Raw genomic sequence first — 72,089 nt, 5'->3', positions numbered from 1 at the left:
CACCAATGAATCTGCATAAGTATTCTATCCCTTTTATTATTTTTATTTTCTATTTTATTATTAATTATTCGAAAATCCATAAATCAATTTAATCTGCCTAACTGAGATTTACAAGGTGACCATAGCTTGCTTCATACCAACAATCTCTGTGGGATCGACCCTTACTCGCGTAAGGTTTATTACTTGGACGACCCAGTATACTTGCTGGTTAGTTGAACGGAGTTGTGAATTCAAATAGAGCCAATTATTAAATTTCATACAAGTACAAAGAGCATGGATCACAATTTCGTCCACCACTTATCTTACATTTGAATTTCAAAATCAAATCTTTTCAAAAATCAAATCTTTTTCAAATCTTTATCTTATCTTGTTTCAATTTCAAAATTCAAAATTTAAAATTCAATTTTCAAAATCTTATCTTATCTTAATTCAATTTCAATTTTCAAATTTCAAATTTTAAAATTAAATCTTTTTCAAATCTTCTATCTTATCTTACCTCACCCTTGTGATGACAAGTCATCATATACCCATTTTTCAAGCTAATTTCACTTGTTTTGTTAGCATTTATGCACTTTCTTGCATCCTAAGTAAGTGATTTGGAGTGAAAATGCATAACTTCTATAAATCAAGCAACCACTATGAAATTAATGATAAATCATGAGGTTTAAGCTAATTTTAATTGCATTTTAATTGATTTATAAGCCTCTTGAATTTAGTGATACTTTGAGTGGTTGTTTTGGTTTATTGTAGGTGAAGAAAAGAAAAGAAAATGAAAAGCGTGGCCTAAGAAAGTGTAGCCAAGAAAAGGAAAGCGTGGCCGAATCAAGAAATAGCGTGCCGCAACTCATAGGGGAAGCAACCTTGCCCTCCACAAGGGCAGAATGCCCTCTAGGAGGGCAGCATCAAGTGACCAAACAAAGAAAAGGCGACCTTGCCCTGCCCACTCCAAGGGCAGAGCACAAAATGGTGCCTTGGAGCAAGGAGAAGCAAACTCTGCCCTGCCCTTGTGGAGAGCAGGATCGGGCTCCATGAGGAAGAAAATTAAGGCAAAAATATCAACTATGCAAGCCACAAGGTTCGAACAAAGAACCCTGAGGAAGCCAAGCCTTGAGACCCACTACCATGCCAAGAAGCCAAAAAAATAAAACAGCGTGTTTGCACTCTCCCAGGATCGAACCCAAGGCGTGAAGGAAGGACCCTGCCCTGCCCTTGGCGCGGGCAGGGCAGCAATTGAACTAGGCGCACCAACTTTGCTTCCTGGCGCACCAAGATCTCATCCTGGCAGCATCCCAAAAACTTGATGTGTGGAAAACGATCCAACACAAAACTCACCGGCAAGTGTACCGGGTCGCATCAAGTAATAATAACTCACATGAGTGAGGTCGATCCCACAGGGATTGAAGGATTGAGCAATTTTAGTTTAGTGGGTGATTTAGTCAAGCGAATCAAGTTTTGGTTGAGTGATTTGTGTTTAACAGAAATTAAATGACAGTAAATGTAGAGGGGGAAGGGAGAAGTGCAGTAAAATAAAGAACAGAAAAGTAAAAGTGCAGAAACTTAAAGAGCAAGAAAATAAATGACTGAAACTTAAAGTGCAAGAAACTTAAATTGCAGTAACTTAAATGGCAAGAAAGATAAATTGCTAGAAGATAAAAGGGAATTAAGGAGTGGGATTGCAAGATCTAAACAAAGAAAAAGTAAATTGCAGTAATGAAGGTAGCAGAAATTGAATTGGATGCAACAGAAATTTAAACAGCAAGGAAATTAAAGTGCAGTAAAGGTTCACAGAAGAACCAACAGTGATCTCAGGATCCCAAGGGCTTAGGTAGCAGAGCCTAAAACCCAATTTCCTTCCCAGATCTAAATGAACTAAGCAATTGACAGAAAATGAAAGAAGAAGCAATAGAAGAACAGAATTGGAATTCAATTATGCAGAAATCAAAGTGCAAAGAGTTTGAATGGGAATTGGGACAGAATTTCCCCAATTTCACACACCCAATACTCAGAAAACAGAAGAGTAGAATTGCCCAAGGGAATTGAGGAAGGAGATCAATCAATTCTCCCTTGATCCTCTTAAGTCTCGGCCAATTCTCTCAAGAACAATTCCAAGAGAGTCAAAGCTCCAAAGGAATGTGAAAGTGGAAATTCAAAAGCCAAGGTAAAAGTAAAAATTCAAAAATGAGCATAAAGGTCCTAATTACATCAAACTAACTCCTATTTATACACTTTCTATTCTTGGATTTTGGGATTTGGATGGGCTTTTGGATTGGTGAAGAAATGAATTCAAATTAATTTTTAATTTGAATTTTGGCCCAAAAACCACTCCCAGGAGGCTGCCCTGCCCTTGTGGATGGCAGGGCAGAAAATTGATGCTTGGTGCTTGGAGTTGGTGCGGCCATGATGCGTCTTGGTGCTGCGTGGTGCGCGTTTGGCACGAGGTTGGTGCGCCAGAGGCTGCCCTGCCCGCGCCAAGGGCAGGGCGGGAAGGTTGGTGCGCCAGAACGTGAGGCATGCGTGCGCTTGGTGCTGCCAGATGAGGAACGCGCGCGTGCGCGCGATGCACGTTGGTGCGCGGGATGCTCCCTGCCCGCGCCAAGGGCAGGGCAGGAATGGTTTTGGTGCGCCAGGGAGCGTTGTGCGCGCGGATGGTGCTGCCAGGGGGCGTTCTTGGTGCGCCAGGAAGCAAAGTTGGTGCGCCTAGTTCAATTGCTGCCCTGCCCGCGCCAAGGGCAGGGCAGGGTCCTTCCTTCACGTCTTGGGTTCGATCCTGGGAGAGTGCAAACACGCTATTTTATTTTTTGGCTTCCTGGCACGGTAGTGGGTCTCAAGGCTTGGCTTCCTCATGGTTCTTTGTTCGAACCTTGTAGCATGCATAGGTGTCATTTTCCCTTGAATTTCTTTCCTCATGGAGCCCGATCCTGCTCTCCACAAGGGCAGGGCAGAGTTTGCTTCTCTTGGCTCCAAGGCACCATTTTGTGCTCTGCCCTTGGAGTGGGCAGGGCAAGGTTGCCTTGTCTTGGTTTGGTCACTTAATGCTGCCCTCCTAGAGGGCATTCTGCCCTTGTGGAGGGCAAGGTTGCTTCCCCTATGAGTTGCGGCACGCTATTTCTTGATTCGGCCACGCTTTCCTTTTCTTTTCTTTTCTTCACCTACAATAAACCAAAACAACCACTCAAAGTATCACTAAATTCAAGAGGCTTATAAATCAATTAAAATGCAATTAAAATTAGCTTAAACCTCATGATTTATCATTAATTTCATAGTGGTTGCTTGATTTAGAGAAGTTATGCATTTTCACTCCAAATCACTAACTTAGGATGCAAGAAAGTGCATAAATGCTAACAAAACAAGTGAAATTAGCTTGAAAAATGGGTATATGATGACTTGTCATCACAACACCAAACTTAAACCTTGCTTGTCCCCAAGCAAGCATCAAAACTAAGAGTAAATGAAATGAATAAGAAAAGAATACACATCCTTATTATGCAGATAGCAGAACTTCAATTTATGGGGCATTTATGCAGACAATGATACTCACTTATTGTTGCTGCTGCATAATACACATTTTGCATCCAAGGTTTGCTAAACTTGCTGTTATAAGACTCTCCTTTTGATCACTCCCTTGCTAACTTTTTTTTGGCTTATAATGCTTTAACAAGCTTTTTATTCTTTAAGAGGTTTGGTGTTAAATGTTGCAGCTTAGCCTTTGGCTTCATTTTCTTTTATTTTGCTCAACATCTTTCCACCACAGACACTTAGCTCACTAATTCTTCCTAGGATCATTGATGCCCAGCATCTCTTTGGATCACTAAGTGCTTTGTATCTAAGTTGCTCTTTATTGTGGATTTTCAATTGGCCATCCCAAATCAGTTGATCTAAGTGACCGGGTTTCAAAATACCCCTTAGAATTTACTCATCCAAGCAGATCTCAGTACAAGAACACCACAGGCATTTGTCCTAAGGTTCAAACCATTGGTGTCCAACCTTTATTCTTTGTTTTTTTCTTGCCATTTTGGCTTTTTCCTTCCTTTTTCTTTCTGTTTTTGTTACCAAGGGTTGTTTCATTATTGATAGGAGTCTTTGTAACAGCAAGCTAACTTACAATTGAATGGGAATGATATTATGCAACATTTATTTCATGAGTTATGCATTTAATCAAACACATGTGCCACCACCAACTTCCATTCATACTCATGCAACATTGGATATTTTACTTTTCAATTCAAACCAAACTCTTTTATTCAAGCATATGGGAAACAAAGCAATATTCAAAGCTAAGTGATGGATACAAGCATTATGCAGACTCATCATTTTTCTAGCTAATTATTAACTAACTAAAATGAAAAGCAAAGAACAGAAATTGCATAAAACAAAGAAAATAAATGGTGAAGGCATATCATGTTTCAGACATGCATCTCCTTATTAAAGACATGAAAGAGGAAGTATGAAAGAACTTTGCCACCTTCTAATGGTCATGGCTGCTGCTTGATTCTCCCTTCTTCTTCTTTCTCTTCCCTGTTTTGGAGTAATCTTGGATCTCTTCTCCAGGACATCTTCTAGCCCAAACAGAATCTATGAGTCCTTTGAGCCCATAAGTTTCCAATGTGTTAAAGGTTGACTCAGTGTATTGACGAGATTTTGCTTGTTGTTTGGCTAAGAATTCAGGGCATTGCTCAAATGGCTTGATCTCAGGATTGAGTGTTGGCAAATTGTGGGTCAAGTACTCCAACCTTGCTTGCATGTTTTCATCATACTCCATTCTTTGTACGTGTCTAACTTCACCTATGGTATGATGAACATTCTTCCATTGATACAGGTTGTGACTATATTCCGATGCTTTAGCTTGACTGAAATACAGCTTATCATATGATTCCTTGAATTCTTTGTATTGCTCTTTTTGTCCTTCAAGGATTTGTGCTTGGAATTCTTGCTGCTGAGTCATCATTTGTTGTTGCCATTTCTCTTGCTTCTCCTCCATTTGATGCTGCCAAGCTTCTCGTTCTTCCTTTTCTTTCAAGAATTGTTCCATAAATTCAGGATGGGGCTCTCGATATTTCTCTCGGCCCTCCTGATTTTGGCCTTGTTGAGCCTGCATGAGTTGCTGAGTTAACTCTTCAATTGATCTTTGCAATTGGCTCATATCTATGGCATCATAAGCCTGATTTCGTCCTTCCTCTCTTTGTGATCTCCTTTGTCTAGGAGCTACTACCCCTTCTTGATCTTCTTCTTCATTAATTCCTTCCATGCTCTTCTTGGTAATCCATTTTCCTACCTTCACTTTTGTTGTGTCCTCATCTTCAAAAATGACATTAGCTCTGTTACATAGCCTTTGGATGGTGCTTGGATGTCCAAGGCTTTTTGACTTGCTTGTGCTATCTGCCATTTCTTGAATGCTGTCGGCTATGAGTTGTGCAACATTGATCTCACCCCCATGCAAGATGCAGTGTGTCATGAGAGCTCGTTTGATTGTGACCCAAGAGGCATAGTAGGAAGAATAGATCTCCTCACTATTTCAAACCATCCTTTAGCCACAGGAGTAAGATTGATTCTTCTTATGTGACTTGGAACCCCCTTTGAATCTCTTTCCCAATCTGTATTTTCCATGCATATTCCTTGCAGGATCTCATCAGGATTGTTTTCCCGTTGCAATCTAGCCTCATAGCTAAGCTCTGGATAGGTGATGGTTCTCAACTTGAGAGCTCTTGTGATAGCAGCAGGGCTAAAACTCACTTCAACCCCTCTGACATAGCTTGTGTAGGGAGTACTATTTTTGTTTTCTTTGGCAGCATTTGCATAGAACTCCCTAATCATTACTGCACTGATGTCAGTCAGAGGAGAACACAAGAGTTCCCACCTTCTTTCTCTTGTAATTTGCTTCATGATGGGGTATTCTCCTTCCCTCAAATCAAGGCCTTTCTCATAGATAACATTCTTCCCCTCCATGAACCTATAATATCTCCCTTCATGGAATTGGGATTTAAACCTTCTTGCATCAAATGATGGGGGTTCGGTTGCCATAGGTTTGGCTACCATAGGTTCTTTTCCGGGCCTTCTTTTTGAGCTTGAGGAGGCCATTGAAGGTTGAAGTAAAAAGAAATAGGAAGTAAGAGTAGAAGAAATATGTGTTGTGTTTGGGGTGAACTTTTGGTTCTGTTTTGATGTGTGAGGTAAGGAAGAAATATGTTGATTTCACATGAAAGTGGTTTGAAGGAGAGTGTGTAGGCCGTGTTGGTGCAACGGCTATTTATAGGCCATGTTTCCAAGCTTTTCAACAAAACCACAATGAATGAATGAAGAAGGAACCGTGAGTGTTCATGAAGGGCTGAGATTGGTTTGCTCTTTCAAGGAATGCATGAGATGGACGGCTTGCATGCATGGTTGAGGCTTGACGAGGATTCTCCTCCCATTGGTTGCATGCACTTCGGTGTCCAATGTTGCATGCATGCAGATTTTGTTCCCCATGAGCACGTTCTCCTAGGCACATGTGACCTCCCTTACATAGCTCCTCCTAGCCGTGGCCCCTCCTAGAGCTTGTCTTAATCTTTTTCTCCTGCATGAATCAAAGCAGCTAGCCTTAGATCATTAATAAGGTTGTTGGCAATTAATTTGTATTAAAGAGAAAGAATTGTTTTGTTTTGTGTATTATTAAGAAAAGAAAAAATATTTTTATGGTCAATTGTGTCCCTTAATTGAAGATGTTGAAAGTTGGTGAACACCAAACTTATTCTTTTATTAAGGGAATGGCCGAACAACTATCAACCATTTTTCACAATTGACATTTTCTTTTAAAAACAATTGTGTCGTATGATCCTGTTTGTATGCTTTTGATTCCATAAATGGTAAATGATATTCTGAGTTTTGTTGCACTTGCAGACACCAAACTTAGTGTTTGGTCATATGCTTTATTCAAATGAATTATGCATATGTTCTAAAAAGTATGGCTCCCTTTCTTTTTGAAAAGCTAAAATTTAGTGTACCTTAAGGGACACCAAACTTAGAACTCTGACTTATGCTATAAAATGTGCATTTATCAAATATGAAGGTTCAGAATCATACTCAGGAAATCATAGCTTATTAAAGAGAAGGCAGAAATTTTAAATCATGGGTTGCCTCCCATGAAGCGCTCTTTTATTGTCATTAGCTTGACATTGAACTCCCTTTAAGGTGGTTGATGTTGGTGGTGTCTCAACTTGTCACCCCTTACTGTCAGCTTTCTCTGAGTGTCTTGATGTTCAATTTCCACATGCTCAAGAGAAAGTATTTGATTAACAGTGTAGTAATCCTTTGTTCCCAATTGTTGATACACAAGTTGTACCTTGTCACCTTTGGCAAATCCTTCTGTTGGGATTTTTCTGTTCTTCCAACCCCTTTTTGTTTTACTTCTGTGTTTCATTTTTCCTTTTGTTGACCTTTCTTTTCTGGCCATGGGCTTCTTTTGAGGATATCTCTTCTCAGTAGCTAGTATTTCAATATCTTCTTGGGCTTCTTCATTGATTTGCATAATCCTTGGCTTTAGGGTGTTGCTGTGATTTTCCTTGTCAATTTCTTCCTTCAGCTGTGATCCTCCCTTATCAATGTCCACATAGTCTTTCTTCTTTTCACTAAACTGTTCCTCTGGTAGGACCTTCAGAATGACATTCTGATCATGCATTCTGAGAATTAACTCCCCTTTTTCTATGTCTATGATGGCTCTTGCAGTTGCCAAAAATGGCCTTCCTAGTATAACAGAGTCTCCATCATCCTCATCTGATTCTAGAATCACAAAGTCAGCAGGATATATGAGGTTGTCCACCTTAACCAAGAGGTTTTCAACTATACCCCTAGAGTGCACTATTGACTTATCTACCAGCTCCAGGGACATTTGCACTGGTTTGACTTCCTCTATGTGCAACTTTTTCACCAGGGAGGATGGTATTAAATTAATACTTGCTCCCAGATCGCACATTGCTTTAGTAATGGTTAATTCTCCAATGGTGCATGGCAACAGGAAACTCCCTGGGTCCTCAAGTTTGGGGGGAAGCCCCTTTTGAATCAAGGCCCTGCATTCCTCAGTGATCGCTATGGTTTTTTGCTCATCCCATCTTCTTTTCTTGTTGATGAGCTCCTTTAGAAACCTAGCATACAGGGGCATTTGCTCCAAAGCTTCTGCTAAGGGTATGTTGATCTCCAATTTCTTGAAAGTCTCAAGAAATTTGTGGAAGTGCAGGTCCTTTGTTTCCTTGTGGAATCTTTGTGGATAAGGTAGTGGTGGTGTTGAGCTCTTCACCACTTGATGCTGTTCTGGAATTGGTTCCTCCATGATTTTCTTTCCTTTCTTCAGATTCTGTGGCTTGTTATCTTCCTCTGTGAGTTTTTCCGGAGCATTCTTGCTTATCTTGTCCTTGTTGATGGTTTCATCATTCCTTGTTGGCTCAGTGTCATTCTCTATAAACTTTTCCCCGGCAACGGCGCCAAAAACTTGATGTGTGGAAAACGATCCAACACAAAACTCACCGGCAAGTGTACCGGGTCGCATCAAGTAATAATAACTCACAAGAGTGAGGTCGATCCCACAGGGATTGAAGGATTGAGCAATTTTAGCTTAGTGGTGGTTTAGTCAAGCAAATCAAGTGTTGGTTGAGTGATTTGTGTTTAACAGAAAGTAAATGACAGTAAATGTAAAGGGGGAAAGGGAAATGGGCAGTAAATTGGAGAGCAAGAAAGAAAAATTGCAGAATCTTAAAGAACAAGAAACTAAATAACTGAAACTTAAAGTGCAAGAAAGGTAAATTGCAGTAACTTAAATGGCAAGTAATGTAAATTGCTTGAATGTAAAAGGGAATTGAGGAATGGGATTGCAGGATCTAAACGAAGGAAAAGTAAATTGCAGTAATGAAGGTAGCAGAAATTGAATTGGAAGCAAACAGAAATTTAAACAGCAAGGAAATTAAAGTGCAGTAAAGGTTCACAGAAGAACCAAAAGTGAACTTGTGATCTCAGGATCCCAAGGGCTTAGGTAGCAGAGCCTAAAACCCAATTTCCTTCCCAGATCTGAAGTTACTAAGCAATTGACAGAAAATGAAAGAAGAAGCAATAGAAAAACAGAATTGAAAGTGAATTATGCAGAAAACAAATTTAAACAGAGCTAGAATGGGAATTGGGACAGAATTTCCCCAATTTCACACATCCACAACTCAGAAAACAGAAGAGCAGAATTGCCCAAGGGAATTGAGGAAGGAGATCAATCAATTCTCCCTTGATCCTCTGAAGTCTCGGCCAATTCTCTCAAGAACAATTCCAAGAGAGTCAAAGCTCCAAAGGAATGTGAAAGTGAAAATTCAAGAGCCAAGGTAAAAGTAAAAATTCAAAAGTGAGCATAAGGGTCCTAATTACATCAAACTAACTCCTATTTATACACTTTCTATTCTTGGATTTTGGGATTTGGATGGGCTTTTGGATTGGTGAAGAAATGAATTCAAATTAATTTTTAATTTGAATTTTGGCCTAAAAACCACTCCCAGGAGGCTGCCCTGCCCTTGTGGATGGCAGGGCAGAAAATTGATGCTTGGTGCTTGGAGTTGGTGCGGCCATGATGCGTCTTGGTGCTGCGTGGTGCGCGTTTGGCACGAGGTTGGTGCGCCAGAGGCTGCCCTGCCCGCGCCAAGGGCAGGGCGGGAAGGTTGGTGCGCCAGAACGTGAGGCATGCGTGCGCTTGGTGCTGCCAGATGAGGAACGCGCGCGTGCGCGCGATGCACGTTGGTGCGCGGGATGCTCCCTGCCCGCGCCAAGGGCAGGGCAGGAATGGTTTTGGTGCGCCAGGGAGCGTTCTTGGTGCGCCAGGAAGCAAAGTTGGTGCGCCTAGTTCAATTGCTGCCCTGCCCGCGCCAAGGGCAGGGCAGGGTCCTTCCTTCACGTCTTGGGTTCGATCCTGGGAGAGTGCAAACACGCTATTTTATTTTTTGGCTTCCTGGCACGGTAGTGGGTCTCAAGGCTTGGCTTCCTCATGGTTCTTTGTTCGAACCTTGTAGCATGCATAGGTGTCATTTTCCCTTGAATTTCTTTCCTCATGGAGCCCGATCCTGCTCTCCACAAGGGCAGGGCAGAGTTTGCTTCTCTTGGCTCCAAGGCACCATTTTGTGCTCTGCCCTTGGAGTGGGCAGGGCAATGTTGCCTTGTCTTGGTTTGGTTACTTAATGCTGCCCTCCTAGAGGGCATTCTGCCCTTGTGGAGGGCAAGGTTGCTTCCCTCATTAGTTGCGGCACGCTTCTCTCCTCTTTGGCCACGCTTTCCTTTTCTTGTGTCACGCTTCTTAGGCCACGCTTTTCATTTTCTTTTCTTTTCTTCACCTACAATAAACCAAAACAACCACTCAAAGTATCACTAAATTCAAGAGGCTTATAAATCAATTAAAATGCAATTAAAATTAGCTTAAACCTCATGATTTATCATTAATTTCATAGTGGTTGCTTGATTTAGAGAAGTTATGCATTTTCACTCCAAATCACTAACTTAGGATGCAAGAAAGTGCATAAATGCTAACAAAACAAGTGAAATTAGCTTGAATAATGGGTATATGATGACTTGTCATCACAACACCAAACTTAAACCTTGCTTGTCCCCAAGCAAGCATCAAAACTAAGAGTAAATGAAATGAATAAGAAAAGAATACACATCCTTATTATGCAGATAGCAGAACTTCAATTTATGGGGCATTTATGCAGACAATGATACTCACTTATTGTTGCTGCTGCATAATACACATTTTGCATCAAAGGTTTGCTAAACTTGCTGTCATAAGACTCACCTCTTGATTAATCCCTTGGTAACTTTTCTTGGCATACAATGCTTTAACAAGCTTTTTATTCTTTTAGAGGTTGGGTGTCAAATGCTGCAGCATAGCCTTTGGCTTTATTTTCTTTTCTTTTGCTCAACATCTTTCCACCACAGACACTTAGCTCATTAATTCTTCCTAGGATCATTGATGCCCAGCATCTCTTTGGATCACTAAGTGCTTTGTATCTAAGTTGCTCTTTATTGTGGATTTTCAATTGGCCATCCCAAATCAGTTGATCTAAGTGACCGGGTTTCAAAATACCCCTTAGAATTTACTCATCCAAGCAGATCTCAGTACAAGAACACCACAGGCATTTGTCCTAAGGTTCAAACCATTGGTGTCCAACCTTTATTCTTTGTTTTTCTTGCCATTTTGGCTTTTTCCTTTCTCTTTTCCTTTCTGTTTTTGTTACCAAGGGTTTTTTCATTATTGATAAAAGTCTTTATAACAACAAGCTAACTTTCAATTGAATGAGAATGATATTATGCAACACTTATTCCATGAGTTATGCATTTAATCAAACACATATGCCACCACCAACTTCCATTCATACTCATGCAACATTGGATATTTTACTTTTCAATTCAAACCAAACTCTTTTATTTAAGCATATGGGAAACAAAGCAATTTTCAAGCTAAATGATGGATACAAGCATTATGCAGACTTATCATTTTCACAAACAATTTCACTTGCAACTAGATAAGCACTTTAGCAAGATACACAAGGGTTTCCATGTCCGAAACAGTACACAGCAGCAAGGATTAAGTTCAGATACAACCTTTGAAGTTGCAGCCCTTTGATTTTTCTTTCTGCTGTATTCCCTTTAAGTCAAAATGCATAGTGTCTTCAATTGTTGATTCATGTCCTGCATAATCCTCAAAGTTGCTTGCTTCTCAAGCTCTTGATTGTATGGTTAGTATGTTTAATACTGAGTGTGGCTCCTGTATTGATTTTGGTGTGTGAACACCAAACTTAATTGTTTTGCCACTGTCTCAGATGTAACAAATTAACCATATTTGAAACCATGTGTTCTTGCTAAAGGTTAGTGGAATAAAAGCTAGAAACTAATTTAACAGTTGAATAATGTGTTTGATTACTTGGAGCTAGAATCATGCAAGAGGTGAGAATGTATTAAATGATCTTGTTGGTGGAACACCAAACTTAGAAGTTTTCATTCTCCCTCAAATTGTTTTGGTGTGCAACACCAAACTTAGCTCCTTGCAATCCATACCAATTGTTCAACATTTTTATTGAAAAAGCTATGAAAAGAAACTACCTTAGGTTGGGTTGCCTCCCAACAAGCGCTCTTTTATTGTCATTAGCTTGACATCTTCATTTTTGCTTCAGGAGGGATTCAGGTTCTGGACCTCCTTTTCTTTGTTCCATTGCCCACCTAGGTACAGCTTTGCTCTATGACCATTTGCTGTAAATTGATTCTTTGTTGCCTCATCTAGTAGCTCAATACTCCCATAAGGAAAAACCTTAGTCACCAAGTATGGACCAGTCCATTTAGACTTAAGTTTGCCAGGGAATATCTTGAGCCGTGAATTATACAAGAGTACTTGTTGTCCTGGTTTGAACTCTTTCTTCAAAATCTTCCTGTCATGCCATCTCTTGGCTTTCTCCTTGTATATCTTAGTATTTTCATAGGCTTCTAGCCTAAACTCATCTAGCTCATTCAGCTGCAACAATCTTTTCTCTCCTGATGCTTCAGAATCCAAATTTAGAAGCTTGGTGGCCCAAAAGGCTTTGTGCTCAAGCTCTACAGGGAGATGACAAGCTTTGCCATATAACAGTTGAAATGGGGACTTCCCAATGGGAGTTTTAAAAGCTGTTCGGTATGCCCAAAGTGCATCTTCCAACTTCCTAGCCCAATCCTTTCTTGTGCTACCAACTGTTTTTTCTAGGATCTTCTTTAGTTCCCTATTTGCTAATTCTGCTTGACCATTAGTTTGGGGATGATATGGTGTGGCTACCTTATGAATAACTCCATATTTGTGGAGAAGTTTCTCCATTTGTCTATTACAAAAATGGCCACCACCATCACTGATGAGACCCTTGGGTACTCCATATCTGGTAAAAATGTGCTTTTTCAAGAATTGAAGAACCACTTGTGCATCACAGGTAGTTGTGGCTATGGCTTCCACCCATTTTGAAACATACTCCACTGCTACCAAGATATATTTGAATGAATAAGAAGGGGGAAAGGGTCCTATGAAATCAATGCCCCATAGATCAAACAATTCTACTTCCAAAATGAAGTTCTGTGGCATCTCATTCCTTTTTGTTATTCCTCCTGCTCTTTGGCATTCGTTACATTGATGGACAAATTCCCTGGCATCTTTGAAGATGGTTGGCCAATAGAAACCACTTTGTAGAATCTTTGCTGCTGTTCTTTCTGGACCAAAGTGTCCTCCATAAGCTGAGCCATGGCAATGCCATAATATGTCTTTTGTTTCACTTTCAGGAATACATCTCCTAATTATTCCATCAGAGCATCTTCTGAACAGATAGGGTTCATCCCACAAGAACTTCTTTGCTTCATTGATCAGTTTCCTCACTTTTTGTTTAGTGAATTCTTGTGGTATCTTTCTCCCCACCTTGTAGTTTGCTATATCAGCAAACCATGGTGTTTGTTGGATTTGCATGAGATGTTCATCTGGAAAGCTTTCATTCACAGGTAATGAAGCTTTTTGAATTGTCTCTGGTGGCAGCCTTGACAAGTGATCAGCAACTAGATTTTCAGTGCCTTTTCTGTCCCTCACCTCAATGTCAAATTCCTGTAAGAGCAGAATCCATCTGATAAGCCTTGGTTTAGCATCCTGTTTTGACATCAAATACTTGAGAGCAGCATGATCAGTATAAACCACAATTTTAGATCCTATCAAGTATGATCTAAACTTATCAAATGCATAAACCACAGCTAACAATTCCTTCTCTGTTGTGGTGTAATTTTTTTGAGCTTCATTTAATACTTTACTTGCATAATATATGACATGATGCAAGTTTCCCTTCTTCTGTCCAAGTACAGCACCAATTGCAATTTCACTTGCATCACACATGAGTTCAAATGGTAAGTTCCAATCAGGAGGTGTGATAATTGGTGCTGTTGTGAGTTTCTGTTTTAAAGTTTCAAAAGCATGCTGGCAATCTTTATCAAAAACAAAAGGTTGATCATTCATCAAAAGGTTACTCAAAGGTTTGGCTATTTTGGAAAAATCTTTGATGAATCTTCTATAAAATCCTGCATGCCCCAAGAAACTTCTAATAGATTTCACATTAGTTGGTGGAGGGAGTTTTTCTATTATTTCAACTTTTGCCTTGTCAACCTCTATTCCTCTTCTTGAAACTTTATGACCAAGAACAATCCCCTCAGGTACCATGAAATGGCACTTCTCCCAGTTCAAAACCAAATTAGTTTCTTGGCACCGTTTCAAAACAAGAGTTAGATGGTTTAGACAAGTATTGAAACAATTACCAAAAACAGAGAAGTCATCCATGAAAACCTCTAAAAATTTTTCAACCATATCTGAGAAAATGGAAAGCATACACCTTTGAAAAGTGGCTGGGGCATTGCATAATCCGAATGGCATTCTTCTATAGGCAAAAACTCCAACTGGGCGTGTGAATGAAGTCTTTTCTTGATCCTTTGGATCTACCACTATCTGATTATACCCAGAATAGCCATCCAAGAAGCAATAATAAGCATGGCCAGCTAGCCTCTCAAGCATTTGATCAATGAAAGGAAGTGGGAAGTGATCTTTGCGTGTGGCATCATTCAATCTTCTATATTCAATACACATCCTCAATGTATTGACTATAGAAGATTGAATGATGCCACACGCAAAGATCACTTCCCACTTCCTTTCATTGATCAAATGCTTGAGAGGCTAGCTGGCCATGCTTATTATTGCTTCTTGGATGGCTATTCTGGGTATAATCAGATAGTGGTAGATCCAAAGGATCAAGAAAAGACTTCATTCACACGCCCAGTTGGAGTTTTTGCCTATAGAAGAATGCCATTCGGATTATGCAATGCCCCAGCCACTTTTCAAAGGTGTATGCTTTCCATTTTCTCAGATATGGTTGAAAAATTTTTAGAGGTTTTCATGGATGACTTCTCTGTTTTTGGTAATTGTTTCAATACTTGTCTAAACCATCTAACTCTTGTTTTGAAACGGTGCCAAGAAACTAATTTGGTTTTGAACTGGGAGAAGTGCCATTTCATGGTACCTGAGGGGATTGTTCTTGGTCATAAAGTTTCAAGAAGAGGAATAGAGGTTGACAAGGCAAAAGTTGAAATAATAGAAAAACTCCCTCCACCAACTAATGTGAAATCTATTAGAAGTTTCTTGGGGCATGCAGGATTTTATAGAAGATTCATCAAAGATTTTTCCAAAATAGCCAAACCTTTGAGTAACCTTTTGATGAATGATCAACCTTTTGTTTTTGATAAAGATTGCCAGCATGCTTTTGAAACTTTAAAACAGAAACTCACAACAGCACCAATTATCACACCTCCTGATTGGAACTTACCATTTGAACTCATGTGTGATGCAAGTGAAATTGCAATTGGTGCTGTACTTGGACAGAAGAAGGGAAACTTGCATCATGTCATATATTATGCAAATAAAATATTAAATGAAGCTCAAAAAAATTACACCACAACAGAGAAGGAATTGTTAGCTGTGGTTTATGCATTTGATAAGTTTAGATCATACTTGATAGGATCTAAAATTGTGGTTTATACTGATCATGCTGCTCTCAAGTATTTGATGTCAAAACAGGATGCTAAACCAAGGCTTATCAGATGGATTCTGCTCTTACAGGAATTTGACATTGAGGTGAGGGACAGAAAAGGCACTGAAAATCTAGTTGCTGATCATTTGTCAAGGCTGCCACCAGAGACAATTCAAAAAGCTTCATTACCTGTGAATGAAAGCTTTCCAGATGAACATCTCATGCAAATCCAACAAACACCATGGTTTGCTGATATAGCAAACTACAAGGTGGGGAGAAAGATACCACAAGAATTCACTAAACAACAAGTGAGGAAACTGATCAATGAAGCAAAGAAGTTCTTGTGGGATGAACCCTATCTGTTCAGAAGATGCTCTGATGGAATAATTAGGAGATGTATTCCTGAAAGTGAAACAAAAGACATATTATGGCATTGCCATGGCTCAGCTTATGGAGGACACTTTGGTCCAGAAAGAACAGCAGCAAAGATTCTACAAAGTGGTTTCTATTGGCCAACCATCTTCAAAGATGCCAGGGAATTTGTCCATCAATGTAACGAATGCCAAAGAGCAGGAGGAATAACAAAAAGGAATGAGATGCCACAGAACTTCATTTTGGAAGTAGAATTGTTTGATCTATGGGGCATTGATTTCATGGGACCCTTTCCCCCTTCTTATTCATTCAAATATATCTTGGTAGCAGTGGAGTATGTTTCAAAATGGGTGGAAGCCATAGCCACAACTACCTGTGATGCACAAGTGGTTCTTCAATTCTTGAAAAAGCACATTTTTACCAGATATGGAGTACCCAAGGGTCTCATCAGTGATGGTGGTGGCCATTTTTGTAATAGACAAATGGAGAAACTTCTCCACAAATATGGAGTTATTCATAAGGTAGCCACACCATATTATCCCCAAACTAATGGTCAAGCAGAATTAGCAAACAGGGAACTAAAGAAGATCCTAGAAAAAACAGTTGGTAGCACAAGAAAGGATTGGGCTAGGAAGTTGGAAGATGCACTTTGGGCATACCGAACAGCTTTTAAAACTCCCATTGGGAAGTCCCCATTTCAACTGTTATATGGCAAAGCTTGTCATCTCCCTGTAGAGCTTGAGCACAAAGCCTTTTGGGCCACCAAGCTTCTAAATTTGGATTCTGAAGCATCAGGAGAGAAAAGATTGTTGCAGCTGAATGAGCTAGATGAGTTTAGGCTAGAAGCCTATGAAAATACTAAGATATACAAGGAGAAAGCCAAGAGATGGCATGACAGGAAGATTTTGAAGAAAGAGTTCAAACCAGGACAACAAGTACTCTTGTATAATTCACGGCTCAAGATATTCCCTGGCAAACTTAAGTCTAAATGGACTGGTCCATACTTGGTGACTAAGGTTTTTCCTTATGGGAGTATTGAGCTACTAGATGAGGCAACAAAGAATCAATTTACAGCAAATGGTCATAGAGCAAAGCTGTACCTAGGTGGGCAATGGAACAAAGAAAAGGAGGTCCAGAACCTGAATCCCTCCTGAAGCAAAAATGAAGATGTCAAGCTAATGACAATAAAAGAGCGCTTGTTGGGAGGCAACCCAACCTAAGGTAGTTTCTTTTCATAGCTTTTTCAATAAAAATGTTGAACAATTGGTATGGATTGCAAGGAGCTAAGTTTGGTGTTGCACACCAAAATAATTTGAGGGAGAATGAAAACTTCTAAGTTTGGTGTTCCACTAACAAGATCATTTAATACATTCTCACCTCTTGCATGATTCTAGCTCCAAGTAATCAAACACATTATTCAACTGTTAAATTAGTTTCTAGCTTTTATTCCACTAACCTTTAGCAAGAACACATGGTTTCAAATATGGTTAATTTGTTACATCTGAGACAGTGGCAAAACAATTAAGTTTGGTGTTCACACACCAAAATCAATCCAGGAGCCACACTCAGTATTAAACATACTAACCATACAATCAAGAGCTTGAGAAGCAAGCAACTTTGAGGATTATGCAGGACATGAATCAACAATTGAAGACACTATGCATTTTGACTCAAAGGAAATACAGCAGAAAGAAAAATCAAAGGGCTGCAACTTCAAAGGTTGTATCTGAACTTAATCCTTGCTGCTGTGTACTGTTTCGGACATGGAAACCCTTGTGTATCTTGCTAAAGTGCTTATCTAGTTGCAAGTGAAATTGTTTGTGAAAATGATAAGTCTGCATAATGCTTGTATCCATCATTTAGCTTGAAAATTGCTTTGTTTCCCATATGCTTAAATAAAAGAGTTTGGTTTGAATTGAAAAGTAAAATATCCAATGTTGCATGAGTATGAATGGAAGTTGGTGGTGGCATATGTGTTTGATTAAATGCATAACTCATGGAATAAGTGTTGCATAATATCATTCTCATTCAATTGAAAGTTAGCTTGCTGTTATAAAGACTTTTATCAATAATGAAAAAACCCTTGGTAACAAAAACAGAAAGGAAAAGAGAAAGGAAAAAGCCAAAATGGCAAGAAAAACAAAGAATAAAGGTTGGACACCAATGGTTTGAACCTTAGGACAAATGCCTGTGGTGTTCTTGTACTGAGATCTGCTTGGATGAGTAAATTCTAAGGGGTATTTTGAAACCCGGTCACTTAGATCAACTGATTTGGGATGGCCAATTGAAAATCCACAATAAAGAGCAACTTAGATACAAAGCACTTAGTGATCCAAAGAGATGCTGGGCATCAATGATCCTAGGAAGAATTAATGAGCTAAGTGTCTGTGGTGGAAAGATGTTGAGCAAAAGAAAAGAAAATAAAGCCAAAGGCTATGCTGCAGCATTTGACACCCAACCTCTAAAAGAATAAAAAGCTTGTTAAAGCATTGTAAGCCAAGAAAAGTTACCAAGGGAGTAATCAAGAGGTGAGTCTTATGACAGCAAGTTTAGCAAACCTTTGATGCAAAATGTGTATTATGCAGCAGCAACAATAAGTGAGTATCATTGTCTGCATAAATGCCCCATAAATTGAAGTTCTGCTATCTGCATAATAAGGATGTGTATTCTTTTCTTATTCATTTCATTTACTCTTAGTTTTGATGCTTGCTTGGGGACAAGCAAGGTTTAAGTTTGGTGTTGTGATGACAAGTCATCATATACCCATTATTCGAGCTAATTTCACTTGTTTTGTTAGCATTTATGCACTTTCTTGCATCCTAAGTTAGTGATTTGGAGTGAAAATGCATAACTTCTCTAAATCAAGCAACCACTATGAAATTAATGATAAATCATGAGGTTTAAGCTAATTTTAATTGCATTTTAATTGATTTATAAGCCTCTTGAATTTAGTGATACTTTGAGTGGTTGTTTTGGTTTATTGTAGGTGAAGAAAAGAAAAGAAAATGAAAAGCGTGGCCTAAGAAGCGTGACACAAGAAAAGGAAAGCGTGGCCAAAGAGGAGAGAAGCGTGCCGCAACTAATGAGGGAAGCAACCTTGCCCTCCACAAGGGCAGAATGCCCTCTAGGAGGGCAGCATTAAGTAACCAAACCAAGACAAGGCAACCTTGCCCTGTCCACTCCAAGGGCAGAGCACAAAATGGTGCCTTGGAGCCAAGAGAAGCAAACTCTGCCCTACCCTTGTGGAGAGCAGGATCGGGCTCCATGAGGAAAGAAATTCAAGGGAAAATGACACCTATGCATGCTACAAGGTTCGAACAAAGAACCATGAGGAAGCCAAGCCTTGAGACCCACTACCGTGCCAGGAAGCCAAAAAATAAAATAGCGTGTTTGCACTCTCCCAGGATCGAACCCAAGACGTGAAGGAAGGACCCTGCCCTGCCCTTGGCGCGGGCAGGGCAGCAATTGAACTAGGCGCACCAACTTTGCTTCCTGGCGCACCAAGAACGCTCCCTGGCGCACCAAAACCATTCCTGCCCTGCCCTTGGCGCGGGCAGGGAGCATCCCGCGCACCAACGTGCATCGCGCGCACGCGCGCGTTCCTCATCTGGCAGCACCAAGCGCACGCATGCCTCACGTTCTGGCGCACCAACCTTCCCGCCCTGCCCTTGGCGCGGGCAGGGCAGCCTCTGGCGCACCAACCTCGTGCCAAACGCGCACCACGCAGCACCAAGACGCATCATGGCCGCACCAACTCCAAGCACCAAGCATCAATTTTCTGCCCTGCCATCCACAAGGGCAGGGCAGCCTCCTGGGAGTGGTTTTTGGGCCAAAATTCAAATTAAAATTAATTTGAATTCATTTCTTCACCAATCCAAAAGCCCATCCAAATCCCAAAATCCAAGAATAGAAAGTTTATAAATAGGAGTTAGTTTGATGTAATTAGGACCCTTATGCTCACTTTTGAATTTTTACTTTTACCTTGGCTCTTGAATTTTCACTTTCACATTCCTTTGGAGCTTTGACTCTCTTGGAATTGTTCTTGAGAGAATTGGCCGAGACTTCAGAGGATCAAGGGAGAATTGATTGATCTCCTTCCTCAATTCCCTTGGGCAATTCTGCTCTTCTGTTTTCTGAGTTGTGGATGTGTGAAATTGGGGAAATTCTGTCCCAATTCCCATTCTAGCTCTGTTTAAATTTGTTTTCTGCATAATTCACTTTCAATTCTGTTTTTCTATTGCTTCTTCTTTCATTTTCTGTCAATTGCTTAGTAACTTCAGATCTGGGAAGGAAATTGGGTTTTAGGCTCTGCTACCTAAGCCCTTGGGATCCTGAGATCACAAGTTCACTTTTGGTTCTTCTGTGAACCTTTACTGCACTTTAATTTCCTTGCTGTTTAAATTTCTGTTTGCTTCCAATTTAATTTCTGCTACCTTCATTACTGCAATTTACTTTTCCTTCGTTTAGATCCTGCAATCCCATTCCTCAATTCCCTTTTACATTCAAGCAATTTACATTACTTGCCATTTAAGTTACTGCAATTTACCTTTCTTGCACTTTAAGTTTCAGTTATTTAGTTTCTTGTTCTTTAAGATTCTGCAATTTTTCTTTCTTGCTCTCCAATTTACTGCCCATTTCCCTTTCCCCCTTTACATTTACTGTCATTTACTTTCTGTTAAACAAAAATCACTCAACCAACACTTGATTTGCTTGACTAAACCACCACTAAGCTAAAATTGCTCAATCCTTCAATCCCTGTGGGATCGACCTCACTCTTGTGAGTTATTATTACTTGATGCGACCCGGTACACTTGCCGGTGAGTTTTGTGTTGGATCGTTTTCCACACATCAAGTTTTTGGCGCCGTTGCCGGAGATTGAAATAGATTGACAATGATTAAGTGAAGTGGAGGTCTAGATTAAGCATTTTTCTTTTTTTCTGTTATTCTAACTCTTACTAACACATTAACTGTTTGAGTTTTTTCTTAAACTAACCAACCAGAACTTCATTCTAGCTACAGATTGAAGTTCCATAGTATTACTGGGTTTGTGTGTTTAGTGTTGTGTGTTTGTATGTCAGGTATAGGAAGATCCTCAACTATTCACTCTGAAATTGATCAAAGGACTCTTCGGAGAATAAGAAGAGCTGAAAGAGGGAAGAATATTGTTGGAGAAGAAGAAGAATCTGAGGAAGAATTCCAAGATATGGAAGGAGATACCAATCATCCAGGAGGAGGAGCCAACAATGACCAACAGAGAAGAGTCTTGGCTTCATACACATTTGCAAATGCCAAGCACTGTGGGAGTAGCATTCTTCCTCCCAATGTCAATGCAAACAACTTTGAACTCAAGCCACAACTCATCACTCTGGTTCAAAACAATTGTTCTTTTGGAGGAGGGCCCTTGGAGGATCCAAATCAACATTTGTCTACCTTCTTGAGAATCTGTGATACGGTGAAAACAAATGGGGTACCTCCTGACAGCTACAAGTTGCTACTCTTTCCATTTTCTCTTAGAGATAAAGCAACTCAATGGCTAGAGACCTTTCCAAAAGAAAGCATCAACACTTGGGATGACTTGGTGAGCAAGTTCCTTGCCAAATTCTACCCTCCTCAAAGAGTCCTAAGGTTGAAGACAGAGGTTCAAACATTCACTCAATTGGAGGCCGAGAGCTTATATGAGGCCTGGGAAAGATACAAGAGAGCAACTGATAAAGTAGGCTTCCGAGTTTTCTATGAAGGATTGACCCCAGAAACAAGAAAAGCAGTGGACTACTTCTCAGATGGCCTACTCAAAGCAACAACAAATGCTCAAGGAGTCACAGACTTCAATGACAAAGGAGTCAACAACCAACATCCATCTGAGAAACCACAAAATGAAAGCTCAGAAAAAGAAGTGGCAAATATTGAAGAGGTGAATACGTTCAAGGACCAAGACAAACAAATGCACCATCAACCACAGCAAAACATAGAGTTGTCTGCTGCAATAAATGCTAAATTTCCACCATGGAGACCTCATTCTTATCTGAGAATGAGGGAGTCTCAACATCAAGAACAAGGAAGTTTCCATCAGGATAATTCCATGACCACAAGCAATCAACATCTCCCACCCACTAATACCACCCAAAGCCAATACCCACAACACAGACACTTCCAAACCCATCTTAACTGGAGAAGGAATGAGTATCAAAATCACAGACCAAGGGAATTCCATTATAACAACCCGAACCTCATAAATCATCAAAGACACCATTACAGCAATAACAACCAGTACATGCCTCCACCACACCCACCCTTCTTACCATCAACATGTCATCACCAACCAGCCTCGCAAGACTCTCAGAGAATCACAAACTTGGAAATCCTAATGGAGAGAATGATGAAACATCAAGAAGAAACAACAAAGAACCAAGAGATGTTAATGAGAGGGCTTGAGAAGCAGATAGCTCAACTAGCAAAGCACTTTGCAGAAATGGGTGAGAAGAAATCAGATATTTTCTTCAAAACCAATGAAGATAAACCAACCAACAACAAAGATGCTACAAAGAAGGAAGGATGGAAAGGGATCATGGAGGACAACGAGAAAATACTGGACAAAGGAAGCACCAGCCAAGAACAATACAACAAGGAATTCTTTCAAAAGGAAGCAGAGGATAGAACTAAAGAAAAGAAAAAAATCCTCACTGGAAAGTTTTCACTAGGGGATCAAGTGATGATCAATATTCAACCTTTGAAGGTATCCCCACAGTTGTCTGAACACTACACGGTGACTAAGATCCTTTCACAAGAATGTATAGAAGTCATCAAAGAGGAAACCGGAAGGAAGTTCACAGTGAAGACAGACAAGCTAAGGCACTGTGATTTTCGACCTCCATGATAAGCAAAAATGAAGATGTCAAGCTAATGACAATAAAAGAGCGCTTGTTGGGAGGAAACCCAACCTGAGGTAGTTTCTTTTCATAGCTTTTCAATAAAGATGTTGAGTAATTGTGGTGCATTGCAAGGAGCTAAGTTTGGTGTTGCACACCAAAACAATTTGAAGGAGAATGAAAATTTCTAAGTTTGGTGTTCCACCAAAAAGATCATTTAATACATTCTCACCTCTTGCATGATTCTAGCTCCAAGTAATCAAACACATTATTCAACTGTTAAATTAGTTTCTAGCTTTTATTCCACTAACCTTTAGCAAGAACACATGGTTTCAAATATGGTTAATTTGTTACATCTGAGACAGTGGCAAAACAATTAAGTTTGGTGTTCACACACCAAAATCAATCCAGGAGCCACACTCAGTATTAAACATACTAACCATACAATCAAGAGCTTGAGAAGCAAGCAACTTTGAGGATTATGCAGGACATGAATCAACAATTGAAGACACTATGCATTTTGACTCAAAGGAAATACAGCAGAAAGAAAAATCAAAGGGCTGCAACTTCAAAGGTTGTATCTGAACTTAATCCTTGCTGCTGTGTACTGTTTCGGACATGGAAACCCTTGTGTATCTTGCTAAAGTGCTTATCTAGTTGCAAGTGAAATTGTTTGTGAAAATGATAAGTCTGCATAATGCTTGTATCCATCATTTAGCTTGAAAATTGCTTTGTTTCCCATATGCTTAAATAAAAGAGTTTGGTTTGAATTGAAAAGTAAAATATCCAATGTTGCATGAGTATGAATGGAAGTTGGTGGTGGCACATGTGTTTGATTAAATGCATAACTCATGAAATAAATGTTGCATAATATCATTCCCATTCAATTGTAAGTTAGCTTGCTGTTACAAAGACTCCTATCAATAATGAAACAACCCTTGGTAACAAAAACAGAAAGAAAAAGGAAGGAAAAAGCCAAAATGGCAAGAAAAAAAACAAAGAATAAAGGTTGGACACCAATGGTTTGAACCTTAGGACAAATGCCTGTGGTGTTCTTGTACTGAGATCTGCTTGGATGAGTAAATTCTAAGGGGTATTTTGAAACCCGGTCACTTAGATCAACTGATTTGGGATGGCCAATTGAAAATCCACAATAAAGAGCAACTTAGATACAAAGCACTTAGTGATCCAAAGAGATGCTGGGCATCAATGATCCTAGGAAGAATTAATGAGCTAAGTGTCTGTGGTGGAAAGATGTTGAGCAAAAGAAAAGAAAATGAAGCCAAAGGCTAAGCTGCAACATTTAACACCAAACCTCTTAAAGAATAAAAAGCTTGTTAAAGCATTATAAGCCAAGAAGAGTTAGCAAGGGAGTGAGTAAAAGGTGAGTCTTATAACAGCAAGTTTAGCAAGCCTTTGAAGAAAGATATGTATTATGCAGCAGTAACAATAAGTGAGTATCATTGTCTGCATAAATGCCCCATAAATTGAAGTTCTGCTATCTGCATAATAAGGATTTGTGTTCTTTTTTTATTCATATCATTTACTCTTAGTTTTGATGCTTGCTTGGGGACAAGCAAGGTTTAAGTTTGGTGTTGTGATGACAAGTCATCATATACCCATTTTTCAAGCTAATTTCACTTGTTTTGTTAGCAATTATGCACTTTCTTGCATCCTAAGTTAGTGATTTGGAGTGAAAATGCATAACTTCTCTAAATCAAGCAACCACTATGAAATTAATGATAAATCATGAGGTTTAAGCTAATTTTAATTGCATTTTAATTGATTTATAAGCCTCTTGAATTTAGTGATACTTTGAGTGGTTGTTTTGGTTTATTGTAGGTGAAGAAAAGAAAAGAAAAGGAAAGCGTGGCCGAATCAAGAAATAGCGTGCCGCAACTCATAGGGGAAGCAACCTTGCCCTCCACAAGGGCAGAATGCCCTCTAGGAGGGCAGCATTAAGTGACCAAACCAAGACAAGGCAACCTTGCCCTGCCCACTCCAAGGGCAGAGCACAAAATGGTGCCTTGGAGCCAAGAGAAGCAAACTCTGCCCTGCCCTTGTGGAGAGCAGGATCGGGCTCCATGAGGAAAGAAATTCAAGGGAAAATGACACCTATGCATGCTACAAGGTTCGAACAAAGAACCATGAGGAAGCCAAGCCTTGAGACCCACTACCGTGCCAGGAAGCCAAAAAATAAAATAGCGTGTTTGCACTCTCCCAGGATCGAACCCAAGACGTGAAGGAAGGACCCTGCCCTGCCCTTGGCGCGGGCAGGGCAGCAATTGAACTAGGCGCACCAACTTTGCTTCCTGGCGCACCAAGAACGCCCCCTGGCAGCACCATCCGCGCGCACAACGCTCCCTGGCGCACCAAAACCATTCCTGCCCTGCCCTTGGCGCGGGCAGGGAGCATCCCGCGCACCAACGTGCATCGCGCGCACGCGCGCGTTCCTCATCTGGCAGCACCAAGCGCACGCATGCCTCACGTTCTGGCGCACCAACCTTCCCGCCCTGCCCTTGGCGCGGGCAGGGCAGCCTCTGGCGCACCAACCTCGTGCCAAACGCGCACCACGCAGCACCAAGACGCATCATGGCCGCACCAACTCCAAGCACCAAGCATCAATTTTCTGCCCTGCCATCCACAAGGGCAGGGCAGCCTCCTGGGAGTGGTTTTTGGGCCAAAATTCAAATTAAAAATTAATTTGAATTCATTTCTTCACCAATCCAAAAGCCCATCCAAATCCCAAAATCCAAGAATAGAAAGTTTATAAATAGGAGTTAGTTTGATGTAATTAGGACCCTTATGCTCACTTTTGAATTTTTACTTTTACCTTGGCTCTTGAATTTTCACTTTCACATTCCTTTGGAGCTTTGACTCTCTTGGAATTGTTCTTGAGAGAATTGGCCGAGACTTCAGAGGATCAAGGGAGAATTGATTGATCTCCTTCCTCAATTCCCTTGGGCAATTCTGCTCTTCTGTTTTCTGAGTTGTGGATGTGTGAAATTGGGGAAATTCTGTCCCAATTCCCATTCTAGCTCTGTTTAAATTTGTTTTCTGCATAATTCACTTTCAATTCTGTTTTTCTATTGCTTCTTCTTTCATTTTCTGTCAATTGCTTAGTAACTTCAGATCTGGGAAGGAAATTGGGTTTTAGGCTCTGCTACCTAAGCCCTTGGGATCCTGAGATCACAAGTTCACTTTTGGTTCTTCTGTGAACCTTTACTGCACTTTAATTTCCTTGCTGTTTAAATTTCTGTTTGCTTCCAATTCAATTTCTGCTACCTTCATTACTGCAATTTACTTTTCCTTCGTTTAGATCCTGCAATCCCATTCCTCAATTCCCTTTTACATTCAAGCAATTTACATTACTTGCCATTTAAGTTACTGCAATTTACCTTTCTTGCACTTTAAGTTTCAGTTATTTAGTTTCTTGTTCTTTAAGATTCTGCAATTTTTCTTTCTTGCTCTCCAATTTACTGCCCATTTCCCTTTCCCCCTTTACATTTACTGTCATTTACTTTCTGGTAAACACAAATCACTCAACCAACACTTGATTTGCTTGACTAAACCACCACTAAGCTAAAATTGCCCAATCCTTCAATCCCTGTGGGATCGACCTCACTCTTGTGAGTTATTATTACTTTATGCGACCCGGTACACTTGCCGGTGAGTTTTGTGTTGGATCGTTTTCCACACATCAAGTTTTTGGCGCCGTTGCCGGGGATTGAAATAGATTGACAATGATTAAGTGAAGTGGAGGTCTAGATTAAGCACTCTTTCTTTGCTGTTATTCTAACCCCTACTAATACACTAACTGTTTGAATTTTTGCTTAAACTAACCAAAACCTCATTCTAGCAATAGATTGAAGTTTTGTTAACTCTCTGGGTTTGTGTGTTTATTGTTGTGTGTTTGTATGTCAGGTATAGGAAGATCCTCTACTATCCACTCTGAAACTGATCAAAGGACTCTTCGGAGAATAAGAAGAGCTGAAAGAGGGAAGAATATTGTTGGAGAAGAAGAAGAATCTGAGGAAGAATTCCAAGATATGGAAGGAGATACCAATCACCCAGGAGGAGGAGCCAACAATGACCAACAGAGAAGAGTCTTGGCTTCATACACATTTGCAAATGCCAAGCACTGTGGGAGTAGCATTCTTCCTCCCAATGTCAATGCAAACAACTTTGAACTCAAGCCATTCAACACCAAACTTAAACCTTGCTTGTCCCCAAGCAAGCATCAAAACTAAGAGTAAATGATATGAATAAGAAAAGAACACAAATCCTTATTATGTAGATAGCAGAACTTCAATTTATGGGGCATTTATGCAGACAATGATACTCACTTATTGTTACTGCTGCGTAATACATATCTTTCTTCAAAGGCTTGCTAAACTTGCTGTTATAAGACTCACCTTTTACTCACTCCCTTGCTAACTCTTCTTGGCTTATAATGCTTTAACAAGCTTTTTATTCTTTAAGAGGTTTGGTGTTAAATGTTGCAGCTTAGCCTTTGGCTTCATTTTCTTTTCTTTTGCTCAACATCTTTCCACCACAGACACTTAGCTCATTAATTCTTCCTAGGATCATTGATGCCCAGCATCTCTTTGGATCACTAAGTGCTTTGTATCTAAGTTGCTCTTTATTGTGGATTTTCAATTGGCCATCCCAAATCAGTTGATCTAAGTGACCGGGTTTCAAAATACCCCTTAGAATTTACTCATCCAAGCAGATCTCAGTACAAGAACACGACAGGCATTTATCCTAAGGTTCAAACCATTGGTGTCCAACCTTTATTCTTTGTTTTTTTTCTTGCCATTTTGGCTTTTTCCTTCCTTTTTCTTTCTGTTTTTGTTACCAAGGGTTGTTTCATTATTGATAGGAGTCTTTGTAACAGCAAGCTAACTTACAATTGAATGGGAATGATATTATGCAACATTTATTTCATGAGTTATGCATTTAATCAAACACATGTGCCACCACCAACTTCCATTCATACTCATGCAACATTGGATATTTTACTTTTCAATTCAAACCAAACTCTTTTATTTAAGCATATGGGAAACAAAGCAATTTTCAAGCTAAATGATGGATACAAGCATTATGCAGACTTATCATTTTCACAAACAATTTCACTTGCAACTAGATAAGCACTTTAGCAAGATACACAAGGGTTTCCATGTCCGAAACAGTACACAGCAGCAAGGATTAAGTTCAGATACAACCTTTGAAGTTGCAGCCCTTTGATTTTTCTTTCTGCTGTATTTCCTTTGAGTCAAAATGCATAGTGTCTTCAATTGTTGATTCATGTCCTGCATAATCCTCAAAGTTGCTTGCTTCTCAAGCTCTTGATTGTATGGTTAGTATGTTTAATACTGAGTGTGGCTCCTGGATTGATTTTGGTGTGTGAACACCAAACTTAATTGTTTTGCCACTGTCTCAGATGTAACAAATTAACCATATTTGAAACCATGTGTTCTTGCTAAAGGTTAGTGGAATAAAAGCTAGAAACTAATTTAACAGTTGAATAATGTGTTTGATTACTTGGAGCTAGAATCATGCAAGAGGTGAGAATGTATTAAATGATCTTTTTGGTGGAACACCAAACTTAGAAATTTTCATTCTCCTTCAAATTGTTTTGGTGTGCAACACCAAACTTAGCTCCTTGCAATGCACCACAATTACTCAACATCTTTATTGAAAAGCTATGAAAAGAAACTACCTCAGGTTGGGTTGCCTCCCAACAAGCGCTCTTTTATTGTCATTAGCTTGACATCTTCATTTTCGCTTATCATGGAGGTCGAAAATCACAATGCCTTAGCTTGTCTGTCTTCACTGTGAACTTCCTTCCGGTTTCCTCTTTGATGACTTCTATACATTCTTGTGAAAGGATCTTAGTCACCGTGTAGTGTTCAGACAACTGTGGGGATACCTTCAAGGGTTGAATATTGATCATCACTTGATCCCCTAGTGAAAACTTTCCAGTGAGGATTTTTTTCTTTTCTTTAGTTCTATCCTCTGCTTCCTTTTGAAAGAATTCCTTGTTGTATTGTTCTTGGCTGGTGCTTCCTTTGTCCAGTATTTTCTCGTTGTCCTCCATGATCCCTTTCCATCCTTCCTTCTTTGTAGCATCTTTGTTGTTGGTTGGTTTATCTTCATTGGTTTTGAAGAAAATATCTGATTTCTTCTCACCCATTTCTGCAAAGTGCTTTGCTAGTTGAGCTATCTGCTTCTCAAGCCCTCTCATTAACATCTCTTGGTTCTTTGTTGTTTCTTCTTGATGTTTCATCATTCTCTCCATTAGGATTTCCAAGTTTGTGATTCTCTGAGAGTCTTGCGAGGCTGGTTGGTGATGACATGTTGATGGTAAGAAGGGTGGGTGTGGTGGAGGCATGTACTGGTTGTTATTGCTGTAATGGTGTCTTTGATGATTTATGAGGTTCGGGTTGTTATAATGGAATTCCCTTGGTCTGTGATTTTGATACTCATTCCTTCTCCAGTTAAGATGGGTTTGGAAGTGTCTGTGTTGTGGGTATTGGCTTTGGGTGGTATTAGTGGGTGGGAGATGTTGATTGGTTGTGGTCATGAAATTATCCTGATGGAAACTTCCTTGTTCTTGATGTTGAGACTCCCTCATTCTCAGATAAGAATGAGGTCTCCATGGTGGAAATTTAGCATTTATTGCAGCAGACAACTCTATGTTTTGCTGTGGTTGATGGTGCATTTGTTTGTCTTGGTCCTTGAACGAATTCACCTCTTCAATATTTGCCACTTCTTTTTCTGAGCTTTCATTTTGTGGTTTCTCAGATGGATGTTGGTTGTTGACTCCTTTGTCATTGAAGTCTGTGACTCCTTGAGCATTTGTTGTTGCTTTGAGTAGGCCATCTGAGAAGTAGTCCACTGCTTTTCTTGTTTCTGGGGTCAATCCTTCATAGAAAACTCGGAAGCCTACTTTATCAGTTGCTCTCTTGTATCTTTCCCAGGCCTTGAAGAGTGGTTCTTCGTCCCCTTGTGTGAATAGATGCTCCTCCTCTTTCAGCTGGGTGATCTGTCTGGATGAGGTGAATTTGGCCAGAAATTTGGTAACCAGATCATTCCAACTAGTGATACTTCCTTGGGGAAAGGTTTCAAACCATTGTGCAGCTTCACCCTTTAATGAGAAGGGGAATAACAGGATCTTATAAGTGTCATGATCTGAACCATCGGTTTTGACTGCATTACAAGTCTTTAGAAAAGTGGATATGTGCTGCTGAGGATCTTCCGATGGATTTCCTTCATAAGAACAATTGTTCTTAATGAGTGTAATGAGTGGTGGCTTCATGTCATGATACCCTCAGTCTGTAGAAACTTGATTTCCTGTGATATGCAAACAATCAGGATGACCAAATAACAACACGATTGAGAATTATGTGCAATTGTTTGAGATAAATTATTAGTGAGTTAATAGAGGCAATTTCTCAAACAGTTAGTGTGTTAGTAGGGGTTAGAATAACAGAAAAGAAAGAGTGCTTAATCTAGACCTCCACTTCACTTAATCATTGTCAATCTATTTCAATCCCCGGCAACGGTGCCAAAAACTTGATGTGTGGAAAACGATCCAACACAAAACTCACCGGCAAGTGTACCGGGTCGCATCAAGTAATAATAACTCACAAGAGTGAGGTCGATCCCACAGGGATTGAAGGATTGAGCAATTTTAGCTTAGTGGTGGTTTAGTCAAGCAAATCAAGTGTTGGTTGAGTGATTTGTGTTTAACAGAAAGTAAATGACAGTAAATGTAAAGGGGGAAAGGGAAATGGGCAGTAAATTGGAGAGCAAGAAAGAAAAATTGCAGAATCTTAAAGAACAAGAAACTAAATAACTGAAACTTAAAGTGCAAGAAAGGTAAATTGCAGTAACTTAAATGGCAAGTAATGTAAATTGCTTGAATGTAAAAGGGAATTGAGGAATGGGATTGCAGGATCTAAACGAAGGAAAAGTAAATTGCAGTAATGAAGGTAGCAGAAATTGAATTGGAAGCAAACAGAAATTTAAACAGCAAGGAAATTAAAGTGCAGTAAAGGTTCACAGAAGAACCAAAAGTGAACTTGTGATCTCAGGATCCCAAGGGCTTAGGTAGCAGAGCCTAAAACCCAATTTCCTTCCCAGATCTGAAGTTACTAAGCAATTGACAGAAAATGAAAGAAGAAGCAATAGAAAAACAGAATTGAAAGTGAATTATGCAGAAAACAAATTTAAACAGAGCTAGAATGGGAATTGGGACAGAATTTCCCCAATTTCACACATCCACAACTCAGAAAACAGAAGAGTAGCATTGCCCAAGGGAATTGAGGAAGGAGATCAATCAATTCTCCCTTGATCCTCTGAAGTCTCGGCCAATTCTCTCAAGAACAATTCCAAGAGAGTCAAAGCTCCAAAGGAATGTGAAAGTGAAAATTCAAGAGCCAAGGTAAAAGTAAAAATTCAAAAGTGAGCATAAAAGTCCTAATTACATCAAACTAACTACTATTTATACACTTTCTATTCTTGGATAATGGGGTTTGGATGGGCTTTTGAATTGGTGAAGAAATGAATTAAAATGGGAATTTAATTTGAATTTCCGGCCCATGAAATCCACTCCCAGGAGGCTGCCCTGCCCTTGTGGAGGGCAGGGCAGAAAATTGATGCTTGGTGCTTGGAGTTGGTGCGGCCATGATGCGTCTTGGTGCTGCGAGATGAGGAACGCGCGCGTGCGCGCGATGCACGTTGGTGCGCGGGACGCTGCCCTGCCCGCGCCAAGGGCAGGGCGGGAATGCTTTGGTGCGCCAGGGAAGGAATGTGCGCGCGCGATGCTGCCAGGATGAGATCTTGGTGCGCCAGGAAGCAAAGTTGGTGCGCCTAGTTCAATTGCTGCCCTGCCCGCGCCAAGGGCAGGGCAGGGTCCTTCCTTCACGCCTTGGGTTCGATCCTGGGAGAGTGCAAACACGCTGTTTTATTTTTTTGGCTTCTTGGCATGGTAGTGGGTCTCAAGGCTTGGCTTCCTCATGGTTCTTTGTTCGAACCTTGTGGCTTGCATAGTTGATAATTTTGCCTTAATTTACTTCCTCATGGAGCCCGATCCTGCTCTCCACAAGGGCAGGGCAGAGTTTGCTTCTCCTTGCTCCAAGGCACCATTTTGTGCTCTGCCCTTGGAGTGGGTAAGGCAAGGTTGCCTTTTCTTTGTTTGGTCACTTGATGCTGCCCTCCTAGAGGGCATTCTGCCCTTGTGGAGGGCAAGGTTGCTTCCCCTATGTGTTGCGGCACGCTATTTCTTGATTCGGCCACGCTTTCCTTTTCTTGGCTACACTTTCTTAGGCCACGCTTTTCATTTTCTTTTCTTTTCTTCACCTACAATAAACCAAAACAACCACTCAAAGTATCACTAAATTCAAGAGGCTTATAAATCAATTAAAATGCAATTAAAATTAGCTTAAACCTCATGATTTATCATTAATTTCATAGTGGTTGCTTGATTTATAGAAGTTATGCATTTTCACTCCAAATCACTTACTTAGGATGCAAGAAAGTGCATAAATGCTAACAAAACAAGTGAAATTAGCTTGAAAAATGGGTATATGATGACTTGTCATCACCTTGTGTTTGGATTATTCATTCTTCTTCACTCTTATTCCCTTTCTTCTTCTACTAACATAAAGGAATCTCTATACTGTGACAGAGGATTTCTCTTCTTTTTCTTTTCTCTTCTCTTTCATATGAGCAGGAACAAGGAAAAATGTATTCTTGTTGAAGCTGATCCGGAACCTGAAAGGACTTTGAAGAGGAAACTAAGAGAGCTAAATTACAACAATCCAAAGGCAACCTTGCTGAAATTTTTGAACAAGAAAAGGATATGGCAGCCGAACCCAACAACAATAATGCAAGGAGGATGCTTGGTGATTATACAACACCTACTTCCAAGTTTGATGGAAGAAGCATCTCAATTCCGGCCATTGGAGCAAACAATTTTGAGCTGAAACCTCAACTAGTTGCTCTAATGCAACAAAACTGCAAGTTTCATGGACTTCCATCAGAAGATCCCTACCAGTTTTTAACCGAGTTCTTGCAGATCTGTGAGACTGTTAAGACTAATGGAGTAGATCCCTAAGTCTACAGGCTCATGCTTTTCCCTTTTGCTGTAAGAGACAGAGCTAGAACATGGTTGGACTCACAACCTCAGGATAGCCTGGACTCTTGGGATAAGCTGATCATGGCCTTCTTGGTTAAATTCTTACCTCCTCAAAAGCTGAGCAAGCTTAGAGTGGATGTTTAGACCTTCAAGAAAAAAGATGGTGAATCCCTCTATGAAGCTTGGGAAAGATACAAGCAAATGACCAAAAAGTGTCCTTCTGACATGTTTTCAGAATGGAAGATGATAGATATATTCTATTATGGTCTTCTGAGTTCTCTAAGATATCACTGGATCACTCTGCAGGTGGATCCATTCACCTAAAGAAAACGCCTGCAGAAGCTCAGGAACTTATTGAAATGGTTGCAAATAACCAATTCATGTACACTTCTGAGAGAAATTCCGTGAATAATGGGATGCCTCAGAGGAAGGGAGTTCTTGAAATTGATGCTCTGAATGCCATATTGGCTCAGAACAAAATGTTGACTCAGCAAGTCAACATGATTTCTCAAAGTCTGAATGGATGGCAAAATGCATCCAACAGTACTAAAGAGGCATCTTCTAAAGAAGAAGCTTATGATCCTGAAAACCCTGCAATGGTAGAGGTAAATTACATGGGTAAACCTTATGGAAACACCTATAATTCTTCATGGAGAAATCATCCAAATTTCTCATGGAAGGATCAACAAAAGCCTCAACAAGGCTTTAATAATGGTGGAAGAAATAGGTTTAGCAATGGCAAGCCTTTTCCATCATCTTCTCAGCAACAGACAGAGAATTCTGAGCAGAGCACCTCTAACTTGGCAAATATAGTCTCTGATCTGTCTAAGGCCACTTTAAGCTTCATGAGTGAAACAAGGTCCTCCATTAGAAATTTAGAGGCACAAGTGGGCCAGTTGAGTAAGAAAGTCACTGAAACTCCTCCTAGTACTCTCCCAAGCAATACTGAAGAGAATCCAAAAAGAGAGTGCAAGGCCATATATAATCAATATGGCCGAACCTAGAGAGGAAGGGGAGGACGTGAATCCCAATGAGGAAGACCTCATGGGACGTCTCCCAACCAAGAAGGAGTTCCTTATTGAGGATCCAAAGGAATCTGAGGCTCATATAGAGACCATAGAGATTCTATTAAACCTCCTTCTGCCATTCATGAGCTCTGAAGACTATTCTTCCTCTGAAGAGGATGAAGATGTAACTGGAGAGCAAGTTGCTCAATATCTAGGAGCTATCATAAAGCTTGATGAGCGGATAATTTATACACTTTTTGGCATTGTTTTTAGTATATTTTAGTTAGTTTTTATTATATTTTTATTAGTTTTCAGTTAAAATTCACTTTTCTGGACTTTACTATGAGTTTGTGTGTTTTTCTGTGATTTCAGGTATTTTCTAGCTGAAATTGAGGGACCTGAGCAAAAATCTGATTCAGAGGCTGAAAAGGACTACAGATGCTGTTGGATTCTGACCTCCCTGCACTCGAAGTAGATTTTATGGAGCTAAAAAAGCCTAATTGGCGCGCTCTCAATTGCATTGGAAAGTAGACATCCTGGGCTTTCCAGCAATGTATAATAGTCCATACTTTGCTCGAGATTTGATGGCCCAAACAGGCGTTCCAAGTCAGCTCAAGAATTCTGGCGTTTAACGCCGGAACTGGCACAAGAATGGGAGTTAAACGCCCAAACTGGCACAAAAGCTGGCGTTTAACTCCAAGAAAAGTCTCTACACATGAAAGCTTCAATGCTCAGCCCAAGCACACACCAAGTGGGCCCGGAAGTGGATTTTTATGTCATTTACTCATCTTTGTAAACCCTAAGCTACTAGTTCTCTACAAATATGACATTTTGCTATTGTATTAGTAGTCTTTCAATCTTTAGAGTCTTTGGATCATGTTTTTATGATTGAACCCTCTTTGGGAGGCTGGCCATTCGGCCATGCCTAGACCTTGTTCTTATGTATTTTCAACGGTGGAGTTTCTACACACCATAGATTAAGGTGTGGAGCTCTGCTGTACCTCGAGTATCAATGCAATTACTATTGTTCTTTTATTCAATTCGGCTTATTCTTGTTCTAAGATATCACTTGTTCCTCAACTTGATGAATGTGATGATCCGTGACACTCATCATCATTCTCACCTATGAACGTGTGCGTGACAACCACCTCCGTTCTACCTTAGATTGAGTGGATATCTCTTGGATTCCTTAATCAGAATCTTCGTGGTATAAGCTAGAATTGATGGCGGCATTCAAGAGAATCCGAAAGGTCTAAACCTTGTCTATGGTATTCTGGGTAGGATTCAAGGATTGAATGACTGTGACGAGCTTCAAACTCCTGAAGGCTGGGCGTTAGTGATAGACGCAAAAGAATCACTGGATTCTATTCCAACCTGATTGAGAACCGACAGATGATTAGCCGTGTTGTGACAGAGCGCATTGAACATTTTCACTGAGAGGATGGGACTATAGCCACTGACAACGGTGATGCCCAACATACAGCTTGCCATGGAAAGGAGTAAGAAGGATTGGATGAAGACAGTTGGAAAGCAGAGAGGCGGAAGGGACAGAGCATCTCCATACGCTTATCTGAAATTCTCACCAATGAATTACATAAGTATGTCTATCTTTATTTTATGCTTTATTCATAAATCATCCATAATCTGCCTGACTGAGATTTACAAGATGACCATAGCTTGCTTCATACCAACAATCTCCGTGGAATTGACCCTTACTCGCGTAAGGTTTATTACTTGGACGACCCAGTGCACTTGCTAGTTAGTTGTGCGAAGTTGTTATAAAGAGTTGAGATTGCAATTGAGCGTACCATGTTGATGGCGCCATTGATGATCACAATTTCATGCACTAAGTTTTTGGCGCCGTTGTCAGGGATTGTTTGAGTTTGGACAACTGACGGTTCATCTTGTTGCTTAGATTAGGTAATTTTACTTTTTTTTCAAAATTTTTTAAAAAAAAATACAAAAAAAAATTTTATTTTGTTCTTCAGAGTTTTTAAGAATGAATTCTAAAGTTTCATGATGATCTGTTGAAGTCTGGCTGGCTATGAAGCCATGTCTAATCTTATTGGACCGTGGTTTCAACTAATCAGCACAAGAGCTTGTTGATTTCTATCAATTCTGCTGTTGTGAGCAATGATCTGCTAAAGCTTGGCTGGCCATTGGCCATGTCTAGTGTTTTGGACCGAAGCTTTCTTTGAAAGCTTGGCTGGCTAGTAAGCCATGTCTAATTCCTGGACCGAAGTCTTAGACTAGCATTGCAATGATTCCTGGAATTCTTATTAAGAATTTTGAAACCTCTATTTTACTTCTCCATATAATTTTTGAAAAAGCACAAAAAAAAATTTATAAAATCATAAAATCAAAAATATTTTATGTTTCTTGTTTGAGTCTAGTGTCTAATTTTAAGTTTGGTGTCAATTGCATTCATCTAATTTTCAAAAAAAAAAAATTGCATGCATTGTGTTCTTCATTGATCTTCAATTTATTCTTGATGATTTCCTTGTTCTGATCTTTAAATTCTCTTGTCTTGAGTGTCTTGTTGATTCTCATATGCATTCTCAATTTGTTAGTGTCAATAGTATACAAACTTCTAAGTTTGGTGTCTTGCATGCATTGTTTATTTGATCTTAGTTTCATTTTGATTATTCCTCATCATTAAAAATTCAAAAAAAAAATTTCAAAAGTGTGTCTTTTCAAGTCAATAATACAGAGAATTGAAGATTCAGAACATGCAGTAGAGGAATTACACAGAAAAAGCTGGGCGTTCAAAATGCCCAGTGAGGAAGGAAAACTAGCGTTTAAACGCCAGCCAGGGTACCTGGTTGGGCGTTTAACACCCAAAAGGGTAGCATTTTGGGCGTTAAACGCCAGAATGAATACCATTCTGGGCGTTTAACGCTAGGATGGCACAAGAGGGAAGATTTTGTTTTTAATGCCAATTTTTTTAAGTTTTCATAATTTTTCAAAATCAAATCTTTTTCAAATCATATCTTTTCGATCATATATTTTCAAAATCAATTTCTTTCCATTTTCAAAAATACTTGCCAACAATTAATGATTTGATTCAACATTTCAAGTATGTTGCCTTTTCTGTTGAGAAAGGTTTAATGTCTTAATCATATCTTTTAAATTTCTTGTTAGCCAAGTCATTAATTTTCAAAATTAAGTCTTTTTAAATTGTTTTTCAATCATATCTTTTCAATCATATCTTTTTAAAACCATAACTTTTCAATCATATCTTATTAATCACATCTTTTTCAAAATAGTTTTCAATCATATCTTTTTTATTTCTAATTTCAAAGTCTTTTTCAAAAATCACTTTATTTCTTTCCCAATCATATTTTTCGAAAATCATTCTTCAATTTTTCAAAATTCTATTAATTATTTTAAAATCTTTTACTTTAATTTCAAAAATTCTTCCCCTCTTCTCACATCCTTCAATTTATGGACTAACACTCCTCCTCAATGCACAATTCGAATTCTATCTTTCTAGATAAGTTCGAATTCTTCTTCTACCCTCTCCTTCCATTCTTCTTTTCCACTGACACCTCAAGGAATCTCTATACTGTGACATAGAGGATTCCATACTTTCTTGTTCTCTTCTCTTTCATATGAGCAGGAACAAAGATAAAAGCATTCTTGTTGAGGCTGACCCTGAACCCGAAAGGACCTTGAAGCGAAAGTTAAGAGAAGCTAAAGCACAACTCTCTGTAGAGGACCTAACAGAAATCTTCAAACAAGAAGAAGACATGGCAGCCGAAAACAACAATGATGAGCGGATAATTTGTATACTTTTTGGCATTGTTTTTAGTATGTTTTTAGTATCTTTTAGTTAGTTTTTAGTATATTTTTATTAGTTTTTAATTAAAATTCACTTTTCTGGACTTTACTATGAGTTTGTGTGTTTTTCTGTGATTTCAGGTATTTTCTGGCTGAAATTGAGGGACCTGAGCAAAAATCTGATCCAGAGACTCAAAAGGACTGCAGATGCTGTTGGATTCTGACCTCCCTGCACTCGAAGTGGATGTTCTGGAGCTACAGAAGCCCAATTGGCGCGCTCTCAACGGCGTTGGAAAGTAGACATCCTGGGCTTTCCAGCAATATATAATAGTCCATACTTTGCCCAAGATTTGGTGGCCCAAACCGGCGTTCAAAGTCACCTCAAGAAATTCCAGCGTTAAACGCCGGAACTGGCACCTAATTGGGAGTTAAACGCCCAAACTGGCACTAAAGCTGGCGTTTAACTCCAAGGAGAGTCTCTACACGAAAAAGCTTCATTGCTCAGCCCAAGCACACACCAAGTGGGCCCGGAAGTGGATTTTTATGTCATTTACTCATCTATGTACTAGTTCTCTATAAGTAGGACCTTTTACTATTGTATCTAGGAGACTTTTGGTAGCTATCTTTGTTTTATGCTATCTTAGACCTTTGGGAGGCTGGCCATTCGGCCATGCCTAGACCTTGTTCTTATGTATTTTCAACGGTGGAGTTTCTACACACCATAGATTAAGGTGTGGAGCTCTGCTGTACCTCGAGTATTAATGCAATTACTATTGTTCTTCCATTCAATTCCACTTGTTCTTTGTCCAAGATATCACTTGTTCTTCAATATGATGAAGGTGATGATTGACGCCCATCACCATTCTCACTCATGAACAAGGTGACTGACAACCATTCTTGTTCTACAAGCATCTGAGGCTTAGTGAATATCTCTTGGATTCTTGATTGCACGATGCATGGTTGATCGCCTGACAACCGAGTGCTCGCCTGACAAACGAGCCAGCCATTCCGTGAGATCAGAGTCTTCGTGGTATAGGCAAGAACTGATGGCAGCATTCAAGAGAATCCGGAAGGTCTAACCTTGTCTGTGGTATTCTGAGTAGGATTCAATGACTGAATGACTGTGACGTGCTTCAAACCTGTAACCTACTGGGCGTTAGTGACAGACGCAAAAGAGTGATTCTATTCCGGTAGGGGAGGGAACCAAACCGGTGATTGGCAGTACTGTGACAGAGTGCGTGCATTAGCTTTCACTGCGCGGATGGGAGGTAGCTGCTGACAACAGTGAAACCCTACACGAGCTTGCCATGGAAAGGAGTAAGAAAGGATTGGATGAAGACAGTAGGAAAGCAGAGAGACGGAAGGGAAGGCATCTTCATACACTTGTCTGAAGCTCTTACACCAATGATATACATAAGTATCTCTATCTTTATCTTTATGTTATTTCGTTCATCATATACAATTGAGTTTGCCTGACTAAGATTTACAAGATGACCATAGCTTGCTTCAATGCTAACAATCTCCGTGGGATCGACCCTTACTCACGTAAGGTATTACTTGGACGACCCAGTGCACTTGCTGGTTAGTTGTGCGAAGTTGTGTAATGCCATGGTATTGAGCTACCAAGTTTTTGGAGTCATTACCGGGGATTATGAGAGTTGTGAAAAAGTATTGTTCATAATTTCGCGCACCAAGTTTTTGGCGCCGTTGCCGGGGATTGTTCAAGTTTTGAGCAAGCTTTTGGTAACAATGCCTGGGATTGTTCTAGTTTGGACAACTGACGGTTCATCTTGTTGCTTAGATTAGGTATTTATTTTTTTTCGAAATTCTTGAAGATGAATTCTAGAGTTTCATGATGATTTGTTGAAATCTGGCTGGCTGAGAAGCCATGTCTAATCTGATTGGACCGAGGTTTCAACTTATCACCACAAGAGCTTGTTGGTTTTCATCAATTTTGCTTTTGGAGCAGTGATCTGCTAAGGCTTGGCTGACCTTTGGTCATGTCTAGTGTTTTGGACCGAAGCTTTCCTTGAAAGCTTGGCTGGCTGTGAAGCCATGTCTAATTCCTGGACCGGAGTCTTAGACTAGCATTGCACTGATTCCTGGAATTCTCATTAAGAATTTTGATACCTTTTTCCACTTAATTTTCGAAAAACACAAAAAAATTACAAAATCATAAAAACAAAAAAAAAATATTTGCTGTTTCTTGCTTAAGTCTAGTGTCTCATCTTAAGTTTGGTGTCAATTGCATGCATTCATTCATGTGTCTTAAGGATCTTCAAGTAATTCTTGATGATTTCTTACTCTGATCTTTGAATTCTTTTGGCTTGAGTATTTATGTGTCTCATATAGTGTCAGTAGTACACAAACTGCTAAGTTTGGTGTCTTGCATGCATTGTTATTTGATTCTTGTTGCATTTTGATTATTAAAAAATCCAAAAATATTTTTAATTTGTGTCTTTTCAAGTCAATAATACAAAGAATTGAAGATTCAGAACATACTGCAGAGGAATTGTACAGAAAAAGCTGAGCATTCAAAAATGCCCAGTGAAGAAGGCAGACTGGCGTTTAAACGCCAGCCAGGGTACCTGGTTGGGCGTTTAACGCCCAAAAAGGGTGCATTTTGGGCGTTAAACGCCAGAATGTATACCATTCTGGGCGTTTAACGCCAGGATGGTGCTAGGGGAAGATTTTGTTTTCAAATCAATTTTTTTTCAAGTTTTCAAAGTTTTTCAAAACCAAATCTTTTTCAAATCATATCTTTTCAATCAAATGTTTTCAAAATCAATTTCTTTCCTTTTTCAAAGATACTTACTAACAATTAATGATTTGATTGAACATTTTTTGCCTTTTCTATTAAGGAAGGTTTTATGTTTGAATCATATCTTTTCTTGTTAGGCAAGTCATCAATTTTTTAAATCATATCTTTTCAAATTGTTTTCAAATCATATCTTTTAAAATTGTTTTCAAATCATATCTTCTCAATCACATCTTTTTAAAACCATAACTTTTCAATCAAATCTTTTTAATCACATTTTTTTTCAAAATAGCTTTCAATCAAATCTTTTTAATTTCTAATTTCAAAATCTTTTTCAAAAATCACTTGATTTCTTTTTCACTTTTAATTTTCGAAAATTATCAATCAAATTTTCAAAATGTTTTCAAAATCTTTTAATTGAATTTTCGAAAATTTTCTTCCCTCCTTCTCACATCCTTCTATTTATGGAGTACCACTCCTTCTAAATGCACAATTCGAACCTTATCTAAGTAAAGTTCGAATTCTTCTTCTCCTTCTTCTTACTATTTCTCTTTTCCTCTGACACCTCAAGGAATCTCTATACAGTGACATAGAGGATTCCATATTTTCCTTTTCTCTCCTCTTTCATATGAGCAGGAGCAGAGACAAAAGCATTCTTGTTGAAGCTGATCCTGAACCTGAAAGGACCTTGAAGAGAAAGCTAAGAGAAGCTAAAGCACAACTCTCTTTAGAGGACCTGACCGAATTCTTCAAGGAAGAAGAACACATGGCAGCTGAAAACAACAACAATGCCAACAATGCAAGGAAGGTGCTGGGTGACTTCACTGCACCTACTCCTGATTTTTATGGGAGAAGCATCTCTATCCCTGCCATTGGAGCAAACAACTTTGAGCTTAAGCCTCAATTAGTTTCTCTAATGCAACAGAATTGCAAGTTCCATGGACTTCCAATGGAAGATCCTCATCAGTTCTTAGCTGAATTCTTGCAAATCTGTGACACAGTCAAGACTAATGGGGTTAACCCTGAAGTCTACAGACTGATGCTATTCCCTTTTGCTGTAAGAGACAGAGCTAGAATATGGTTGGATTCTCAACCTAAAGAAAGCCTGGACTCTTGGGAAAGCTAGTCAATGCCTTCTTGGCAAAGTTCTTTCCACCACAAAGATGGAGTAAGCTTAGAGTGGAAGTCCAAACCTTCAGACAGAAGGATGGAGAATCCCTCTATGAAGCTTGGGAAAGATACAAACAATTAATCAGAAGATGTCCCTCAGACATGCTTTCTGAATGGAGCATCATAGGTATTTTCTATGATGGTCTCTCTGAACTATCCAAGATGTCTTTGGATAGCTCTGCTGGAGGATCTCTTCATCTGAAGAAGACGCCTACAGAAGCTCAAGAATTGATTGAAATGGTTGCAAATAACCAATTCATGTACACTTCTGAAAGGAATCCTGTGAACAATGGGACTAGTCAGAAGAAAGGAGTTCTTGAGATTGACACTCTGAATGCCATATTGGCTCAGAACAAGATATTGACTCAACAAGTCAATTTAATTTCTCAAAGTCTGTCTGGAATGCAAAATGCACCAAACAGTACTAAGGATGCTTCATCTGAGGAAGAAGCTTATGATCCTGAGAACCCTTCAATGGAAGAGGTGAATTACCTAGGAGAACCCTATGGAAACACCTATAATTCTTCATGGAGAAATCACCCAAATTTCTCATGGAAGAATCAAGAGAGACCTCAACAAGGTTTCAATAACAATAATGGTGGAAGAAATAGGCTTGGCAATAGCAAACCTTTTCCATCATCTTCTCAGCAACAGACAGAGAGTTCTAAGCAGAATACTTCTGACTTAGCAACAATGGTCTCTGATCTAATAAAGACCACTCAAAGTTTCATGAATGAAACAAGGTCCTCCATCAGAAATTTGGAAGGACAAGTGGGTCAGCTGAGCAAGAAAGTTACTGAACTCCCTCCTAGTACTCTCCCAAGTAATACAGAAGAAAATCCAAAAGGAGAGTGCAAAGCCATAACCATGGCCGAATGTGGAGAGGAAAGAGAGGAGGAGGACGCCACTGAGGAAGACCTCAGTGGGTGTATACCAATCTCCTCTGAGTTCCAATGGGAATCTGAGGCTCAAAATGAGACCATAGAGATTCCATTGGACTTACTTCTGCCATTCATGAGCTCTGATGAGTATTCTTCCTCTGAAGAGGATGAGTATGTCACTGAAGAGCAAGTTGCTAAATACCTTGGAGCAATCATGAAGCTAAATGACAAGTTATTTGGAAATGAGACTTGGGAGGATGAACCTCCCTTGCTCACCAAAGAACTGGATGACTTGTCTAGGCAGAAACTGCCTCAAAAGAGGCAAGATCCTGGGAAGTTTTCTATACCTTGTACCATAGGCACCATGACCTTCAAGAAGGCCTTGTGTGACTTAGGATCAAGTGTAAACCTCATGCCCCTCTCTGTAATGGAGAAATTAGGGATCTTTGAGGTGCAAGCTGCAAGAATCTCATTAGAGATGGCAGACAATTCAAGAAAACAAGCTCATGGACTTGTAGAGAATGTTTTGGTGAAGATTGAAGACCATTACATCCCTACTGATTTCATAGTCCTAGAGACTGGGAAGTGCATGGATGAATCCATCATCCTTGGCAGACCCTTCCTAGCCACAGCAAAGGCTGTGATTGATGTTGATAGAGGAGAGTTGATCATTCAAGTGAATGGAGAATCCTTGGTGTTTAAGGCCCAAGGACATCCCTCTATCATCATGGAGAGGAAGCATGAAGAGCTTCTCTCAAAACAGAGCCAAGCAGAGCCCCCACAGTCAAACTCTAAGTTTGGTGTTGGGAGGCCACAACCAAACTCTAAGTTTGGTGTTGAACCCCCACATTCAAACTCTAAGTTTGGTGTTGGGAGGTTCCAACACGGTTCTGAGCATTTCTGAGGCTCCATGAGAGTCCTCTGTCAAGCTAATGACATTAAAGAAGCGCTTGTTGGGAGGCAACCCAATGTTTTATAGTTAACTATTTTCTTTTGTTATTTTATCTTTTTTGTAGGTTGATGATCATAAGAAGTCACAAAATCAATGAAAAAAAGCAAAAACAGAATGAAAAACAGGAAGAAAAACAGCACACCCTGGAGGAAGAAGCTGCTGGCGTTTAAACGCCAGTAAGCCTAGCAGTTGGGCGTTTAACGCCCAGTCTGGCACCATTCTGGGCGTTTAACGCCAGAAAGGGGCACCAGACTGGCGTTAAACGCCAGAAAAGGGCAACAACCTGGCGTTAAACGCCAGGAATGGGCACCAGCCCGGCGTTTAACGCCAGAAATAGCTCAAAACGTGATTTTGAGCAACAATTGGTGCAGGGATGACTTTTCCTTGACACCACAGGATCTGTGGACCCCACAGGACCCCACCATCACTCTCTCTCTTCTCCCCCCATTCACCAATCACCTCAATACCTCTTCCCCAAAAAAACCCTTCACCTATCAAATCCCATCTTTCTCTTCACCACTCACATCCATCCTTCATAAAACCCCACCAACCTCACCCTTCAAATTCAAAGCACTTTCCTTCCCAAACCCACCCATAATGGCCGAACCATTACCCCCCCTCTCTCCTATATATACCCTTCTTCAACCCTTCATTTTCACACAACCTAAACACCCTTTCTTACCCTTCTTGGCCGAACACACCACCTTCTCCCTCTTCTTCATTTCTTCTTCTTCTACTCTCTTCTTTCTTCTTTTGCTCGAGGACGAGCAAACATTTTAAGTTTGGTGTGGTAAAAGCGTTGCTTTTTCATAACCATTATGGCATCCAAGGCCGGAGAAACCTCTAAAAAGAGGAAAGGGAAGGCAAAAGCTTCCACCTCCGAGTCATGGGAGATGGATAGATTCCTCTCAAGGGTGCATCAAGTCCACTTCTATGAAGTTGTGGCCTTGAAGAAGGTGATCCCCGAGGTCCCCTTTTCACTCAAAAAGGGTGAATATCCGGAGATCCGCCATGAGATCCGAAGAAGAGGTTGGGAAGTACTTACCAACCCCATTCAACAAGTCGGAATCTTGATGGTTCAAGAGTTCTATGCCAATGCATGGATCACCAAGAACCATGACCAAAGTGTGAACCCGAATCCAAAGAATTATCTCACTATGGTTCGGGAAAATACTTGATTTTAGTCCGGAGAGTGTGAGGGTGGCGTTCAACTTGCCTATGATGCAAGGAGATGAGCATCCTTACACTAGAAGGGTCAACTTTGATCTAAGGTTGGACCAAGTCCTCACAACCATATGTGAAGAGGGCGCACAATGGAAGCAAGATTCAAGAGGAAAGCCGTTCAATTGAGAAGGCATGACCTCAAGCCCGTGGCTAGAGGATGGTTAGAGTTCATACAACGCTCAATCATTCCCACTAGCAACCGGTCCGAAGTTACCATAGACCGGGCCATCATGATCCATAGCATCATGATTGGAGAAGAAATAGAAGTTCATGAGGTTATAGCCCAAGAACTCTACAAGGTGGCGGACAAGACCTCCACTTTGGCAAGGTTAGCCTTTCCTCATCTCATCTGTCACCTCTGTTATTCAGTTGGAGTTGACATAGAGGGAGATACCCCCATTGATGAGGACAAGCCCATCACCAAGAAAAAGATGGAGTACACAAGAGACCCCTCTCACCATGAGATCCCTGAGATTCCTCAAGGGATGCACTTTCCTCCACAAAACTATTGGGAGCAACTAAACACCTCCCTAGGAGAATTGAGTTCCAACATGGGACAACTAAGGGTGGAGCATCAAGAACACTCCATTCTCCTCCATGAAATTAGAGAAGACCAAAGAATCATGAGGGAGGAGCAACAAAGACAAGGAAGAGACATTGAGGAGCTCAAGCACTCCATAGGATCTTCAAGAGCAAGAAAGAGCCGCCATCACTAAGGTGGACCCGTTCCTTGATTTCCTTGTTCTTTATTCTTCTGTTTTTCGATTTTTATGCTTTATGTTATCCATGTTTGTGTCTTGTGATCATTAGTGTCTTAGTGTCTATGCCTTAAAGTTATGAATGTCCTATGAATCCATCACCTTTCTTGAATAAAAATGTGCTTAATTGAAAAGGAAAGAATTGCATGAATTCTGAATTTTATAATAGTTTAATTATTTTGATGTGGTGGCAACACTTTTGTTCTCTGAATGTATGCTTGAACAGTGCATATGTCTTTTGAACTTGTGGTTCATAAATGTTGGCTCTTGAAAGAATGATGAAAAAGGAGACATGTTACTGAGGATCTGAAAAATCATTAAAAATGATTCTTGAAGCAAGAAAAAGCAGTGAATACAAAAAAAAAGGGAAGAAGCAAACGAAAAAAAAAAATTGAAAAAAAAAGAGAAAGAAAAAGAAAGAAATAAAGTTGTGATCCAAGGCAAATAAGAGTGTGCTTAAGAACCCTGGACACCTCTAATTGGGGACTTTAGCAAAGCTGAGTCACAATCTGAAAAGGTTCACCCAATTATGTGTCTGTGGCATGTATGTATCCGGTGGTAATACTGGAAGACATAGTGCTTTGGGCCACAGCCAAGACTCAATAAATAGCTATGTTCAAGAATCATCATACTTTACTAGGAGAATCATTAACACTATCTGGATTCTAAGTTCCGAAGGAAGCCAATCATTCTGAATTACAAGGGATAGAGTGAGATGCCAAAACTATTCAGAGGCAAAAAGATAAAAGCCCCGCTCATCTAATTAATACTGATCTTCATAGATGTTTTTGGAGTTCATTGCATATTCTCTTCTTTTTATCTTATTTGATCTTCAGTTGCTTGGGGACAAGCAACAATTTAAGTTTGGTGTTGTGATGAGCGGATAATTTGTATACTTTTTGGCATTGTTTTTAGTATGTTTTTAGTATCTTTTAGTTAGTTTTTAGTATATTTTTATTAGTTTTTAATTAAAATTCACTTTTCTGGACTTTACTATGAGTTTGTGTGTTTTTCTGTGATTTCAGGTATTTTCTGGCTGAAATTGAGGGACCTGAGCAAAAATCTGATCCAGAGACTCAAAAGGACTGCAGATGCTGTTGGATTCTGACCTCCTTGCACTCGAAGTGGATTTTCTGGAGCTACAGAAGCCCAATTGGCGCGCTCTCAACGGCGTTGGAAAGTAGACATCCTGGGCTTTCCAGCAATATATAATAGTCCATACTTTGCCCAAGATTTGGTGGCCCAAACCGGCGTTCAAAGTCACCTCAGAAATTCCAGCGTTAAACGCCGGAACTGGCACCTAATTGGGAGTTAAACGCCCAAACTGGCACTAAAGCTGGCGTTTAACTCCAAGGAGAGTCTCTACACGAAAAGCTTCATTGCTCAGCCCAAGCACACACCAAGTGGGCCCGGAAGTGGATTTTTATGTCATTTACTCATCTATGTACTAGTTCTCTATAAGTAGACCTTTTACTATTGTATCTAGGAGACTTTTGGTAGCTATCTTTGTTTTTATGCTATCTTAGACCTTTGGGAGGCTGGCCATTCGGCCATGCCTAGACCTTGTTCTTATGTATTTTCAACGGTGAGTTTCTACACACCATAGATTAAGGTGTGGAGCTCTGCTGTACCTCGGTATTAATGCAATTACTATTGTTCTTCCATTCAATTCCACTTGTTCTTTGTCCAAGATATCACTTGTTCTTCAATATGATGAAGGTGTGATGACGCCCATCACCATTCTCACTCATGAACAAGGTGACTGACAACCATTCTTGTTCTACAAGCATCTGAGGCTTAGTGAATATCTCTTGGATTCTTGATTGCACGATGCATGGTTGATCGCCTGACAACCGAGTGCTCGCCTGACAAACGAGCCAGCCATTCCGTGAGATCAGAGTCTTCGTGGTATAGGCAAGAACTGATGGCAGCATTCAAGAGAATCCGGAAGGTCTAACCTTGTCTGTGGTATTCTGAGTAGGATTCAATGACTGAATGACTGTGACGTGCTTCAAACCTGTAACCTACTGGGCGTTAGTGACAGACGCAAAAGAGTGATTCTATTCCGGTAGGGGAGGGAACCAAACCGGTGATTGGCAGTACTGTGACAGAGTGCGTGCATTAGCTTTCACTGCGCGGATGGGAGGTAGCTGCTGACAACAGTGAAACCCTACACGAGCTTGCCATGGAAAGGAGTAAGAAAGGATTGGATGAAGACAGTAGGAAAGCAGAGAGACGGAAGGGAAGGCATCTTCATACACTTGTCTGAAGCTCTTACACCAATGATATACATAAGTATCTCTATCTTTATCTTTATGTTATTTTCGTTCATCATCATATACAATTGAGTTTGCCTGACTAAGATTTACAAGATGACCATAGCTTGCTTCAATGCTAACAATCTCCGTGGGATCGACCCTTACTCACGTAAGGTATTACTTGGATGACCCAGTGCACTTGCTGGTTAGTTGTGCGAAGTTGTGTAATGCCATGGTATTGAGCTACCAAGTTTTTGGAGTCATTACCGGGGATTATGAGAGTTGTGAAAAAGTATTGTTCACAATTTCGCGCACCAAACAACAATGCCAACAATGCAAGGAAGGTGCTGGGTGACTTTACTGCACCTACTCCCGACTTCTATGGGAGAAGCATATCTATCCCTGCCACTGGAGCACACAACTTTGAGCTTAAGCCTTAATTAGTTTCTCTAATGCAACATAATTGCAAGTTCCATAGACTTCTATTGGAAGATCCTCATCAGTTTTTAGCTGAATTCTTGCAAATCTGTGACACTGTCAAGACTAATTGGGTTGACCCTGAGGTCTACAGACTTATGCTATTCCCTTTTGCTGTAAGAGACAGAGCTAGGATATGGTTGGACTCACAACCTAAAGAAAGCCTGAACTCTTGGGAAAAGCTATTCAATGCCTTCTTGGCAAAGTTCTTTCCACCTCAAAAATTGAGTAAGCTTAGAGTGGAAGTCCAAACCTTCAGACAGAAGGAAGGTGAATCCCTCTATGAAGCTTGGAAAAGATACAAACAATTGATCAGAAAGTGCCCTTTTGACATGCTTTATGAATGGAGCATCATAGGTATCTTCTATGATGGTCTGTCTGAACTGTCCAAGATATCATTGGATAGCTCTGCTGGAGGATCTCTTCATCTAAAGAAGACGCCTGCAGAAGCTCAAGAACTCATTGAAATGGTTGCAAATAACCAATTTATGTACACTTCTGAAAGGAATCCTGTGAACAATGGGACAAATCAGAAGAAAGGAGTTCTTGATATTAATACTCTAAATGCCATATTGGCTCAGAACAAAATATTGACTCAGCAAGTCAATATGATTTCTCAAAGTCTGTCCGGAATGCAAGCTGCACCAGGCAGTACTAAGGACGCTTCATCTGAAGAAGAAGTTTATGATCCTGAGAACCCTTCAATGGAAGAGGTGAATTACATAAGAGAACCCTATGGAAACACCTATAATCCTCCATGGAGAAATCATCCAAATCTCTCATGGAAGGATCAACAGAGACCTCAACAAGGTTTCAACAACAATAATGGTGGAGGCAACAGGTTTAGCAATGGCAAGCCTTTTCCATCATCTTCTCAGCAACAGACAGAGAATTCTAAGCAGAGCCACTCTGACTTAGCAACCATGATCTCTGATCTAATCAAAACCACTCAAAGTTTCATAACTGAAACAAGGTCCTCCATTAGAAACTTGGAGGCACAAGTGGGTCAGCTGAGTAAGAAAGTTACTGAACTCCCTCCTAGCACTCTTCCAAGCAATACAGAAGAGAATCCAAAAGGAGAGTGTAAGGCCATCAACATGGCCGAATTTGGAGAGGAGGAAGATGCAGTGAGCGCCACTGAGGAAAACTTCAATGGACATCCACTGGCCTCCAATGAGTTCCCTAATGAGGAACCATGGGAATCTGAGGCTCACACTGAGACCATAGAGATTCCATTGGATTTACTTCTGCCATTCATAAGCTCTGATGAGTATTCTTCCTTTGAAGAGGGCGAAGATGTCACTGAAGAGCAAGTTGCTAAATACCTTGGAGCAATCATGAAGCTAAATGACAAGTTATTTGGTAATGAAACTTGGGAGGATGAACCCCCTTTGCTCACCAAAGAACTGGATGACTTGACTAGGCAGAGATTACCTCAAAAGAGACAGGACCCTGGGAAGTTCTCAATACCTTGTACCATAGGCACCACGACCTTTGAGAAGGCTCTGTGTGACCTAGGGTCAAGCATAAACCTCATGCCTCTCTCTGTAATGGAGAAGCTAGGGATCTTTGAGGTGCAAGCTGCAAGAATCTCACTAAAGATGGTAGACAATTCAAGAAAACAAGCTTATGGACTTGTAGAGGATGTTCTGGTAAAGGTTGAAGACCATTACATCCATGCTGATTTCATAGTCCTAGAGACTGGGAAGTGCATGGATGAATCCATCATCCTTGGCAGACCCTTCCTAGCCACAGCAAAGGCTGTGATTGATGTTGACAGAGGAGAATTGATCATTCAAGTGAATGAAGAATCCTTTGTGTTTAAGGCTCAAGGATATCCCTCTGTAACCATGGAGAGGAAGCATGAAGAGCTTCTCTCAAAACAGAGTCAAACTGAGCCCCCACAGTCAAACTCTAAGTTTGGTGTTGGAAGGTTCCAACATTGCTCTGAGTATCTGTGAGGCTCCATGAGAGCCTACTATCAAGCTACTGACATTAAGCGCTTGTTAGGAGGCAACCCAATGTTATATTTATCTATTTTCCTTTGTTATTTTATGTTTTCTGTAGGTTGATGATCATGGGAAGTCACAAAATCAATTGAAAAAGCAAAAACAGAATGAAAAACAGAAAGAAAAATAGCACACCCTGGAGGAAAACTTGCAGGCATTTAAACGCCAGTGAAGACAGTAAATGGGCGTTTAACGCCCAGTCTGGCACCATTCTAGGCGTCTAACGCCAGAAAGGGGCACCAGACTGGCGTTTAACGCCAGGAATGGGCAACAAGCTGGTGTTAAACGCCAGAAATGGGCACCAGCCCGGCGTTTAATGCCAGGATTGGCAGAAGGAGCATTTTTGCTCGCCACTTGGTGCAGGGATGAATTATCCTTGACACCTCAGGATCTGTGGACCCCACAGGATCCCCACCTATCCCACCACTCTCTTTCCTCTTCACCCATTCACCAATCACCTCAACACCTCTTCCCTAAAAACCCCTCACCTATCAAATCCCACCATTATCTTCACCACTCACATCCATCCTTCATAAAACCCCACCTACCTCACCATTCAAATTCAAACCACTTTCCCTCCCAAACCCACCCATACATAACTGAATCCTACCCTTCTCCCCACCCCTATATAAACCCATCTTCACCCCCTCATTTTCACACAACATACACACTACTTCTCTTCCTTGGCCGAAACACAAAGCCCCCTCCATCTCCTCCATTTTTTCTTCTTCTACTCTCTTCTTTCTTCTTTTGCTCGAGGACGAGCAAACCTTCTAAGTTTGGTGTGGTAAAAGCATTGCTTTTTGTTTTTCCATAACCATTTATGGCACCTAAGGCCGGAGAAACCTCTAGAAAGAGGAAAGGGAAGGCAAAAGCTTCCACCTCCGAGTCATGGGAGATGGAGAGATTCATCTCAAGGGTGCATCAAGACTACTTCTATGAAGTTGTGGCCATGAAGAAGGTGATCTCCGAGGTCCCTTTCAAACTCAAAAAGAGTGAATATCCGGAAATTCAACATGAGATCCAAAGAAGAGGTTGGGAAGTTCTTACTAACCCCATTCAACAAGTCGGAATCTTACTGGTTCAAGAGTTCTATGCCAATGCATGAATCACCAAGAACCATGATCAAAGTGTGAACCCGGACCTAAAGAATTGGCTTACAATGGTTCGGGGAAAATGCTTAGATTTTAGTCTGGAAAATGTAAGGTTGGCATTCAACTTGTCCATGATGCAAGGAGATGAACACCCCTACACTAGAAGGGTCAACTTTGATCAAAGGTCGGACCAAGTCCTCATAGACATTTGTGAAGAGGGCGCTCAATGGAAGAGAGATTCAAGAGGAAAGCCGGTTCAACTGAGAAGGCATGACCTCAATCATTCCCACTAGCAACCGGTCCGAAGTTACTATAGACCGGGCTATCATGATTCATAGCATCATGATTGGAGAGGAAGTAGAAGTTCATGAGGTTATATCCCAAGAACTTTATAAGGTGGCGGACAAGTCCTCTACCTTGGCAAGGTTAGCCTTCCCTCATCTCATTTGTCACCTCTGTTATTCAGTTGGAGTTAACATAGAGGGAGACATCCTCATTGATGAGGACAAGCCCATCACTAAGAAAAGGATGGAGCAAACAAGAGATCCCACTCACCATGAAATCCCTGAGATGCCTCAAGGGATGCATTTTCCTCCACAAAACTATTGGGATCAAATCAACACCTCCCTAGGAGAATTGAGTTCCAACATGGGACAACTAAGGGTGGAGCACCAAGAACATTCCATCCTCCTCCATGAAATTAGAGAAGATCAAAGAATCATGAGAGAGGAGCAACAAAGGCAAGGAAGAGACATTGAGGAGCTCAAGCACTCCATAAGATCTTCAAGAGGAAGAACAAGCCGCCATCACTAAGGTGGACCTGTTCTTTAATTTCCTTGTTCTTTATTTTCCTGTTTTTCGAATTTTTATGCTTATGTTTATCTATGTTTGTGTCTTATTACATGATCATTAGTGTCTTAGTGTCTATGCCTTAAAGTTATAAATGTCCTATGAATCCATCACCTTTCTTAAATGAAAAATGTTCTTAATTGAAAAAGAGAAGAATTGCATGAATTTTGAATTTTATAACAGATTAATTATTTTGATGTGGTGGCATTACTTTGACTTCTGAATGTATGCTTGAACAGTGCATATGTCTTTTGAATTTGTTGATCATGAATGTTGGCTCTTGAAAGAATGATGAAAAAAGGAGACATGTTACTGAGGATCTGAAAAATCATAAAATGATTCTTGAAGCAAGAAAAAGCAGTGAATACAAAAAAAAATGAAAAAAAGGGGAAAAAAAAAAGAAAAAAATAAAGTCGTGATCCAAGGCAAAAAGAGTGTGCTTAAGAACCCTGGACACCTCTAATTGGGGACTCTAGCAAAGCTGAGTCACAATCTGAAAAGTTTCACCCAATTATGTGTCGGTGGCATGTATGTATCCGGTGGTAATACTGGAAGACAGAGTGCTTTGGGCCACGGCCAAGACTCATAAAGTAGCTGTGTTCAAGAATCATCATACTTAACTAGGAGAATCAATAACATTATCTGGATTCTGAGTTCCTATAGAAGCCAATCATTCTGAATTTCAAAGGATAGAGTGAGAGGCCAAAACTGTTCAGAGGCAAAAAGCTAAAAGCCCCGCTCATCTAATTAATATTGATCTTCATAGATATTTTTGGAATTCATTTCATATTCTCTTCTTTTTATCTTATTTGATTTTCATTTGCTTGGGGACAAGCAACAATTTAAGTTTGGTGTTGTGATGAGCAGATAATTCATACGCTTATTGGCATTGTTTTTAGTATGTTTTTAGTATGTTTTAGTTAGTTTTTATTATATTTTTATTAGTTTTTAGTTAAAATTCACTTTTCTAGACTTTACTATGAGTTTTTGTGTTTTTCTATGATTTCAGGTATTTTCTGGCTGAAATTGAGGGACCTGAGCAAAAATCTGATTCAGAGGCAGAAAAGGACTACAGATGCTGTTGGATTCTGACCTCCCTGCACTCGAAGTAGATTTTTTGGAGCTACAGAAGCCTAATTGGCACGCTCTCAATTGCGTTGGAAAGTAGACATCCTGGGCTTTCCAGCAATTATAATAGTCCATACTTTGCCCGAGATTTGATGGCCCAAACAGGCGTTTCAAGTCAGCTCAAGAATTCTGGCGTTTAACGCCGAAACTGGCACAAGAATGGGAGTTAAATGCCCAAACTGGCACAAAAGCTGGCGTTTAACTCCAAGAAAAGTCTCTACACATGAAAGCTTCAATGCTCAGCCCAAGCACACACCAAGTGGGCCCGGAAGTGGATTTTTATGTCATTTACTCATCTTTGTAAACCCTAAGCTACTAGTTCTCTACAAATATGACCTTTTGCTATTGTATTAGTAGTCTTTCAATCTTTAGAGTCTTTGGATCATGTTTTTATGATTGAACCCTCTTTGGGAGGCTGGCCATTCAGCCATGCCTAGACCTTGTTCTTATGTATTTTCAACGGTGGAGTTTCTACACACCATAGATTAAGGTGTGGAGCTCTGCTGTACCTCGAGTATCAATGCAATTACTATTGTTCTTTTATTCAATTCGGCTTATTCTTGTTCTAAGATATCACTTGTTCCTCAACTTGATGAATGTGATGATCCGTGACACTCATCATCATTCTCACCTATGAACATGTGCCTGACAACCACCTCCGTTCTACCTTATATTGAGTGGATATCTCTTGGATTCCTTAATCAGAATCTTCGTGGTATAAGCTAGAATTGATGGCGGCATTCAAGAGAATCCGGAAGGTCTAAACCTTGTCTGTGGTATTCTGAGTAGGATTCAAGGATTGAATGACTGTGACGAGCTTCAAACTCCTGAAGGCTGGGCATTAGTGACAGACGCAAATGAATCACTGGATTCTATTCCAACCTGATTGAGAACCGACAGATGATTAGCCGTGCTGTGACAGAGCGCGTTGAACATTTTCACTGAGAGGATGAAATTGTAGCCACTGACAACGGTGATGCCCAACATACAGCTTGCCATGGAAGGGAATAAGAAGGATTGGATGAAGACAGTAGGAAAGCAGAGAGACGGAAGGGACAGAGCATCTCCATACGCTTATCTGAAATTCTCACCAATGAATTACATAAGTATCTCTATCTTTATTTTATGCTTTATTCATAAATCATCCATAACCATTTGAATCTGCCTGACTGAGATTTACAAGATGACCATAGCTTGCTTCATACCAACAATCTCCGTGGGATCGACCCTTACTCGCGTAAGGTTTATTACTTGGACGACCCAGTGCACTTGCTGGTTAGTTGTGCGAAGTTGTGATAAAGAGTTGAGATTGCAATTGAGCGTACCATGTTAATGGCACCATTGATGATCACAATTTCGTGCACCAAAGCTGAATGCCAAGTTATTTGGTAATGAGGCTTAGGAAGGTGAACCTCCCTTACTCATTAGTGAACTAGATACCTGGGTTCAGCAAACTTTACCTCAAAAGGGACAAGATCCTGGCAAATTTGTAATACCCTGCACCATAGGCACCATGACCTTTGAAAAAGCTCTGTGTGACCTAGGGTCAGGTATAAATCTTATTCCACTCTCTGTAATGGAGAAGCTAGGGATCATTGAGGTACAACCTACCATATTCTTATTACAAATGGCAGACAAGTCAGTAAGACAAGCTTATGGATTGGTAGAGGACGTGTTAGTAAAGGTTAAAGGCCTTTACATCCCTGCTGATTTCATAATCTTAGACTAGGAAGGAGGAGGATGAATGCATCATCCTTGGAAGACCTTTCCTAGCCACAACAGGAGCTGTGATAGATGTTAACAGAGGAGAATTAGTCCTTCAATTGAATGAAGACTACCTTGTGTTTAAGACTCAAGGGTGTTCTTCTGTATACATGGAGAGGAAGCATGAAAAGCTTCTCTCAGTACAGAGTCAAACAAAGCCCCCACCATCAAACTCTAAGTTTGGTGTTGGTAGGCCACAGCCAAACACCAAGTTTGGTGTTGAATCCCCACATCCAAACTCTAAGTTTGGTGTTGGGAGTCTACAACATTGACCTGATCACCTGTGTGGCTCCATGAGAGCCCACTGTCAAGCTATTGACATTAAAGAAGCGCTTCTTGGGAGGCAACCCAATTTTTATTTATCTAATTTTATTTTTCTTTTTATTGTTCTTTTATGTTTTATTAGGTTGGAGTTACGAAAAAAATATTAAAATTAAAAACAGAATAAAAAACAGCAGAAGAAAAATCACACCCTGGAGGAAGGACTTATTGGCATTCAAACGCCAGTAAGGAGCATCTGGCTGGCATTCAACGCCAGAACAGAGCATGGATCTGGCGTTGAACACCAGAAACAAGCAGCATTCTGGCGTTTAAATGCCAGGAATATACCCTGAGGAGAGCTGGCGCTGAACGCCAGAAACAAGCATGGAACTGACGTTCAACGCTAGAAACATGCTGCAATTGGTCATTGAACGCCCAAAATAAGCATCACTTCGGCGTTTAAACGCTAGAATTGTATGCAAAGGCGTTTTACATGCCTAATTGGTGCAGGGATGTAAATCCTTGACACCTCTGGATCTGTGGACCCCACAGGATCAACCCAGGATCTATGGACCCCACAGGATCCCCACCTACCTCAACTCACCTTCTCTCCTCTTCTTTGCATTCATCCTCTCATCCCCATAAATTCTCTTCCCTATAAACATTTTTCCCCAAAAACCCCTTCACCAATCACCTCAATCTCTCTTTCCAATTACCCCCCTTCACCACTCACATCCATCCACTCTTTCCCATAAACCCCACCTACCTTCAAAATTCAAATTTCTTTCCCCCCCAAACCCACCCTAAATAGCCGAACCTACCCCCTCTCCCCTCACTATATAAACCCCTCCATCCTTCTTCATTTTCACACAACACAACCCCCTCTTCTACACCTTGGCCGAATACACCTCCCCCCTCACTCTCTTCCATATTTTCTCTTCCTCTTCTTCTATTCTTTCTTCTTTTGCTCGAGGGCGAGCAATATTCTACGTTTGGTGTGGTAAAAGCATAGCTTTTTATTTTTCTATAACCACTTATGGCACCTAAGACCGGAGAAACCTCTAGAAAAGGGAAAGGGAAGACAAAAGCTTCCACCTCCGAGTCATGGAAGATGGAGAGATTCATCTCCAAAGCCCATCAAGACCACTTCTATGATGTTGTGGCCAAGAAGAAGGTGATCGCTGATGTCCCCTTCAAGCTCAAGAAAAATGAGTATCCAGAGATCTGACATGACATCCAAAGAAGAAGTTGGGAAGTTCTGACCAACCCCATTCAACAAGTCGGAATCTTAATGGTTCAAGAGTTCTATGCCAATGCATGGATCACTAGGAACCATGATCAAAGTATGAACCCGAATCCAAAGAACTATCTTACAATGGTTCAGGGGAAATACTTAGATTTTAGTCCGGAAAATGTGAGGTTGGCATTCAACTTGCCCATGATGAAAGGAGATGCACGCCCCTACACAAGAAGGGTCAACTTTGATCAAAGGTTGGACCAAGTCCTTATGGACATATATGTTGAAGGAGCTCAATGGAAAAGAGACTCCAAAGGCAAGCCGGTTCAATTAGGAAGACTGGACCTCAAGCCTGTGGCTAGAGGATGGTTGGAGTTCATCCAACGCTCCATCATCCCCACTAGCAACTGATCCGAAGTTACTGTGGATCGGGCCATCATGATTCATAGCATCATGAATGGAGAGGAAGTAGAAGTTCATGAAGTCATCTCCCTTGAATTCTACAAAATAGCCGAAAAGTCATCCACCATGGCAAGGCTAGCTTTTTCTCATCTTATTTGCCATCTATGTTACTCAGCTGGAGTTATCATAGAAGGAGACATCCCCATTGAGGAGGATAAGCCCATCACAAAGAAGAGGATGGAGCAAACAAGAGAGCCCACTCATGGATCCCAAGAGACGCATGAAGAAGCTCATCACCAAGAAATCCCGGAGATGCCTCAAGGGATGTACTTTCCTCCCAACAACTATTGGGAACAACTCAACACTTCTCTAGAAGAATTGAGTTACAATATGGATCAATTAAGGGTGGAACATCAAGAACACTCTATCATTCTCCATGAAAATAGAGAAGATCAAAGAGCAATGAGGGAGGAGCAACAAAGGCAAGGAAGAGACATAGAAGAGCTCAAGGACATCATTGGTTCTTCAAGAAGAAAGCGCCACCATCACTAAGGTGGACTCATTCCTTGTTCTTATTTTTTCTGTTTTTTGGTTTTTATGCTATATGTGTGTTTATGTTTTGTGTCTCTACCTCATGATCATTAGTATTGAGTAACTTTGTCTTAAGGCTATGAATAATTCCATAAATCCTTCACCTCTCTTAAATGAAAAATGTTTCTAATTCAAAAGAACAAGAAGTACATGAATTTCAAAATTATCCTTGAATTTAGTTTAATTATATTGATGTGGTGACAATACTATTTGTTTTATGAATGAGTGCTTGAACAGTGCATATTTTTGATCTTGTTGTTTATGAATGTTAAAATTGTTGGCTCTTGAAAGAATGATGAACAAAGAGAAATGCTATTGATAATCTGAAAAATCATGAAATTGATTCTTGAAGCAAGAAAAAGTAGTGAAAAAGCAAAAGCTTGCGAAAAAAAAAGAATTTTGGCGAAAAAAATAAATAAATAGAAAGAAAAAGAAAAAGCAAGCAGAAAAAGCCAATAGCCCTTAAAACCAAAAGGCAAGGGTAAAAAGGATCCAAGGCTTTGAGCATCAATGGATAGGAGGGCCCAAGGAAATAAAATCCAGGCCTAAGCGGCTAAATCAAGCTGTCCCTAACTATGTGCTTGTGGCATGCAGGTCCAAGTGAAAAGCTTGAGACTGAGTGGTTAAAGTCGTGATCCAAAGCAAAAAGAGTGTGCTTAAGAACTCTGGACACCTCTAACTGGGGACTTTAGCAAAGCTGAGTCACAATCTGAAAAGGTTCACCCAGCTATGTGTCCGTGGCATTTATGTATCCGGTGGTAATACTGGAAAATAAAGTGCTTAGAGCCACGGCCAAGACTCATAAAGTAGCTGTGTTCAAGAATCAACAAACTTAACTAGGAGAATCAATAACACTATCGGAAATTCTAAGTTCCTATAGATGCCAATCATTCTAAACTTCAAAGGAGAAAGTGAGATGCCAAAACTGTTCAGAAGCAAAAAGCTACAAGTCTCGCTCATCTAATTAGAACTAATATTCATTGATATTTTGGGATTTATAGTATATTCTCTTCTTTTTATCCTAATTGATTTTTAGTTGCTTGGGGACAAGCAACAATTTAAGTTTGGTATTGTGATGAGCGGATAATTTATACGCTTTTTGGCATTGTTTTTAGGTAGTTTTTAATAGAATATAGTTACTTTTAGGGATGTTTTCATTAGTTTTTATGCTAAATTCACATTTATGAACATTACTATGAGTTTGTGTGTTTTTCTGTGATTTCAGGTATTTTCTGGCTGAAATTGAGGGACCTAAGTAACACTCTGATAAAAGGCTGACAAAGGACTGCTGATGCTGTTGGATTCTGACCTCCCTACACGCAAAATGGATTTTCTGGAGCTACAAAACTTCAAATGGCGCGCTCTTAACGGTGTTGGAAAGTAGACATCCAGAGCTTTCCAGAAATATATAATAGTCCATACTTTATTCGAGATTAGATAACGTAAACTGGCGCTCAACGCCAGTTCCAAGTTGCATTCTGGAGTCAAACACTAGAAACACGTCACGAACCAGAGTTGAACGCCAGAAATACGTTACAACTTGGCGTTCAACTCCAAAAGAAACCTCTGCACGTGTAAAGCTCAAGCTCAGCCCAAGCACACACCAAGTGGGCCCCGGAAGTTGATTTCTGTATCAATTACTTACTTCTGTAAATCCTAGTAGCTAGTATAGTATAAATAGGACATTTTACTATTGTGTTAGACATCTTTTTGACCACATTTCATCTTTGGTCTCAGTTTTATTCTATTATTCATCTTAGGAGACTATTGATCACGTTTATGGGGGCTGGCCATTCGGCCATGCCTGAACCTTCAACACTTATGTATTTTCAACGGTGGAGTTTCTACACACCATAGATTAAGGTTGTGGAGCTCTGCTGTACCTCGAAGTTTTAATGCAATTACTACTATTATTTATTCAAATTCAATCTTATTTCTGTTATAAGATACTACTCGTACTTCAACCAGATGGATGTGATGATCTATGACACTCATCATTATCCGTCCCTATGAACGCGTGCCTGACAACCACTTCTGTTCTACAAGCGAAAGCTAGAGTGTGTATCTCTTGGATTCCTGATGCACAATGCATGGTTGCCCTCGCCTAACAATCGAGCCTTCCATTCCGTGAGATCAGAGTCTTTGTGGTATAAGCTAGAATTGATGGCGGCATTCATGAGAATCTGGAAAGTCTAAACCTTGTTTGTGGTATTCCGAGTAGGATTCCGGGATTGAATGACTGTGACGAGCTTCAAACTCGCAATTGTTGGGCGTGATGACAAACGCAAAAGAATCAAGGGATTCTATTCCGACATGATCAAGAACCGACAAATGATTAGCCGTGCCGTGACAGAGCATTTGGACCTTTTTCACTAATAGGATGGGATGTAGCCATTGACAACGGTGATGCCCTACATACAGCTTGCCATGGAAAGGAGTAAGAAGGATTGGATGAAGGCAGTAGGAAAGAAGAGATTCAGAAGGAACACAGCATCTTCATACGCCTATCTGAAATTCCCATCGATGATCTACATAAGTATTTCTATCTTTATTTTCTGTTTATTTATTTTTATTATTCGAAAACTCCATAACCATTTATTATTCCCCTGACTGAGATTTACAAGATGACCATAGCTTGCTTCATACCAACAATCTCCGTGGGATCGACCCTTACTCACGTAAGGTTTATTACTTGGACGACCCAGTGCACTTGCTGGTTAGTTGTTCGAGGTTGTGAAGAAAGTGCTGAGTTAGTAAATGCGCACACCAAGTTGAATGCCATTATTAGAGATCACAATTTCATGCACCATTGATAAACCGCTATTTTATGATTCATATTGTGTTTAATTGTGTGGTTTTATCAAGTCTTAGCCCACTTATTCATATGATTTGCATGTATTCACAATTCCTTCCTAAAAATATTCTATGATTGAAAACTTGCTTCCTAAAGACCTTTTAGTTATATATTTTTATTTTCCTTCATACCATTTGATGCCGTGATCTGTGTGTTAAGTGTTTCAGGCTTCATAGGGCAAGGATGGCGTAAGGAATGAAGAGGAAGCGTGCAAAAGTGGAAGGAACATAAGGAATTGAGGAGATGACCAGCGAGAAGTCACGCGGTCGCAAGGCTCACGCGACCGCGCGAAACGGAAGAAATCACAGTGACACGCTCGCGTGCCTGACGCGACCGCGCGGATTGGAAGCTGCACAAACGACGTGAGTGCATGGACGACGTGCACGCATGGTACAAGAAATGCTGAGTGACGCGAACGCATAGACGACGCGGCTGCGTGATGTGCACGATCTGCAGAATTACAAAAGTCGCTGGCATAGTTTTTGGGCCGCATTTCAACCCAGTTTTCGGCCCAGAAACACAGATTAGAGCAAGGGAACATGCAGAGACAAAGGCAACGATTCATTCTGCATAATTTCAAGTTTTTAGATCTGATTTTACTCCTCTCCTGGGTTTCTCTTTTTGACATTCGTAAATTAGGATTTGAAGATTTTTTTGGCTTAGCTTTTGAGAAGAGTCTACCTCCGGTACTGGTCAATATAGTTTGTTATTTACTTTTCATTTACTCTTCCATATTCTCAATCTGTCCAGAGTTGATATTGGATTATTTTCATAGTTTATTAATGCAAAACTATTTTTACTTTTAATTAATCTCTTTTATCATTATTTATTATGTCTCTTCTTATTTCTCCTATTGATTTTGTGAAGTATACAATTATGATGATGGAGTAGTCCCCCAACTTGATTGGGAGTTGATTAAAAGGAGAACCTTGAGTTAGAATACTCAAGAGTTCAATTGTAATTGGTTCATTGTTGGTTGGCTTGTTAGTCACTAACTCTAATCCTTCCCAAGGGAGAGGATTAGGACTTGTGAATAGAAGTTGACTTTTAATTTGACTTTCCTTCATTCGTTGAGGGTTAACTAAATGTAAACAATGACTAATTATTAATTGCTCTTGATAAAATTCTAACAAGGATAGAACTTCCAATTAATCTTCTCCCGGTCAAGATTTTATTTAAATCATATAAATTCTCTAATTTAGTTTTCTGTTCATCAAATTCAAAACCCCTTTTGAAAACCTCTGATTGATAAAATAGCACATCTTCCTGCAACTCGTTGGGAGACGACATGGGACTCATACTCCCAGTATTTTATTTTTAAAATTTGTGACAACCCTTTTCTAAATTGCCAAGTGGATTTTCGTCGGTTAAGAACTGTACTCACAACGCCATTTCCCTAATTAATTCTTAATCTGCCAATTTCCGCTCACGTCAAAAAGATATGATTTTAAAATTTAAATCTTGACTTGACTAACAAGAAAACACCAAATTTAAAAATTTTGAATTCAAATGGGTCAGATTTTTGAAAATTGCAATTAAAGATAAGAAAAGATATTTTATTTTTTTGATTTTTTGAATTAATGAAGAAAGAAAAAACAACAAAAAGACATCAAACTTCAAATGTTTAGATCTAAAGACACTACTATGCAAAAATTTTAAAGAAAAACACAAAGAGATGGCAAACATAAAAATTTTAATATCAAAACAAAAAGAAAAACAAGAACACTTTGAAGATTAAGAAGAACACCAAGAACAAGACTCAAAGAATTCAAAGAAAACAAGAACATGCAAAGGACACCAAACTCTGCAAAAATTATAAAGAAAAGACACAAGAAGACACCAAACTTAAAGATTGACACAAGATTCAAACAAAAGATACTATTTTTGAAAACCTTTTAGAAAAGGACTCAAGAAAATTCAAAAATTCAACAAGAACAAAAACAAAAGACTCAAACCAAAAACAAAGATTAAATAAAGAAAAGAAAAGGTTTTTGAAAAAATTTTTATTTTTCGAAAAGAAAAAAATAAAATAAAAGATTCTAACAATATTAAAGACAATACTTAATCTAAGCAACAGGATAATCCGTTAGTTGTCCAAACTCGAACAATCCCCGGCAACGGCGCCAAAAACTTGGTGCACGATTTCCCACACTTCATACAACTGAACTAGTAAGTGCACTGGGTCGTCGAAGTAATACCTAAGTGAGTCAGGGTCGATCCCACGAGGAATGTGGTTTGAAGCAAGCTATGGTTACCTTGTAGATCTTAGTCAGGCAGATAGAAAAGTTGATTGATTGTTTAAACGCATAAAATTGGAATAAGATGGAATTACTATGTTTGATTATAACCAGTGATAAGAGGATGGTTAAGGCTTGGAGATGCTTTGTTCTTCTGGATTAATCCGGTCTTACTGTCTTCTTCAACTTGTGTATGATTTCTTCTATGGCAGGCTGTATGTGATCAACGCTGATTGAGAGGTTGCCAATGCTTCTCCAGATTTGAACCCCAAGATTAGTACGGATCCATTCTGATTGACGGTGAAGCTCATGCAGTTCAATCTCTTTAGCGATCCTACTCAAAATGCCACAGACAAGGTCGAATCTTCCGGATCAGGGAATACTGCGCCTTTGGTTCTAGCCTCTACCACAAAGACTTTAATCTTCCCGTACCTCGGCTGAACTAGGGTCTCGAGAAGTCCCCAACGAAGTCGTGGATTAGCTGTCTAAGAGATGTATGATTAAGCTGGTAGTTCATCAATGTCCGATGTAAGACTCACTCTGAACCCTTGTAGAATGAGACAACCTTGTGCTGGTTCAATGTATTCATAGTGATGAAGAACGGATATACATCTTAGAAGAGAGAATCAAACACGTATTGAATTAGAACAGTAGTACTTTATTAATCCATGAAACTCAACAGGGCTCCTCCCCTCAACCTAGGAGGTTTAGAAACTCATACTGATAGAAAATACAATGATAAATGTGTAAAGTGTCAAAACACTAGATGATCCACAAATAGTATAAGTCTAATCCTTTAAATACTGAATTGATGACTAAGGATTACATAAAAAGGGTAAAGCAGTTGTTTAGTGCTAAAATCTAATTCTGGGGCCCACTTGGTGAGTGTTTGGGCTGAGCTTGATTGAGATCCACGTGCTAGGAGGCCTCTAGGGCGTTGAACATTGGCTAGGGGGTCCTTCTCGGGTGTTTGGACGCTGGTCTCTTCTCTTTTAGGCGTTGGACACCAGAATAGGACAGGAGGCTGGCGTTGAACGCAAGTTTTGGGCCTTCAATTTTGAAGCAAAGTATGGACTATCTGCAGAACTTTCTTTGCCTCTGAATCAGACTTTTGCTCCAGCTCCTCAATTTCAGCTAGAAAATACCTGAAATTGCCCAAAAACACATAAACTCAAAGTAGAATCCAAAATTGTGAATTTTACACTAAAATCTATGAAAATATAATAAAACTTAAACGAAACATGCTAAAAAACTATATGAAAATGATGGCAAAAAGCATATAAAATATCCGCTCATCAACTATTCTTGAATCTTATTTGAAACTAAATCAAATTTGTGCTTCACCTCTTTATTTAAATAAATGAATAAGGACTTAGCGATTAATTAGGTAAAAGAGGAATTGAATTTCTAAGGAATTGGGATTTGATTATTTATGATTTGTCGTGATCTTTGCATGCCTCAAATAAATGAACACAAGGATTATTTTTCTAAAAAGTGAACATCTCTGAAACCTTAATATTCTCTCCATTATTGTTTTCACTCACTTTTTGCTATTTCATTGCCTCTGCTCACGTTTGATTCCTTCATTCCTTTGATTTTGATTTGTCTAATTAGAATAATTAATTAGTCATTGTTGCTTAATCCTCGTGGGAACAATAACCCACTCACCATGGTATTACTTCATACGATTCAGTGCACTTGCCGAGTTGTGGTTATGCAAAAATCCGCATCATGAAGCCTTTTCGAATTTTGGGGTCGAACATCGGGCTCAGTTATAACGTTGTGTTTTTGTAAACTTTTCATCTTTCAGATTTTCAAGAAGAAGTTTTGAGTTTTCAAAAAGATCTCCTCCTATCGTGCTCTCTGAGTGGGTTGAACACTAACCGAAATGTTTTCCGTGGCCATGTGGATGAGTACATTCATGTGGCATATTCGAAAGGAATATTCATTAAAGTCCCTATTAAAGTGCGTGTTGAGCATTCGGGGATAGCCGCTCGAGTAAAGAATAGGCCGAGACAGAGTAACAGCAAACGGAGGTTAGAACCTAGCTCGTCTAGTGCAGTGTCTTCGACGAAGAGAAAACCCCCTGCTATGAGGAACAAGTGAAGCGGTTTCACCTTGTGCTCTCTACTGCTATCGCATGGTTATGGTTTCACGATGAGGCACAAAAGGCTTTTACTTTGTGAATTATTTTAGATTGAAATCGAACAGGTTAGGAGTTATCTTGTATAACTAGAAACAATTCGTTTAACATTTTGATTTTCATACCGCTACTTTGACATAACTATTGAGGCAATTTTCCTTATGTGATGAATTGTTAATTTTTTATGGAAAAAATTCTTGGGCTAGATAGTTAAAATTTGTTGTTTTGTAACCAATTGGTGTCATCTTTCACCCATAACAAAGTGTTCAAAATTCATGAAAAACAATGGATAATTATAATATATAAAGAATTGAGTAGAAATAGGTCAACATACACCAAAAAATTTGAACTCAATCATAAACTCTCTTTTACACCAATGTAACGCCAATTATCCAAAATTTTCAAGAACATAAATAAATAATAAAATTGGTAACTAAGTTAAACCTAAAAATTTTAGTTAGTACATCTAATACTCTAAAACCCATAGCCTAAGCCTACCTCTTATTTCACCTAACCTTTGTATCCTCCTTACTACACAATTGTCTTCTTGAAATTACGGTGTGCCTCTTACGCTAATTTCTGCATAATCTGCAACATCAACAACCTCATTTTGTCATCAATCAAAGGATACAATTAAAATCACAATAAAAATATAACATGGATAAATAATTAGTACAACAATCTACTTTCTTACGAGAAGAACTTTTCAGGCACACTGACTAGAAAACATTATAAGCCATCTATATGCTTATTTCCTTAAAATAATTTGATTAAAGATAACTCATCATGTTGATGTTATCAAACATTGAATAAAAAACTCAGAACCAACACCAATTTGTGAAGGAAAATTATATCCCTCTTCGACATCAGATTCTTATCCTCTTTTCCGTGGGAAATGATGTTTTATTCTCTACGGCCTAAGGAAAGAAGTGGTCTGCTTTATTGAATCTTATTTCAACAAGGGGTATCGTAGATGTCCAGGATGGACACGAATTCTTCTAATGCTAGAAGACCACTTGAAGACACCCGAGACCAGAGCATGTCATGAAAGATGCACATCAGATGGGCGTGTTTCGACCGTGTCTCCGGGGCGCAACTAAATGTGGATATCATGAACGCGAGGTGCAACAATTTCTAACTACACAAGAGAACAACAGTTACAAAATCTATCAAGAATCATCAATGTTCAAGTAAGATAATCACAACTCTAGTGACAAAAACTGTTCAGCCGTTAGGATAAACATTTTGTGTGCATCAATAAAAATATATAGTTAGAGTTTCAGCACGTTAACATCTACTAAACACAGCAGCTCATAATTATAGAATAAAATTGTATTATATAACTGGTTTATACAATAAAATTGTAGAAATTTCATAAAAGTCCTCGTTTAAACTATGTATCTGTTAAACACTAATGTACAATGAAATAATGGAACATGCATAAAAATGTTCTGAACAGACATTAATACTATACCCTTTCATGAATTTTAGCCTTAGTGTATCAATCGCACTCTCTTAATCTAGAAAAAAAATCAAGACAACATTACATTTTTAATGTATTATCACTTTCAAGTTGCTAAAGATAGAGGTATAACATATGTAGACAAAAAAGAATGATTCATCAACTCATGCTTCATAGTGTTTTTTAAAGACAGAATAAAAGTAGCAATATACTGTAATTCTATTTCTACAAATGATAAAGTTAATGTGAACCTGATAGTCTATAAAAATCTATTTCCATTCTTCATGTTTGTGACTTGCATTCTATATTATGTATGTAGAATAGCAATTAAACTAATCTATCTATATTAGAACTTTGAAGAACAAATAAGTTGACTATATACACATTGCAAATTACATGTAAACAAATCTCAAATAAATTAATTCACCCACAACAAGTTCAATTCACAGATCACGATAACAAAAACATATTACATGAATAAAAACTTAATTTCAAATTCTAATAACAACAAACAAAAGGAATTTCATTGAAACAAATTGCATAAATACAAATTTAATTTCAACATCAATAAAAAGAACAACACAACAATTTAGTACAACTTTTAATCCTTGCATTAATTGTTTCAGATTTTTTAGACTGGAAGAAAAAACACATTAAAGTTGAAGTTTCAGTGTATCAAAGTTAAATCTAAGTCCAAAAGAACCCAAAAAAGAGGGATGACATTGATGAGGAGGAGAAGTGAAGTGGCAGACTTACCATAATTGATGGTGAGTTTGAGCAATACTTGTTATTGTAGACATCAGACGAATAATGAAAAAAGTCACACAGCCCAACTCTTGCGGCAACAAGAAGAGAGAAATCACAAAGGGAATGATGAGATAAACACGGCCCGTGATTACAAGAACCTTGTCTGTGGAGGAGCTTGCACAACCCATGAAGAAGTTATGCACAGCCCGTAAAGAACCTCATAAACTCTGCCGGTGAACTCTTCCATTTTCTCCAATTGCTTGTGAATAGGGGTGACTTGGAGACTCTTCATGAGACAACGAATCAGTAAAGAATGCTAGAACGGGGAAAAGGGTGTGAAATGCAGTGAATGAGTGAAAATTGAAAAAAACGGGGGAATGATGGAGATTTGAAATCGGTGGACATGAAAATGTTGTAAAAATTAATGTAACACTCCGTTACCCTAAGCCTTACCTCTAGTTGTAAGGCAAAGAATAACAAAGCGCCACGACAGTTCTAAAGCTTATACATTAATAAATATAGAAGGATATAATAACACTAGGAGCCCGATGAAGGAATAAAGTTCAAAATCGCATAACCAGATTTACAAGTGCGAGTCGTCCACACACGATAACTAAAAGCGGAAAGACATAGAGTGCAACATGAGACTTAATATAATAATAGTCGAGATAGATATACATAAGTGTAATAAACAAAAGAACTCTAGCAGTAGCTCGTGGAGTTTAGACCGACTAGTTACAAACAGAATAATACAGAGTTTTGGAGTTACCATGTCTGCAATTTCACTGAGGTGAATTACGACCTGCATCTGAAAATCAACAACAACATATGGTATGAGAACCGGAGGTTCTCAATATGGTAACAGTGCCCAATATATAAGATGTAAGGTTTTGGGACGCCTAAGGCAATCCTATAACTTCACATCGATACAGATATTCAAGCTTAACATAAATAAAAAAATTAAAGCATAAACCATAAGTAGGGTTATCTAAACTTAGGGGATTTCTAACTAAAACTAGTCACCGCTGTCCCACAGCCTTCACCAACCTACCCTCCATGCGATCCCAGCGCCACCGCCTACCTAACCTCCTCAGTACCAGACAATCACAGATAATGCAAGCAAGTAAAACACAAGTGGTATTCATATATAACAAGTAACTCAAGAAGCAAGTAGGCATATTATACAATTAGGCAAACTCAAGTAAGCAAAGCAAACAAGCACGTAAGAGATGCATATGATGAATGCCTGTCCTATTAGCTTGTGATGTCACTTGTTGATCCGTAAATGCCAAACCGACACATCCTTCCGGATGTAGCCTTTTCTGCCACGCTAGAGATATAGTGCCCTGCACACTCATGTAGTAGCGAATATGCTATGCCAGAGATATAGTGCCCTGCACACTCATGTAGTAGGGAGTCTACTACGCTAGGGATATAGGCCCCACACACTTCATGTAGCAGAGAAGGAAACAACCACAACAAATCATGCAGCAGAAAAATCTGCCATACTGGAGGTATAGGCTCCGCACACTCTCAACAACAACTACTCATGCAGTAGAGAATTCTGCTACGCTAGAGATATAGGCTCCGCACAATCTCATATTATCCAAAAATGTTCTCATTATTCCTTTCCAAGCTGTCAATTCATCATAACCATCCCATCACTGGTTTCCACTTTCAAATTCATCATAAGCATTCTCTTTTCTCAATAATCTCTTCAACCATACACTTCATAACTCAACATTCACCAATTCAATCTAGAAATTACACAAATATTCCAAACCTATGTCACCGGCTCTAAACTCATAACTAACAATACCCTATTTATTCCTTTATTATTTTCTCCCTTGATTCAAGACCTAAAAATTTGCAAAAAGTTTTAAACAAGTGTTACGGAAGTTTGCAAGCTTGTGATAGCGAGAATCGTTGTCGGTCTAGAATTTCTTCTTAAAGAAAGGAATTACTTCGTTATAAGCATAGCTCCAAACCAACAAACAACTCTCGCATCAAATTAAAATTATGGTTTTGTCACATGTAACAAACCCCAAATAAGAATTAACCGGAGTATTTGGACTCCGGGTCATCTCACGAGCATTACAATGAAGTGGTCAATTATTGGCTATGAAGGAATATTTTGGGGGTTTTTGGAATAAGAGACATAAAAAGTAAATGATAAGGAAATTCAAATAACAAAAAGGCCTTGGCAAGGGTTGGTGGTCAAGGATCTCTATCCTTATCACTAACCACATGAGAATTGACAAGGATCAACCCCATTAAGTCATCCTCTAACTAATAAAGGTGAGTCAAATGAGTTATGTCAATCCAAGTCCATAAGTCCTAGGTCTCCACCAATTCAATTAGTGAGATCTAAGGTCAATGGCTTCCAATCATCAATCACTTGGACATTAGCAACTCAAGAGTTCCTAAGTTACCTTCCCAAGCCAAGAGCATAGAATTCTACTCTAAAATCCTTCCAAGCATTTTGTCAAACACTTAGAAGGCATAAAAGGAAAGCATAATAAATGGCAAAAATTAGTGAAATCTAACAAATACCAATTGTAAGGAAGGTAAAATCTCAACTAAAATCAACAATAAAAGAACATCAAACATTAAATTGCATTAAAGAGAAGGTCCAAATCCGACAAGAGTTCATCATCACAAAAGATAGCAAAAAGGGGAATTAACATGAAAACTAAGAGGAATCAAGAATAGAAACATGAAATTATAGAAAAAACAAGATGAGAACATGAAATTGGAACTAGATCTAAGATGAAATTAACCTAATCTACCCTAATTCTAGAGAGAAGAAAGAGCTTCTCTCTCTAGAAACTACACTACATGATGCTGATGCTACAATCATTTGCTCCCCCTTGCTTGGGCTTCAATTCTACATGAAATACACTCAGAAACATGTTGGAATTGGGCCTGGACTGCTCAAAAATTGCCCCCAGCGTTTTGCCTTTAAGTGAGTCACGTGCGAGTATCGGCGCGTGCGCGCCATGTACGCGTGCACGTCGATTGGCTAATTCTTCATCCGTGCGGACGTGGCAGGTACGTAAGCGCGTCCTTAGGCGAACTCACTTTTGCGCGCACGCGCCTTGTACGCATGCGCGCCCATTGATGCATTCCCAATTCTTGGTTTCTTCATGCATTCTCCACTTTGTATACTTTTCTTCTCATTTCTTCCATCCAATACTTGCCCTATGAACCTGAAATCACTCAACAAACATATCAAGGCATCGGATGGAATTAAAGTGAGTTAAAATCACCAATTTAAGGGCCTAAAAAGCATGTTTTTACACTTAAGCACAATTCAAGGGAGAATTACAAAACCATGCTATTTTATTGAATAAGTGTGGGAAAAGGTGATAAAATCCCCCAAATTAAGCACAAAATAAACCACAAAATTGGGATTTATCAAATCTCCCCACACTTAAACTAAGCATGTCCTCATGCTAAAATCAAGAAAGAAGCAAAAGGGTATCACATTTATTCAATGCAAACTAACTAAATGTAACCTATCTATATGCAATCTATCTAACTAAATGCATCCACTTGGTCAAAATAAGTCAATTTCCAAGAATACATATACAGGCACTAGGGCTAAGGCAATAGCAATCAAAGCAAACCCACAATTGAATTGAATCATTGAAAGTTTTCACAAACTTGCAAGAAAAGATGATCGTAAGAGGAGACATGTAATTGAGCAATCGAACCCTCACCGGATGTGTATCCGCTCTAGGCACTCGAGTGTTGGGGTTAATTCACGCAATTCTCCCCTAATCATGCTTTCCAAGATTTGTATTTCATCTAACAATCAACAATTATTTCATGCATGCATACAAATATCAAGAGGTCTTCCATAGGTTGTAATGGGGCTAGGATCAAGGTAGGATGCATATGGTCAAGTAGACTAGAATTTGAATCTTTGATTAACCTAAGCTTCCGACCTAACCTATGACAACCTAGACAATTCTAAACAAACCTAACTGCCCATTCTTCACTTTTTCACACACTCATGCATTCTATTTTTGGTCACCACACATATGCATTGATTATTATTGAACTTTACTTGGGACATTTTATCCCCTTCTTATTGCTTTTCTTTTTCTTTCTTTTCTCTATATATATATATATATATATATATATATTTATATATATATATATATATATATTTTCTTTATTTTATATTATTTTTTCTTTTTGCAATAAAGTATATACAAAAGTATCAATGCATATGGTTTTACATTCAATGCATGAGTATGTACCCAATTTCCCAAAATATTGACAAAAACACAAAAAATACACTTTTATCCCAACCAATGTTCCCAACTCTCCCAAAACCAATTGATAAATGATGAGCGGATAATTTATACGCTTTTTGGCATTATTTTTAGTATCTTTTAGTTAGTTTTTATTATATTTTTATTAGTTTTTATTTAAAATTCATTTTTCTGGACTTTACTATGAGTTTGTGTGTTTTTCTGTGATTTCAGGTATTTTCTGGCTGAAATTGAGGGACCTGAGCAAAAATCTGATTCAGAGGCTGAAAAAGGATTGCAGATGCTGTTGGATTCTGATCTCCCTGCATTCGAAGTGAATTTTCTGGAACTACAGAAGCCCAATTGGTGCGCTCTTAATTGCGTTAGAAAGTAGACATCCTGGGCTTTTCAGCAATATATAATAGTTCATACTTTGCCCGAGATTTGATGGCCCAAACCGGCATTCCAAATCAGCTCAAGAATTCCCGGCGTTTAACGCCGGAACTGGCACAGAAGTGGGAGTTAAACGCCCAAACTGGCACAAAAGCCGGTGTTTAACTCCAAGAAAAGTCTCTACACATGAAAGCTTCAATGCTCAGCCCAAGAACACACCAAGTGGGCCCGGAAATAGATTTTTATGTCATTTACTCATTTCTGTAAACCCTAAGCTACTAGTTCTCTATAATTAAGACCTTTTGCTATTGTATTTTCATCTTGGTTCTTCTGGTTCCCTCTCTGGGGCCGAAGCCAATGATCACCATTATCACTTATGTATTTTCAACGGTGGAGTTTCTACACACCACATATTAAGGTGTGGAGCTCTGCTGTACCTCGAGTATTAATGCAAT

At 39.5% G+C, this 72,089-nt stretch overlaps 3 non-coding genes across 3 annotated transcripts; all 3 read right to left on the bottom strand.

The window, feature by feature from the left end:
- Window positions 1-33,059: 33,059 nt before the first annotated feature.
- On the bottom strand, window positions 33,060-33,163 carry LOC130978424 (small nucleolar RNA R71). Its single transcript, XR_009086069.1, has one exon. It is a non-coding gene; the product is annotated as a small nucleolar RNA R71 (small nucleolar RNA).
- Window positions 33,164-41,651: 8,488 nt separating this feature from the next.
- LOC130978133 (small nucleolar RNA R71) lies at window positions 41,652-41,759 on the bottom strand. Its single transcript, XR_009085793.1, has one exon. It is a non-coding gene; the product is annotated as a small nucleolar RNA R71 (small nucleolar RNA).
- Window positions 41,760-48,431: 6,672 nt separating this feature from the next.
- LOC130978110 (small nucleolar RNA R71) lies at window positions 48,432-48,539 on the bottom strand. Its single transcript, XR_009085772.1, has one exon. It is a non-coding gene; the product is annotated as a small nucleolar RNA R71 (small nucleolar RNA).
- Window positions 48,540-72,089: the final 23,550 nt, after the last annotated feature.

The sequence above is a fragment of the Arachis stenosperma genome, chromosome 4, assembly GCF_014773155.1.
Source record: "Arachis stenosperma cultivar V10309 chromosome 4, arast.V10309.gnm1.PFL2, whole genome shotgun sequence".
Lineage (NCBI taxonomy): Eukaryota > Viridiplantae > Streptophyta > Magnoliopsida > Fabales > Fabaceae > Arachis > Arachis stenosperma.
The sequence above is the reverse complement of the archived record's forward strand: the minus strand, read 5'-3'. Positions and strand labels throughout refer to the sequence as shown.